Source organism: Trachypithecus francoisi, unplaced genomic scaffold (assembly GCF_009764315.1).
Source record: "Trachypithecus francoisi isolate TF-2019V2 unplaced genomic scaffold, Tfra_2.0 Lachesis_group4, whole genome shotgun sequence".
Classification (NCBI taxonomy): domain Eukaryota; kingdom Metazoa; phylum Chordata; class Mammalia; order Primates; family Cercopithecidae; genus Trachypithecus; species Trachypithecus francoisi.
This window is the reverse complement of record NW_022681469.1, coordinates 117470060-117538752: the sequence shown is the minus strand read 5'-3', so window position 1 is coordinate 117538752 and position 68693 is coordinate 117470060. Positions and strand designations below refer to the sequence as shown.

Here is a 68693-nt window from a genome sequence, read left to right as displayed (position 1 = left end):
TGAAATATGAATGCGCCACTGCACTCCAGCCTGGGCCAAAGAGCAAGACCCTGTCTCAAAAAAAGAAAAGAAAAGAAAAACTGGAACTGGACAGGCTGAGAGATACATTCCTACAATCTCTGCCTTCCCCCCCAGTCTGCCTGCTCCACTTTTCTTTCTCTTTCTCTCCTCTCCTCCCCTCTCCTCCCCTCCCCTCCCCTTCCCTTCCTTCCCTTCCTTCCCTTTTCTGTTCCTTTCCTTTCCTTTCCTTTCCTTTCCTTTCCTTTCCTTTCCTTTCCTTTCCTTTCTTTCTGATGGAGTCTTGCACTGTCACCCAGGCTGGAGTGCAGTGGCACAATCTCGGCTCACCACAACCTCCGCCTCCCAGGTTTAAGCGATTCTCCTGCCTCAGTCTCCTGAATAGCTGAGATTACAGCCATGAGCCACTATGCCTGGCTACTTTTCGTATTTTTAGTAGAGACGGGATTTCACCATATTGGCCAGGCTGGTCTCGAACTCCTGACCTCATGATCCACCTGCCTCGGTTTCCCAATGTGCTGGGATTACAGGAATGACCCACCGCGCCCGGTCTCCACTTCTCTTTCTAAACATTAAGTGCCTCCTGCACGCAGAGTGCCCTGGGCTGCAGACATAGGACTGAGAACTCTAAGAAAGGAATCACAACAGTTGCCCCCAAAGAAGACTCTAGCCTGAACCTTTGGACTTGAGTTGAATTCAATGTAAATGAATCAAATTGAACTGAACTGAACCGAACAGGGGCAGCTGCTGGAGACTCGCCTAGAAGCCCAGTCCATCATTCTGCTTCTCCCGGACCTGTATTTGGGGTTGGGGAGAGGAGGGGCGCTGTGGTCCTGCTCCTGCCTGGGAGGCTCAGTTGGGGAGGACTGAGCTCTCCAACCAGCAAGGCTGGACACAGGCCAAGTTGCCGATCTGGAGTCCCCTCTGGCGTAGGGACCTGGGAAGCTTGTCCTTGTCCCCCACCCTTCCCCAGGGAGGGGCGGTGGGAGTCTGAGAGGGGGACTTGGTCCTGAAGGCAAAGATGCCTTGGGGCCATGGTGGGAGGTGGCAAAGAACCGGGCGGGGAGGAGAGGACATTCTAGACTTGGAACCAAGTTCTGGCTTCAGAGCCCCCAGACCCTCTGGGCAGTCTGTGTCCCAGCCTGGAGTCTCAGCCAAGGGGACTTTCCTGTGCCATCCCACCCCCCGCCCCCACCCTCCTGCCCCCTGCCAAGCTACTCATCCTCTCAAGCAGCACAACCTGGACCATGTGGGTGGATCTGGAGGGACTTAAGTTGGAGGTCACTGCGCATGTCAGGAGCGGAGTTCAGCCGAGGGTCAGGCTGCCCCCAAATTCCAGTTTCATCCCAACATGGCCCGGCCCGGGAGGCCCGGGAGAACTGTGCCTACCGCTGGGGTGGAGGCTCCCATGCCGCCATTGTCCTACACCTCCCACGGTGCCCACCCCTAGTAGGCTCCTAAGAGAGGGGCCAGGGGCTGAACTCAGGCCTCCCACCCATGCCCATGGGGCATAGAGTCGCCGGAGAAGCTTCCTGATTCATACCGGACCCGACCTCCCAGGAAGTGCCCCTAATTTGGGGCTCCCATGTTAAGTCTGGATCTGGGTGGGGGGAGATCAGAGCTGTTGGGGGCTTGGTTGCCCCATTTGGCCTCTCCTCTCTGCCGTCTCCTTCCAGCTGCCTCAGAGCATATCAACTATGTGCCCCAGCTCTCAAAGGACACCCTGGCGGGGAGGCTCACCCAGTCCACCTTCACGCTGGAGCAGCCTCTGGGCCAGTTCCACAGCCACAACATCTCTGACTTGGATACCATCTGGCTGGTGGTGGCCCTCAGCAATGGTGGGTGCTGCTGGGCCTGGGCCTCGGTTTTCCCTCTGTGAAGTGGGCCTGCGGGCCTGAGGGCAGTAGTGGGTGTGTTAGGGGGAGATGCAGGGAGCAGGTGCTGCAGGGGATGGGGCCGGGGAGGGCTGTCAGGCCTGGTGGGGTGAGGGTGGAATCCTGCTATGTGACTGTCTGACCACAGTGCCACCCTTAGCCACCCAGAGCTTCACGGCCCCACGGACAAACCAGGACATCCCGGCTCCTGCCAACTTCTCCCAGAGGGGCTACTATCTCACACTGAGGGCCAACCGGGGGCTGTACCCGAGTGACCAGGCCAGAGGCCAGCTCCGTGTCCTCCGCGTCGGCAATGATACCCACTGCCAACCAACAAAAATTGGCTGCAACCATCCCCTCCCGGGACCCGGCCCCTACAGGTGAGCGGTTCTGCCAGGCCCTGGCTCCTGCCTGCACCCAAGCCAGAGCCTGGGGCAGCTCCTAGGATGCTCACCAGGGCCCCAGCAGGATGCCTGGGTCCTCTGCTCGTGCTTGGCCAAAGGGAAGAGGAAGCAGCAGACAGGGAGTTGGGGAGGCCTTCATGAATTACGTGAATTATCCTTTTTTTCTTCTTCTTCTTCTTCTTCTTTTTTTTTTTTTTTGAGATAGAGTCTTGCTGTGACCCAGGCTGGAGTACAGTGGTATGATCTCGGCTCACTGCAACCTCCGCTTCCTGGGTTCAAGCGATTCTCCAGCCTCAGCCTAACAAGTAGCTGGAATTACAGGCAACTGACACCACACCCAACTAATTTTTGTATTTTTAGTAGAGACCGGGTTTCGCCATGTTGGCCAGGCTGGTCTCAACTCCTGGCTTCAAGTGATCTGCCCACCTTGGCCTCCCAAAGTGCTGGGATTCCAGACGTGAGCCACTGCGCCCGGCCTATCCTGCTTTTCTTGAGCAGAAGGCTCCCCACCTCAAGCCCCAGTCCCCACGGGCCGTGTGGACCACTCAGGTGGCGTCTCTCCATCCAGACAGTCTCCCCTCACTAAATGCTTGATTCACACATGTTCCGTTCTGAGAGATCTAATACCCACCCCCTACCTTTCCCAAATGAGGACACAGAAGCCCAGAGAGGAGGGACACTCCCAACGTCACACTGCTGGAAATGTCACCCCTAGATTCGAACCCATTCTATTGGGCTCTTTAGTCCCCAGCTCCCTCCCCAGGCTGCTCTCCCCAGGGCCTGGGACTCCAGAGGACAGACTTGCAGGCACCAGGGCCTGATAGTTTCAGGACTATGGGGGACCCCCATGGCCAATGCTGGGTCTCCCATTCAGGATGAAGTTCCTGGTGATGAATGACGAAGGACCCGTGGCTGAGACAAAATGGTCCAGCGACACTCACCTGCAGCAAGGTAGGGGCCAGAGGCTCCGGTCGAACAGTAGGGGCAGAGGGCCGGGCAGAGGAACTGGAGCCTGGGGCTCCTGAAGACTGAGGATGGGCTGGAGGAACAGGTCAGCCCACCATTCAGTCAGAGGCAGTTGACCGTCCTGCAATTTGCAAGCGCCCCTCCCCCAGCCACCCTCTTCCCCCAGGCCTGGGTAGTGGTAGGGGAGGCGGGGCGGTGATTGGTCTGGATTCTGCCCAAGGGCCCCTTCCCGTCAGGTAAAATTTATTTTCCTGCCCGCCTGTGTGGCCCCCCATCACCTCCCTCAGCCCAGGCACTTCGGGCTGTCCCCGGCCCCCAGAGCCCGGGCACCGTGGTCATCATCGCCATCCTGTCTATCCTCCTGGCAGTCCTCCTTACAGCCCTCCTGGCTGTGCTCATATACACCTGGTGAGTGGACCGGGCTGAGACCGCCCATGCCTCTTGGGAGGGGCGGGACCCTTGGGCATTAACCCCTCCCTCTCTATTCCTCCCCGCCCGCCCCTGCCCACCTTCCAAGCGGGCACTGTGCACCCCCTGGTGGCAGCATCTGGGATTGCAAGTGGGTGCAACCTGCAGACACCAGAGTCGGGGACACGCTCCAGGTGGAGGTGAATTGCTTTCAGGCCAAGCTCTGAGCATTGCCTCAAGATGCCATACAGGCCAGGTGTGGCAGCTCACGCCTGTAATCCCAGCACTTTGGGAGGCTGAGGCGGGCGGATCACCTGAGGTCAGGCGTTCAAGACCAGCCTGGCCAACATAGTGAAACCCCATCTCTACTAAAAATTAGCCAGGTGTGATGGCACGTGTTTGTAATCCCAGCTACTCAGGAGGCTGAGAAAGGAGAATGGCTTCAATTGGGGAGGTGGAGGTTGCAGTGAGCTGAGAGATTGCATCACTGCACTCCAACCTGGGCGACAGAGTGAGACTCCATCTAAAAAAAAAAAAAAAAGGGTGTCAGGGTGTCATACAGAGCTCAGGTGCCTGAGCCTGGGGCACAGAGGGTGTCCACGAGGCTTCCTAGAGAAAAGGGGAGACCTAGCCCTGGTGGGATTTGGGGAAGAGGGGGAGAGGCGGTGACTCTAAGAATGGGGGCAGGAGGGGTGCAGGCAGCCAGGCCAGGCCAGGGGCCCCAGGGGCCCAGCTGAGGAACTGGGCTGTATCCTGCAGCCTATGGGAGCCAGTAGTGGGTTTTGATCAAGGGAGACAGACAGATAATGTTTGAGTGGGACCCTGGGGTGTGGAGGATGGAGGGGGAGAGTGGTGGGGGGCAGGAGCGATGAGCTAGATTTGTGAGGTTTGGAGGAATCACCTCAGTCCCTTTGGTTCATTCCGCCTGGCCAGTGGAGTCTCAGTTTCCCCTTTGTGATGGGTCGGAGCATGCTAGCCAATGGGTGTGGGATCTCGGCCAGAGCCTTTCTTCAGCATCCATTATCTCTGCCTCTCTCCTCCCCTCCCAAGCTTCAACAGCTGCAGGAGCACGTCGCTATCAGGCCCAGAGGAGACAGGGAGTGTGAGAAGATACACCACGCACCACACGTTCAGCACTCCTGCCGAGGGGGCTTCCTGAGGGGTTTCAGGGGGGTCCATGTGTCCCTCCACCTCCTCCCTGGCCCAGGCTGGAGAGCCTGGGCTGGGACATGCCCTGAAGCTTCTGGACCCTGACAGAGATCGTTTCTTTTCTTTACTTTTTTTTTTTTTTTTTGAGACAAGTCTCACTCTGTCGCCAGGCTAGCACGATCTTGGCTCACTGCAACCTCTGCCTCCTGGGTTCAAGAGATTCTCCTGCCTCAGCCTCCCGAGTAGCTGGGACTACAGGCCTGCGCCACCACGCCCAGCTCATTTTTGTATTTTTAGTAGAGATGGGGTTTCTCCATGTTGGCCAGAATGGCCTCGATCTCTTGACCTTGTGATCCGCCCGCCTCGGCCTCCCAAAGTGCTGGGATTACAGGCGTGAGCCACCGCGCCCGGCAAGAGAGATTGTTTCTAGATGAGGGTGGGGGTGAGTGTCCTTAACCCAAAGCTTGTGCCAATCTCTATCAGAAATAAATGCCCCCAACATCCCCCTGCCTGCCTGTGACGTCGTACACCTGGGCAATCTTTCTGCACCACTGCCCCTGGCTCCTCCTCCTGGGGAGGTCCCTAAGGGCATGTAGGACCAGGGCGAGGCTCAGGATCCTAGGGCAGTTGTCACCTGGGGCAGGACGGGCCTCTCTGCCAGCCTCACTGTCCCTATCTGTAAAATGAGGATGGTAACCCTGAACCCACAAGGCCACAGTAAGACTAAACCAAGCTGAACGTGCCTTGGGAACTGTGAAGACTGTGGACCTAAGGCTGGTCGCGATGGCTCAGGCCTGTAATCCCAGCACTTTGGGAGGCTGAGACAAGAGGATCACTTGAGCTCAGGAGTTCGAGACCAGCCTGGGCAACATGGTGAAAGCCCATCTCTACAAAAAAGAAAAAAAATTAGCTGGGCTTGGTGACTGACTGTGGACCTGATATAGGTGCTCCTCTTGTCCTGCCCAGACAGCCTCCTGGTACCCAAAGGCCACTGGGCAGCATGGCTGGCACTTGCTGTCTTTCTACCCAAGCGTCCTCCCTGTGGCCCCTCTCCCCAGCCTGCTCCCTGCTGGCTGGAGGACTTCAAGCCCTCTGCCTCCACTTCCTCCAATCCTTTCCTGGAGTACACAAAAGACCAAAGGCACAGCTGGTGCTTCTTCTTCTTCTTCTTTTTTTTTTTTTTTTCAGACAGAGTTTCGCCTTGTAGCCCAGGCTGGAGTGCGGTGGCACCATGATAGCTCACTGCAGTTCCTAATTCGTGGGCTGGAGTGATCCTCCCACCTCAGCCTCCTGAGAGTAGCTGGGACTACAGACGCATGACACTACGCCCAACTAATTTTTAATTTTTTTGTAGACATTAATTTTTTTGTAGAATCTCACTCTGTTGCCCAGGCTGGAAAGAACAGTGGTGCGATCATAGCTCACTGCAGCCTCAAACTTCTGGGTGCAAGCAATCCTCCCGCCTCAGCCTCCTGAGTAGTTTGGACTACAGGTACATGGCACCACGCCTGGCTAATTTTTTAAACTTTTGTAGAGACAGGGTCTCACTATGTTGCCCAGGTTGGTCTCGAACTCCTGGTCTCAAGTGATCCTCCTGCTGGGATTACAGGCGTGAGTCACTGTGCCTATTTATCATGCAACATTTATCATCAGGATTCCCGCTCAGTGCTCGGACCCCAGGGTCCAGAGATGCCCGAGGCAAGGTTCTACCCTCAAGGTGCCCACTGCTGTAGGGGGAGGACAGTGATACCACCACATGCGAGAGAAGGAGAGGACACAGTTGTCAGGGAGATGGACTGTTTGAGCTTCAGAGGCAGCATCTTGGGGAGGGGTGGCTTGGAAGGAGCAGGACACTTGGGCCAGGTGGACCTTGGAAGGGTGCCAGGCAGGAGGAGCAACGTGTCGCCGATGGGCAGGTTGGGGAGGGTGAGGGATGGAGAGGAGGCCGGAAGACACTCTGTGCCATGTGAAGGGGCCCCGCCTTCTGGGGCAAGAGGTCAGGGAGGAGGGCGCTGGCTGGGTTCCCAGGCGCCTGCCCCTAGGAGGCGCAAATGGCCCTAATGGGATTATTAGTTGGAGCAGACACATCCGGCTCCTGCTGTGGAGGAAACGCCCAAATGATCTTGAACCTACCAGGCTAGGAGAGGCAGGCAGGGGATGGGGCAGACAGGCTGTCAGCCTCTGTGAGATAAGCCCTGGCCTCTCCAGAACCTTTTCAGAACAGCTATGAGCCCCAACCCTGGGGCTGGGTGACCCAAGACTGATCACTCACCCTCTCTGGGCCTCAGTTTCCCCTTACGTAAAAAGCAACGGTTAGGCCAGGTGTACGTGGCTCACACCTCTAATCCTAGTGCTTTGGGAGGCTGAGGCAGGAGGATTTCTTGAGGCCAAGAGTTCAAGTCCAGCCTGGGCAACATAGCAGCATCCCATCTCTACAAAATATAAATACAAAAATTAAGGCTGGGCATGGTGGTTAAGGCCAGGCGTGGTGGCTCACACCTGTAATTGCAGCATTTTGGGAGGCAGAGGCAGGAGGATCACCTGAGGTCAAGAGTTCAAGACCAGCCTGGCCAACATGGTGAAACCCCGTGTCTACAAAAAATACAAAAATTAGCCAGGCATGGTGGTACATGCCTGTAATCCCAGCTACTAGAGAGGCTGAGGCAGGAGAATCACTTGAACCGGGATGAAGGAGGTTTCAGCGAGCCGAGATCGTGCCACTGCACTCCAGCTTGGGTGACAGAGAGCAAGACTCTGTCTCAAAACAAAACAAAACAAAAATTAGCCAGGCGTGGTGGTATGAACCTGTAGACCCAGCTACTCTGGAGGCTGAGGTGGGAGGATTGCTTGAGCCCAGGAGTTGGAGGCTGCAGTGAGCTATGATGGCACCCCTGGACACCAGCCTCAGTGACAGAGCAAAACCCTGTCTCTAAAATGAAACATTTTTAAAAGGGAAGGTTGAACTGGGTGAACTCTAAGACCCTGCATTTCACGAACATTTGCCACACCCTGTATGGGTCTGGTCCTGGCAGGAAACAGATGGTACGCTGTCTCACAGGGCAATTGAGAGCGTTTACAAAGGTGTGGGCAGCATTAGGGGAACGGACAAGAGAGGGTGACCTGGGACTTGGCTCTAATGGGGCCCTGAGCACTCCTGGGTCTGATTGCTGATGGGAGGGAGGGAGGCATGTTTCCAGGACCAGCAGGCAGTAGCCATGGGTGAGGGGCCCTGCAGGAGCAGGGGCTGTAGGTAAAAGGATGAAGCCACTGGAGAGAACAGGGCTCTGTCTTCCCGCCCCCTGATCTCATGCCAGTCCCTCCATTAGCCACACCTCACCAGAAGCAAGAGAGTGTGGGGTCTGAGTGATACAATCCCTGGAGGCCAGCCTGCTGGGTCACAGCAGGACAGAGAGGCCAAATAGACATACAGAGGCACGGGCCGCCTTCGTGCTGATCCAGTGGAATTAGATCCTTCCTGTTGTTTTTTTTTCTTTATTTTTTTTTCTTTTTTCCTTTTTTAGAGATGGGGTCTTGCTCTGTTGCCCAGGCTGGGGTATGGTGGTGCCTTCATAGCTCACTGTAGCCTTGAACTCCTGGGCTCAGGCTATCCTCCCACCTTGGCCTCCCAAAGTGCTGGGATTACAGGTACTACAACACCTAGCTAACTTTCTTTATTTTATTTTTTATTTGTAGAGACAGGGTCTTGCTCTGTCACCCAGGCTTGAGTACAGTGGCACAATCATAGCTCACTGCGACCTTGAACCCCTGGGCTCAAGCAATCCTCCCACCTCAGCCTCCCAAGTGGCTGGGATTACAGGTGCGTGCCACCACCCGGCTAATTTTTTTTATTTTTCATAGAGATGGGGTCTCATCATGTTGCCCAGGCTGGTTTGGAACTCCTGAGCTCAAGAGATGCACCCACCTTGGCCTCCCAAAGTGCTGAAATTACAAGCATAAGCCACCATGCCTGGCCTCCTTTCCTGGCCTTCTGGTCTCCAGACTGGAGAAAGGGCCACAAAGTCCTGCCCAGACAGAGGGCTGCCGAGGCTGGAGTGGGGCTGGTGGTGTGCAGAGGGGACTCTGCAGGGGCTGACCTCTGAGTCCCAGGGGACAGGGCAAATTTTTTTTTTTTTTTTTTTTTTTTTTGGAAATGGAGTCTCGCTCTGTCGCCCAGGCTGGAGTGCAATGGCACAATCTCGGCTCACTGCAACCTCCGCCTCCTGGGTTCAAGTGATTCTCCTCTTTCAGCCTCCCAAGTAGCTGGGATTACAGGAGTGCACCACCTCGCCCAGCTAATTTTTGTATTTTTAGTAGAGACGGGGGTGGGGGTTTCACCGTGTGGCCCAAGCTGGTCTCAAACTCCTGACCTCAAGTGATCCTCCCACCTCAGCCTCCCAAAGTACTGGGATTATAGGCATGAGCCACCGCACCCAGCAGGGACAGGGCAATTTTGCCAGCTGGAGAAGGGGTGGGCCCCAAATGTCCCCTTCACCACCCTCCTGCCTCTTCCTTGAGAACACCTCTTCCCTGAAGCCCTCCTGAGGCTTCATGTAGCCCTCTACCTACATGCCTCAGCATTGGGAGGTGGGGAGTGTGGGGGTCCCCCTTGCTCCTCAGCCCCATGTGGAGTAATGTCCTGTGCAGATGAGCTCACAACTCCTCCTCCACCTGTCCCTCCACCCCGTGTCACTGGCAATTGCTCACTTTCTGGGCCTGCACCCACTCAGCTCCCCTATCCCTGAGCACCAGCCTCAGCCAGCTCTGATATGGACTAATCACCCTTATCCCTCCCATCAGCTGCCTCGTTTTTTTTGTTTGTTTGTTTGTTTTTGAGACAGAGTCTGGCTCTGTCACCCAGGCTGGAGTGCAATGGCGCGATCTTGACTCACTGCAACCTCCACCTCCTAGATTCAAGCGATTCTCGTGCCTCACCCTCCCAAATAGCTGGGGTTACAGGCGCCTGCCACCATGCCCGACTGATTTTTGTATTTTTAGTAGAGACGGAGTTTCACCATGTTGGCCAGGCTGGTCTCGAACTCCTGGTCTCACCATGTTGGCCAGGCCGGTCTCGAACTCCTGACCTCAGGTGATCCGCCCACCTCAGTCTCCCAAAGTGCTGGGATTACAGGTGTGAGCCAGCTCGCCTGGCCACCCTCAGCTGCCTCTCATATGTCCTTGGCCCCCTGGCCATCTCTGACTGGACATCCAGGAGGCCCCTCATGCCAATATGATTCCCTGACAGCCGAGCCCAAAGCTAGTCCCAGCCCTGCACTTTGTCTTGGTTCCCTGGTGCTCCCATGCCCAGGCTGAAGCCTGGATAGCCCCAGGCAACCTTTCTCCCTGACCACAGTCCCCTGCTCCAGCCACATGCCACCCTGCTTTCTACAGCAGACACCGCCTGACCACAAAGACTTAAGCCACTTCCTTGGCCAGTTCTGAGCCCAGAGCCCAATCTCAGGGGCTGGGAGACAGCCCAGTACATGGCTAGTGGGATTCTCCCGATGAAAATCCCAGCCATTCCAGGCTGGCTTCTCCAGGTTCTCTGGGGCCTGGGAGTCCAGGGCTGGCTGGAGGGAAAGCCCCTGGCCCCTTAAAGCCACTGACCATGTTCCCAGAGAGGGATCCTGAGAATCTCCTAGGAGGGAAAATGTCAGAGCCCCAGTCCTGGCACCCACCTGACCGGCCTGGGCCTCAGCCTCCTCATCCATGAAAAGAATGGACAAGTAGGAGCTGAGTGCGGTGGCTCACACCTGTAACCCCAGCACTTTGGGAGGCCAAGGCAGGTGGATCATGAGGTCAGGAGTTCAAGACCAGCCTGGGCAACATGCTGAAACCCTGTCTCTACTAAAAATACAAAAATTAGCTGGGTGTGCTGTTGCACACCTGTCGTTCCAGTTACTTAGGAAGCTGAGGCAGGAGAATCGCTGGAACCCTGGAGGCAGAAGCTGCAGTGAGCTGAGATTGTGCCACAGCACTCCAGCCTGGGCAATAGAGCCTGACTCTGTCTCAAAAAAAAAAAAAAAAAAAAGATGGACAAAAGGCATCAGAAGCTCCTGTCCAGGTCTGGCCCTCCCTCGGGTCACTCAGTTCTCCCCCATTCATTCACTCACTCACTCATTCATTCCCACACTCTGCAGCCACTGACTTCAGCTAGCCATGCTGGATGCTAGGACGTAAAGTCCCGGCCCTCAAGGCCAGTCCATCTCAGTGGCATCTAGACATGCACAGAGATGACCAGGGAGCCCTTGAGGGACAGAGAGGCACACCCTGCCAATCCCACCTGGTGGCTGCGTGGAGGAGGGCACAGGTGTGGCCTTGAAGGATGGATAAGGGGCTGGGAGGGCGTTAGGGGCATTCCAAGGGGCAGGCACGGAGCTGGAGGCTCTGCCGGGCACACCCACAGGGTGGTAATGGCTGGAGGGTGACACTGACCCTCCCATGGACCACAGTGTGTGGCCTTGGCAGCCCAGCTCTTAAGGGGACAAAAATTAAGGGGAAAACAGACTTGGGGACAATGACCTTGAGCCATGAAATGATGTCCAATGCCCCCTGTGCCACCTGACATCAGCCTGATTAATGAACAAACAGAAGGGGAAGCAGGGGACCTGTGTGTCCCTCTCTCTGTTTTTCTGTCTTTCTCCATGTCCCCTCTCTTATGTCTCTCATGCTATCTCTTGTCCTTGTTTTTAACTCTGACACGCCATGGGAACTTGGCTCACTTCCTAGAGGGAAGCTGTCTGCATTGGCCCAGAGATGGGCACCACCGTATCCCAATAAACACAAGATAAAATCAGAAAGCTGGCGTCAGTTCCAGAGCTGGGCTCAGTGGGGAAAAGGAAAAAAAGAAACAGAAATAAGAGCGGGGAAAGAGCAGGGTCTGGATGCGGTGGCTCACATCTGTAATCCCAGCGCTTTGTGAGGCCTAGGCGGGAAGATCACTTGAGCCCAGAAGTTCAAGACCAGCCTGGGCAACATAGGGAGACCCCATCTCTAAAAAAGTTTTAAAAATTAACTGGGCATGGTAGTGTGCATCTGTGGTCCCAGCTACTCAGGAGGCTGAGGTGGGAGGATTGCTTGAGCCCAGGAGGTTGAGGCTGCAGTGAGCTTTGATTGCATCACTGCACTCCAGCCTGGGCAACAGAGCAAGACCCTGAGACCTTGTCGAAAGAAAGAAAGAAAAGAAAGGAAGGAAGGAAGGAAGGAAGGAAGGAAGGAAGGAAGAAGGAAGGAAGGAAGGAAGGAAGGAAGGAAAAGAAAGAAAGGGCCGGGCGCGGTGGCTCAAGCCTGTAATCCCAGCACTTTGGGAGGCCGAGACGGGCGGATCACGAGGTCAGGAGATCGAGACCATCCTGGCTAATACGGTGAAACCCCGTCTCTACTAAAAAGTACAAAAAACTAGCCGGGCGAGGTGGCGGGCGCCTGTACTCCCAGCTACTCAGGAGGCTGAGGCAGGGCGTGAACCCAGGAGGCAGAGCTTGCAGTGAGCTGAGATCCGGCCACAGTACTCCAGCCCGGGCGACAGAGTGAGACTCCGCCTCAAAAAAAAAAAGAAAAGAAAAAGAAGAAAGAAAGAGAGAGAGAGAGAGAAAGGAAGGAAGAAGGAAAGGGAAAGAAAGAGAGAAAAGGAAGGAAGGAAGAAGGAAAGAAGGAAGGAAGGAGAGAGGGAGGGGAAGGAAGGAAGGGGAAAGAAGGAAGGAGAGAGAAAGAGAGGAAGGAAGGAGGGAGGGAGGGAAGGGAAGGAAAGGGGAGAGGAGGGAGAAAAGAAAGAAAAAAGAACAAGTGGATATCAGGGGACAGAAACCATTCGCGGCCCATCCCCTGAAATTGGCAGATGCAGAGGGAGTCAGCCCGGAACCCCCTCCGCTGCTGACTGTGCCCCAGCACTGTCTCCACACCCCAGCTCTTCCTCCAGACACCCAGCCATCCACTGCAGCAGGAGCCCAAGTGCCCCAAGGGGACGACTGTTGGAAACCAGGCAGCTCTCCACTCACCCACACAGTGTGTCTCTGCACCCCCTTTTTGACATGGGAGCCGGGGCTCTCTTGGAAATGCGGGTTTACCTGAGGGGTCTGAAGACTTGGGCAGTGGGGGGATGTGAAGCCTCGGGGAGGGAATCAGCTTGTCCAAGAGTCTGGGGCAGTGAGTGGGTGGGAGCTACCTGGTCTGATCCCATCAAAGCAACCTTCCTGGGGGATATTTCCATTGCAGCTCACAAAAAGGCAAGGGCTGCCGGGCGCGGTAGCTCACGCCTGTAATCCCAGCACTCTGGGAATCCAAGGCGGGTGGATCACGAGGTCAGGAGATCGAGACCATCCTGGTTAACATGGTGAAATCCCGTCTCTACTAAAAAAAAAAAAAAAAAAAAAAAAAAATTAGCCGGGCGTGGTGGCACACTCCTGTAGTCCCAGCTACTCAGGAGGCTGAGGCAGGAGAATGGCGTGAACCCGGGAGGCAGAGCTTGCAGTGAACCGAGATCGCGCCACTGCATTCCAGCCTGGGTGACCAAAAAAAAAAAAAAAATGGGCCGGGCGCGGTGGCTCAAGCCTGTAATCCCAGCACTTTGGGAGGCCGAGACGGGCGGATCACGAGGTCAGGAGATCGAGACCATCCTGGCTAACACAGTGAAACCCCGTCTCTACTAAAAATACAAAAACTAGCCGGGCGAGGTGGCAGGCGCCTGTAGTCCCAGCTACTCGGGAGGCTGAGGCAGGAGAATGGCGTAAACCCGGGAGGCGGAGCTTGCAGTGAGCTGAGATCCGGCCACTGCACTCCAGTCCGGGCGACAGAGCGAGACTCCGCCTCAAAAAAAAAAAAAAAAAAAAGGGCCGGGCGCGGTGGCTCAAGCCTGTAATCCCAGCACTTTGGGAGGCCGAGACGGGCGGATCACGAGGTCAGGAGATCGAGACCATCCTGGCTAACACAGTGAAACCCCGTCTCTACTAAAAATACAAAAACTAGCCGGGCGAGGTGGCAGGCGCCTGTAGTCCCAGCTACTCGGGAGGCTGAGGCAGGAGAATGGCGTAACCCGGGAGGCGGAGCTTGCAGTGAGCTGAGATCCGGCCACTGCACTCCAGTCGGGCGACAGAGCGAGACTCCGCCTCAAAAAAAAAAAAAAAAAAAGAGGCAAGGGCTATGGTTTGAGAGAGAGGTCTCTCTAGGGTCCCAGCCACCCTGCCGTGGGGGGCCCTTCCCAAGTAGGACACCCCAGGCAGAGGGGGTGACTTCCCCTTGCTCCCAGGACCCGCAGGTGAGCTCCTGGCTGAAATGCAGACTGTCCCCAGATGCCCCTGGGGACTCATAGGGATTTGGGCAACTCTGTTGCAGAGGCCGGAGCCCCTGCTTGCTGGACGGGTTTGAGTTATGCGGTCAGGCCCAAGGCCCCGGGTCTCCAGGATGGCACATGAGGGCTCACACCAGCTGCTCCCTGGCACCCTTCTCCCACTTCCCACCCCTTCTCCTGGAGCCCCAGTCCTCTGGTCCTCCAAGCTCAGCTTCAAACGCCTTCTTCAAATGCTTTCACCACTTCTGTCTCTTCCACCTTGAGTGGTTTGTCAACCTCCGAATCATCTCAAATATCTTGGGATTACAGGCACCCACCACCTGTAATCCCAGAACTTTGGGAAGCTGAGGTGGGTGGATCACTTGAGGTCAGGAGTTCAAGACCAGCCTAGCCAATATGGCAAAACCCCCGTCTCTACTAAAAATACAAAAATTAACTGGCCGTGGTGGTGGGTGCCTGTAATCCCAGATATTTGAGATATTCTGCTGGGTGAGCCTGCAGAGCCCCGTTAGTGACCGAGCTGGTGCAGAGACCCTGCTCAGGACAACACCCCTGCCTAGGACTCCCACATCTCTGGCCCCAGCAGCAGCGCTGGGGGGTTCCCTTATCTTCCTCCACTCCTACCCAGGCTTCCTCAGCAGGAGACGAGGCAGGACATTTCCACTCCCTTTCTGGAAGGTTCAAAAGGTTAATGAGAGCTAAGCACGTATGAACTTCTGGGAAGAGAGGAACCTGGGTCTGGGCTGACGGCCAAGGGTGGGGTGGGCGATGGCCCCTCTGGTCACGGAGCCTGTCCACCCGCTGCCCAGGGCCCTGCCTTGACCCCTCTGACCAGCCACCGAGCCCCAGAGGGGTCTCCATGAATGTCAGAGACATTGACTGGAGGCCTTGTCTCCAGTGGGAGACCCCCTTCTCTTCCCACCGTGGGCCGGTTCCAGCCTGGGCGGTCCAGAAAGTGACCTCTCAGGGCCTGGGAAGGGTGTGACCAATGGGCCTTGGTTGTACTCAAGTCATCTGCCTTGGGTCTAAGGTTGGGGTAAATGGAAGGGCTCACCTGGACCCTGGAGGGACACCAGGCTCATGCTAAGGTCCCAAGATGTGAAAAGCTTTCCCCAGGCCCAAGCAGAGAAACTGGACCTTGAAGCTACATCTCCGGACCTAGTCCTCAAAGCGGGAGACATTTGCCTCTAAGCTGTTCTCTCCCACCCCACCTTTCTGTGAGCCCCTGGTTCCCTGTTGTCCACATCAAGCTGTGTGCTGGGTACTGGATGCAGAAATAGCTTGACCACAGTCCCTGTTCTGGGGGTGAGGGGGTGGCCAGGCCACAGAGGGATGAACCCCAAGCAGTCCCAAAGTGCCATGACAGAAGCTCTCGGGGCCTGGGTGTGATGGTTCATGCCTATAATCCCAGCACTTTGGGAGGCCAAAAGTGGGTGGATCACTTGAGGTCAGGAGTTCGAGACCAGCCTGGCCAATAAGGTAAAAGTCCATCTCTACTAAAAAAATAAATAAATAAATAAGTAAATAAATACAACAATTAGTCAGGCATAGTGGCATGCACCTATAATCCCAGCTACTTGGGAGGCTGAGGCAGGAGAATCGCTTGAACCCAGGAGGCAGAGGTTGCAGTGAGCTGAGATTGTTCCACTATACTCCAGCCTGGGTGACAGAGCGAGACTCCGTCTCAAAAAAAAAAAAAAAAGAAAGAAAGAAAAGAAAAGAAAAGGAAAAAAAAGAGAGAGAGAAGCTCTCAGCCTACAGGAAAGGGCTCCCTCCTTGTTGGCCAACCCAGTGGGGCCTTCAGCAGTGACAGGTGTGCCCTGGGCCCACCAGGATAGGAGCGGGGGTCAGGAGGGCTGCCCTGCTTTGCAAAACAGAGGCTGACAGATCTGAAGTTTCTGTTACTGGGGGAATAGAGGCAGGTGAAGGAGACATGTGGTAGGTCCCCTGGGAAGGTGAAGGGAACACGTGTGAAATACTCGGAAAGGCACAGTAAGAACCAGCCTGTTTAGAATCCAGTGTTCTACATCTGCCCTAGGCCCCAGTAATTCTGCTTCTAGGCATTTCCGCAAGAGAAATGAGCACTGAGCCTCCCAAAAGACATGCACTTGGGAGGCCAAGGGGAGCAGATCACTTGAGGTCAGGAGTTCAAGACCAGCCTGGCCAACATGGCAAAACCCTGTCTCTACTAAAAATACAAAAATTAGCTGGGCGTGGTGGTGGGCACCTGTAATCTCAGCTACTCAGGAGGCTGAGACAGGAGAATCACTTGAACCCAGGAGGTGGACGCTGCATTGAGCCGAGAACTGCCATTGCACTCCAGCCTGAGCCACAGAGCGAGACTCCATCTAAAAAAAAAAAAGAAAAAAAGAAAAAAAGACACGTGCAAGAACATTCAGATCAGGGTTCTTCATAACAGACCCAAATAGGAAACAACAGACATTCATCCACAGGCCAGTGAAGAGGCAAGCTGTGGAGCCTCCGCCTACACCATAGAATGCTATTCAGCAACATGGGTGACTCCCCTGCACATAACATTGGCAAAGAAGCCAGGCACCAGCGAATGTACACTGTAGGATTCTATTTATATAAAGAGCAAAAGCAGACGGGAGGGCCGGGCGGGCACAGTGGCTCACGCCTGTAATCTCAGCACTTTGGGAGGCCAGTTCGGGGGGTGCGGGTGGTGAATTGCTTGAGCCCAGGAGTTTCAGACCAGCTTGGGCAACATAGCAAGACCCCATCTTAAAAAAAATAATAAAAAAAAATAGCCAGGTGTGGTGGTGCAGGCCTATCATCCCAGCTACTCCGGAGGCTGAGGCAGGAGGATCACTTGAGCCCAGAAGTTGGAGGCTGCAGTGAGCTGTGATTGCAGAGTGAGACCCTATCTCAAAAAAGCAGGTGGGAGTAATCTATGGCAATAAATTGGGATAGAAGTTATTCCCAGAGGTGGTGGTGACGGGTATGGGACACAAGGAAGCCGCCTGGGGCTGGGAATGTTCTTGTTCTTGATCTGGGAGATGGTGATGCAGTTGTAGGCCCGTGTAAGACTTCCTTGAGCTGTCCACATAAAATTTGTGCACTTTAGCTGAATGTAGTGGCTTACACCTGGAATCCTAGCACTTTGGGAGGCTGAGGTGGGAAGATGGCTAGAGGCCAGGAGTTCGAGACCAGCCTGGGCAACATAGCGAGACCCCTGACTCTAAAAAGAAATTTTTTTTTAATTATCTGAGCGTGCTGGCATGAACCTGTAGTCCCAACTACTTAGGAGGCCAAGGTGGAAAGATTGCTTAGACCCAGGAGATTGAGGCTGCAGTAAGCTATGATCGTACCACTTCACTCCAGCCTGGGCAACAGAGCGAGACCCTATCTCAAAAAATAAATAAATAAATACAGTTCTCTGTATGCAAAATGTCCATGTCTATCCAGCAGACATCCATGGAATAGTCCGGAGAACTGTGGGTTAGCAAGACACTGGGTGGCGTCAGGCACTGCAGGGATGGGGGAACAGCCACATAGAAGATCCCAGGCAGAGCCAAGGCAGAGATGCAGGGGGATGGTGGGGGGCCTACTGGGGGGCAGCTAAGTGGTTGCGGGACACCAGTGATCCAAGGGCTGGGGGCATCTAGAGGCGAGGGTTCCCATTACCCACAGTGCCCAGGATCTGTGGGAGTAGTGGATGGGGGGAGTAGTGGATGGGCAAGAGCCAGGCTGAAAACCAAGAGCCGTCACCTCCACCCTCCCGTGCCCCCACTGTGGCTCCATCCTGGCTCCTGGTTCTCATCAGCTGAGCCAGGGCCCTTTCCCCGGCTGAGGGTGGCCATGGCGCCAGAAGCCATGACAGGTTTACGTTCCAGCCGCAGCTGCGCTGGCCCCATCCCAAGTCCCCTCACTCGCACACACATTTTTCTCCTTGTGGAGTCAGAAGAGGCCTGGCCAGGTCCTGCATAGGGATCTCGAGGCGAGAGTCCTTTTGGAATCACGCTGTCTCCCCCAGCCCTGGGCCATCTCTGCTTGGGGAGTGCCCTCAGAGCTGCACCTGGCCCCTTTCCCCCACTTCCCAGCCCTTTCTCCTGTTCTTTCTCCCAGCCCCATCCCTTCTCCTTCAAGCCCAGCTCTCCACTGAGACTGTCTCCAGTCTCCAGTCTCAGTGGGAACAGTGTGTCCTTGGTTGCTCCCAGAGTCTATGGCAGAGATATGGACCCAAGACGCTGGACTCCCAGCTTTGGGCTGGCAGGTAACACCCACTCCTGATGCTTCAAAGTGTTTCTCACTTTGAGAGGGGCAGTAGTTTTCACCCACAGGGGCGGGAGCTGAGCGGATTAAGGGACTGCAGCTCCACGAGGCCTCAGAGAAAAGGGTACGGGGGGACGCAGTGACTCACACCTCTAATCCCAGCACTTCGGGAGGCCGAGGCAGGAGGATCGCTTGAGTCCAAGAGTTGGAGACCAACCTGGGCAACACAGTGAGACGTCATCTTTGCAAAAAATTTAGAAGTTTTTTTTCTTTTTCTTTTCTTTTATTTATTTTTTAAATTATTATTTTTTGAGACAGAGTCTTACTTTGTCACTCAGGCACTCTGTCATCTCAGCTCACTGCAACCTCCACCTCCCAGGGTCAAGTGATTCTCATGCCTTAGCCTCTGGAGTAGCTGGGATTACAGGCATGAGCCATCAGGCCCAGCCCTCCAAAAAGAAAAACAACAACAACAACAACAACAACAATTTTGGCCAGGTGCGGTGGCTCACGCCTGTAATCCCAGCACTTTGGGAGGCCAAGGCAGGAGGATCACTTGAGGTCAGTAGTTGGAGACCAGCCTGGCCAACATGGTGAAACCCCATCTCTGCTAAAAAGACAAAAAAATTAGCTGGGCATGGTGGCAGGTGTCTGTGATCCACTTGGGAGGATGAGGCAGGAGAATTGCTTGAACCTGGGAGGCAGAGGATACAGTGAGCCAAGACCACGCCACTGCACTCCAGCCTGGGCAACAGAGCGAGACTCTATGTCAAAAAAAAAAAAAAAAAGAATTAAAAAGAAAGACAAAAGGGAAAGGAGATCATCAGAGTCTGAGACCACACAGAAACTCTCTCTTTACTACAGGGCTGAAGTCCTCCTGGCAGCCATGCCCTGCTCACTTTTGGGATCCCCATGGCCTCAGGGCACGTCCTAAGGTGACACCTGTCACCAGCCCTATGCCTGCCTCTGTCCACCTTCGCCTCTGCTGAAGACCATTCGCAGCCACCCCTGAGATGCCCAAAGGGGACCTGCAACCGCTTCCCACCCCCCGCCACAAGGGGTCCCTGGGAAAACTGGGGGCAACATTCCCCCACTCCCACCCCTACTTCAGTCTGGGTGTTCAGAGTAGCCCTTTCTGTTTCTGAATTTTCTTTTTTTCCTTTTGGAGACGGAGTCACGCTCTGTCACCAAGGCTGGATTGCAGTGGTGCAACCTCAGCTCACTGCAACCTCCGCATCCCAGGTTCAAGCGATTCTCACACCTCAGCCTCCCAAGTAGCTGGGATAATAGGTTCATGCCACCACTCCCGACCTCTGAATTGCCTCTCTTTTATATATATATTTATTTTTTTGAGATAGGGTTTTGCTCTTGTTGCCCAGGCTGGGGTGTAATGTCTCTATCTCGGCTCACTGCAACCTCCACCTCCCAGGTTCAAGCAATTCTTGTGCCTCAGCCTCCCGAGTAGCTGGGATCACAGGCACCTGCCACCACACCTGGCTAATTTTTCGTATTTTTCAGTAGAGACAGGATTTCAATATGTTGGCCAGGCTGGTCTCAAACTCCTAACCTCAGGTGATCCACCTGCCTTGGCCTCCCAAAGTGTTGGGATTACAGGCATGAGCCTGAATTTTCTCTTTCTGATTTCCTGTCTCTCTCTGCCTCTGACTGTGTTTCTCCATCTGTTTCTCTCTGTCTGTCTTTCTTTCTCTCGGAGCAGGGTCTTTCTTTCTGACCTCTGTGGGGCTGGGGGCTGTGCTAGGAGTCTGGGGGCTGTGCTAGGAGGGGGTTGAATTTGTCATTGTGACTTTGCAGTTCCTTATCTATGAAGTGGATGGGACACCAGCATTTAGTCCCAGAGTCCTTGGTGAGGACCTGGTGTGTTGAGGCTGGTGCAGAGTTAAGGGTTCAGTCCATGATTTCTGCATCCATGAAAGGGGGATGGTGAGGCTGGGCATGGTGGCTCATGCCTGTAGCCCTAGCATTTTCGGAGGCCAAAGCGGGCAGATGACTTGAGGTCAGGAGTTCGAGACCAGCCTGGCCAACATGGCAAAACCCTGTCTCTACTAAAAATACAAAAATTAGCAGGGCACAGTGGCTCACGCCTGTAATCCCAGCACTTTGGGAGGCCGAGGCAGGCAGATCACTTGAGGTCAGGAGTTCGAGACCAACCTGGCCAACACGGCGAAACTCTGTCTCTATTTAAAATACAAAAATTGGCCGGGCGTGGTGGCTCAAGCCTGCAATCCCAGCACTTTGGGAGGCCGAGACGGGCGGATCACGAGGTCAGGAGATCGAGACCATCCTGGCTAACACGGTGAAACCCCGTCTCTACTAAAAAATACAAAAATCTAGCCGGGCGAGGTGGCGGGTGCCTGTAGTCCCAGCTACTCGGGAGGCTGAGGCAGGAGAATGGCGTAAAATCCGGGAGGTGGAGCTTGCAGTGAGCTGAGATCCGGCCACTGCACTCCAGCCTGGGCAACAGAGCGAGACTCGGTCTCAAATAAATAAATAAATAAATAAAATACAAAAATTAGCAGGATGTGGTTGCACACACCTGTAATCCCAGCTACTTGGGTGGCTGAGGCAGGAGAATCACTTGAACCTGGCAGGCAGAGGTTGTAGTGAGCCGAGATTGCGCCATTGCACTCCAGCCTGGGCCACAGAGCGAAACTGTCTCAAAAAAAAATGGGGGGGTGGGGTGGATGGTGAGAACAGCCCCTGCTCCTCTGTGGGGATTAGCGTGAGGACATCCTGAGTGCTTGCCCCAGGGAGGTGCCCTCTGCAGTCTGGTGACCAAGTGGCTCACCAGCACGCTGTGCTCCCAGTCACTCTGTGGGGTACAGCCACCATTGCCCCACTCTACAGATTAGGCAGATGAAGCCCAGAGAGGCTGAATAACTGGCTCACAGTCACACAGCAGGTCCTATCATAGCAGTGGAGGTAGGATTTGAACTCACTTGTCTGGCTCCAGAGCCTACGATCCTCACTGTGGACCTCGTTTTTTTGTGGGTTTTGCTTTTTGTTTTTAGAGACAGGGTCTTGCTCTATCACCCAGGCTGGAGTGCAGTGGCACAGTCACAGCTCACTGCAGCCGTGACCTCTGAGCTTAAGCGATCCTCCCACCTCTGCCTCTTGAGTAGCTGGGACTATAGGTGTGCACCACCATGCTTGGCTAATTTTTTTATTTTTCGTAAAGGCAGGGTCTCACTATGTAGCCCAGGCTGGTCTTGAACTCCAGGCTTCAAGCAATCCTCCGCCTTGGCCTCCCAAAGTACTGGGATGACAGGCATTGAGCCACCAAGCCCAGCCTGTGGACCTTGGCTTTAAAACTGTTATTCAATGGTATCTGTCTTACTGGTGCAATAGGGGTGTCAAGATTGGTGGGATGGCGGGGGGTAAGCTGGGGATAGAGCCCCATCTGGCCTCTGATGCCTCCCAGCCGGCCCCCCTGGCCAGCCAAGACTTTTTTTTTTTTTTTTTTTTTTTCCGAGACGGAGTCTTGCTTTGTCACCCATGCTAGAATGCAGTGGCATGATCTCGACTCACTGCAACCTCTGCCTCCCGGGTTTAAGCAATTCTCTGCCTCAGCCTCCCGAGTAGCTGGAATTACAGGCACCTGCCACAACGCCAGACTAATTTTTATATTTTTGGTAGAGACGGGGTTTAACCATCTTGACCAGGCTGGTCTTGAACTCCTGACCTCGTGATCCACCCGCCTTGGCCTCCCAAAGTGCTGGGATTACAGGCATGAGCCACTGCTCCCGGCCAGAACTTCTTAACATACAGCTGTCACTTGGCCCAGAGCCTGCCAGGGATCCTTGTGTCCCTGGCTCCCGTGCCCAGCTTTTGTGGGTTCACAGCTGGGCTCCTCTGGCCTTCAGAGAGGGCCGCCCTTGCCACCCTCTGCACCTGCCACACAGCTTCCTCCTCATCCCTGCTCCTGCCTCCTATCCATTTTTGTGGGCTTCTCCTCCTCCAACAATGCCTCCGGTGTCGTTCTTCCAGGACCTGCCTCCTCCCAGAAGTCCTCTCTGGGGGCTCTGGACCGTGGCACAGCAGGACAGGCACCAGGAGCCACTGTCAGAGTCTGATGGGTGAAGACGGAAGTGGCTCAGGAGTATTTCCTTCGGGCAGTGACAATTTTTTCCAGGAGGGGTGTGAGGCCTCCAGCTCCTAAAACTCCTCGAAGTTGGCCGGGCGCGGTGGCTCAAGCCTGTAATCCCAGCACTTTGGGAGGCCGAGATGGGTGGATCACGAGGTCAGGAGATCGAGACCATCCTGGCTAACACGGTGAAACCCCGTCTCTACTAAAAAATACAAAAAACTAGCTGGGCGAGGTGGCGGGTGCCTGTAGTCCCAGCTACTCGGGAGGCTGAGGCAGGAGAATGGCATAAACCCCGGAGGCAGAGCTTGCAGTGAGCTGAGATCCGGCCACTGCACTCCAGCCTGGGCGACAGAGCGAGACTCCGTCTCAAAAAAAAAAAAAAAAAAGTTATAAAATTATTTTCAATTGCTTTATACAGTCAAAATATATGTACAAAGTTGGGGTATAGGTGCATTTTTTTTTATTCTGGTAAAAAACACATAAGGTTTACCATCTTAACTATTTTATTTATTATTATTATTATTATTATTATTTTGAGACGGAATCTCACTCTGTCTCCCGGCTGGAGTGCAGTGGTGCCATCTGGGCTCACTACAACCTCCGCTTCCCGGGTTCAAGCGATTCTCCTGCCCCAGCCTCCCCGAGTAGCTGGGACTACAGGCACCCACCACCACGCCCAGGTAATCTTTGTATTTTTAGTAGAGACGGGGTTTCACCATGTTGGCCAGGATGGTCTCGATCTCTTGACCTCGTGATCTGCCCGTCTCAGCCTCCCAAAGTGCTCGGATTACAGGTGTGAGCCCGGCCTTATTTCTTTGTTTTTTAAAATTGTATTTTTTGGCTGGGCGCGGTGGCTCAAGCCTGTAATCCCAGCACTTTGGGAGGCCGAGATGGGCGGATCACAAGGTCAGGAGATCGAGACCATCCTGGCTAACATGGTGAAACCCCGTCTCTACTAAAAAATACAAAAAACTAGCCGGGCGAGGTGGCGGGCACCTGTAGTCCCAGCCACTCGGGAGGCTGAGGCAGGAGAATGGCGTGAATCCGGGAGGTGGAGCTTGCAGTGAGCTGAGATCCGGCCACTGCACTCCAGCCCGGGCGACAGAGCGAGACTCCGTCTCAAAAAAATAAAAAAATAAAAAAATAAAATAAAATAAAATAAAATTGTATTTTTTTTCTCATGTTGCCCAGGCTGGTCTTGAACTCCTGGGCTCAAGTGATCCACCCGCCTCAGCCTCCCAAAGTGCTGGGATTACAGGCATGAGTCACCACACCCAGCACATCTGAAGTTTTTTTATTTTTTAATTTTTTGACGAGGTCTCTCTTTGTCGCCCAGGCTGGAATACAGTGGCACCATCTCAGCTCACCACAACCTCCATCTCTTGTGTTCAAGCGATTCTCCTGTCTCAGCCTCCCGAGTAGCTGGGACTACAGACGCCCGCCACCACGCCCAGCTAATTTTTATATTTTTAGTAGAGACAGGGTTTCACCATGTTAGTCAGGCTGGTCTCGAACTTCTGACCTCAGGTGATCCACTCACCTCAGTCTCCCAAAGTGCTGGGATTCCAGGTGTGAGCCACCGCGCCCGGCCCATCTTCACTATTTTTAAGTGGCCAGCACAGTAGTATTAACTATACGTGCATTGTTGTGCAACAGACCTCTGAAACTTTTTCACCTTGCAGAACTGAAACCCTATACCCAACAAACAACTCCCTTTCCCTGCCCCGCTCCAGCCCCGGAAAACTTCTACTCTCCTTTCTGTTTCTGTGAATTTTACTATTCCAGATACCTCCCGTAAGTGGAAGCAGCCAGTATTTGTCTTTCTTTGTAACTGACTCATTTCACTTAGCATCATGTCTTCAAGTTTCATCCATGTTTTAGCATGTGTAAGAATCTCCTTCCTTGCTTTTTTGTTGTTGTTGTTTGTTTGTTTGTTTTGAGACAGTTTCACTCTTGTCGCCCAGGCTGGAGTGCAATGGTGCGATCTTGGCTCACTGCAACCTCCCCCTCCCAGATTCAAGCAATTCTCCTGCCTCAGCCTCCCGAGTAGCTGGGATTACAGGTATGTGCCACCACACCTGGCTAATTTTTGTATTTTTAGTAGATACGGGGTTTCGCCATGTTGGCCAGGCTGATCTCGAACTCCTGACCGCAGGTGATCCTCCCACCTCGGCCTCCCAAAGTGCTGGGATTACAGGTGTGAGCCACCACACCTGGCCTTGTTTTTGTTTTTGTTTTTGGAGACCGAGTTTTGCTCTGTCGCCCACACTGGAGTGCAATGGTGCGATCAAATCTCACTGCAGCCTCCACCTCCTAGGCTCAAGCAGTCTTCCTGCCTCACCCTTCTGAGTAGCTCGAACTGCAGGCACACACCACCATGCCTGGCTAATATTTTTATTTTTCATAGCAAAGGGGTCTCATTATGTTGCCCTGGCTGGTCTTGAACTCCTGGCCTCAAGTGATCCTCCCATCTCAGCCTCCCAAAGCGCTGGGATCATAGGCATGAGCCACTGTGTCTGGCCTCACTTTTTCTTTCAACGACACTGACCTATTGTGAATATCAAAAGCATGCACTGAAACTCAAGAGCTGCCTCCTCTCCTGTGCCAGGGTGCACCATGACTTTTGTGAGCCCTAGGCATGTTTGACTTACATGGGTTAAGATATTCAAATGTGGCCAGGCACGGTGGCTCATGCCTGTAATCCTAACACTTTGGGAGGCTGAGGTGGGCAGCCTCCCAAGTAGCTGGGATTACAGGCATGCGCCACCACGCCCAGCTAATTTCTGTATTTTTAGTCGATACGGGGTTTCACCATGTTGGCCAGGCTGGTCTTGAATTCCTGAGCTCAGATGATCTGCCCGCCTTGGCCTTCCAAAGTGTTGGGAATACAGGTATGAACCACCGTGCCTGGCTGTTTTTATGCCCACCAGAGACTGGTGTGTCTGGACTAAATGGTGGAGCCAGGACTAGGCTTCCCTCCTGGCCCCACCCTCTGACTCACCCCCTCCCAAGAGAGCAGTTTCTGGGAATGTGCTAAAAACTTGGCTTACTTCCCTGGCTGAATCCTGTGTTAAGGATGTTCTCCCCCAGGAGTCCCCGAGCTCACAGGCTGTGCTCCCATAGGGAGGGATGATGGAGATGAGAAGGGGAGGGTTTCGTGTGCCCTTAGGGGCTGGGGCTACAGCAGAATGGCAGGTGTTGAAAACAGCCCAGCAGCTCCCAGGCAGGGAGTCTTCTTTTTTTTTTTTTTCTTTTGAGACAGAGTCTCACTCTGTCGCCCAGGCTGGAGTGCAGTGGCCCAATCTCGTCTCACGGCAGCCTCCGCCTCCTGGGTTCAAGTGATTCTCCTGCCTCAGCCACCTGAGTAGCTGGGACTACAGGCACATGCCACCATGCCCGGCTAATTTTTTGTGTTTTTAGTAGAAACGGGGATTTCACCATGTTGGTGAGGCTGGTCTCGAACTCGTGACCACCACCAAGCGATCCACCTGCCTCGGCCTCCCAAAGTGCTGGGATTACAGGAGTGAGCCACTGTGCCCGGGACCACTGAGCCACGTTCCTTCTGAAATGGAGTGTGCTGTAGGATTCTTGGCATGTCACAGGAATCTCAGGCAAATAGAGGTGATTATCTACCCAAAAGGGTGTCATGAGAATCAAATGAAAAAACCATGTGGGTGCCAGGAGTCCAGGGGACATCTGGTGTGTACTAAAGGCTGTCATCTGGGATATGACATGGAGAAATTCCCTTTTTAAATTAATTTATTTTTAAATGTTTATTTATTTTTGAGACAAGGTCTCCCTTTGTCACCCAGGCTGGAGCACAGTGGTGCAATCTCAATTCACTGCAACCTTCATGTCCTGGGTTCAAGCAATTCTCGTGCCTCAACCTCCTGAGTAGCTGGGATTATAGCAAGCACCACCATGCCCAGTTAACTTTTTGCATTTTTAGTACAGACAGGGTTTTACCATGTTGGCCAAGCTGGTCTTGAACTCCTGACCTCAAGTAATCTGGCTGCCTCGGCCACCCAAAATTCTGGGATTATAGGCGTGAGCAGCTGTACCTGGCATTGTTTGTTTATTTTTGTTTGTTCTTTCTTTTGTTCTTTTTTTTTTTTTTGAGATAAGGTCTCGGCCGGGCGCGGTGGCTCAAGCCTGTAATCCCAGCACTTTGGGAGGCCGAGATGGGTGGATCATGAGGTCAGGAGATCGAGACCATCCCGGCTAACCCGGTGAAACCCCGTCTCTACTAAAAAATACAAAAAATACCGGGTGCGGTGGCTCAAGCCTGTAATCCCAGCACTTTGGGAGGCCGAGGCGGGTGGATCACGAGGTCAGGAGATCGAGACCCTCCTGGCTAACACGGTGAAACCCCGTCTCTACTGAAAATACAAAAAACTAGCCGGGCGCGGTGGCGGCGCCTGTAGTCCCAGCTACTCGGAGGCTGAGGCTGGAGAATGGCGGGAACCCGGGAGGCGGAGCTTGCAGTGAGCCGAGATTGCGCCACTGCACTCCAGCCTGTGCGACAGAGCGAGACTCCGTCTCAAAAAAAAAAAAAAAAAATACAAAAAACTAGCCAGGCGAGGTGGCGGGCGCCTGTAGTCCCAGCTACTCGGGAGGCTGAGGCAGGAGAAGAGCGGGAACCCAGGAGGCGGAGCTTGCAGTGAGCTAAGATCCGGCCACCGCACTCCAGCCTGGGGGACAGAGTCAGACTCCGTCTCAAAAAAAAAAAAAAAAAGAGATAAGGTCTCGCTCTATCACCCAGGCTGGAGTGCAGTGGCGCAATCACAGCCCAACACAGCCTCCACCTCCTGGGCTCAGGTGATCCTCCCACCTCAGCCTCCTAACTAGCTGGGACTACAGGCTCATGTCACCACTCGTGGCTCCATTTTTGTTTGTTTTGTTTTGTTGTTTGTATTTTTATGTGGAGATGGGGTTTCACAATGTTTCTCAGGCTAGTTTTGAACTCCTGGGCTCAGGCAATCCGCCCACCTCAGCTTCCCAAAGTGCTGGGATTACAGGCATGAGCCACTAGGCCAGGCCTACGTATTTATTTCTTTTCCTTTTTCTTTTTCTTTTTTTGAGATGGAGTCTCACTCTGTCACCCAGTCTGGAGTGCAGTGGCGCGATCTCAGCTCACTGCAAGCTCCGCCTCCCGGGTTCACACCATGCTCCTGCCTCAGCCTCCCGAGTAACTGGGACTACAGGCGCCCGCCACCATGCCTGGCTAATTTTTTGTATATTTAGTAGAGATGGGGTTTCACTGTGTTAGTCAGGATGGTCTCGATCTCCTGACCTCGTGATCCGCCTGCCTCAGCCTCCCAACGTGCTGGGATTACAGGCGTGAGCCACCGTGCCTGGCGTATTTATTTTTTTAAGAGACATGTTCTCACTTTGTCGCTGAGGCCGGAGTGGCGCAATCATAGCTCCCTGCAGCCTCAACCTCCTGGACTCAAGCAATCCTCCTGCCTCAGCCTCCCAAGTCACTGGGACTGCAGGCAAGCACCACGATGATGCCCGGCTAATTTTTTTGTAGAGACGGGGTCTTGCTGTGATGCCCAGGCTTGTCTCAAACTGACATGGAGAAATTTAAGATACTATGGTGAATCTAGCCAACTCTTTGGGCTCCCAAGCACAAGAACCCCCTTTCTCTCTGTCCAGGGGCCTCCTCCTTCTCCCAGCTCCCAGCACAGATGCCAACAATCTGTCGCTGGCTCTCCCAGCCTTGTCGTGAAGAGGGATTTGGAGTATAACAGTTGCAGCAGCAGCACAGGGCGTCCCGTGTTGGTGTGAGATGAGGGGTCTGGTGCCAGGGCCAGCGATGGGGGTGTCTGCACCAAGCCACACGTACAATGTGATGTGGGGCCTTTGTGCCTGGTTCTTGGGAGAGTTTGTGACATACTAGATATCCATCTAACGAACCCTTTTTTGTTTAGCTGGAGCTGGTTCTTGCTGCTTGGAACCAGAAACTGGAAAAGCGTGACACAACAAAGCTAAGTGTGTGGCATCAAGGGTCTACTGCTCTGGAGAAGGGAGAATTTCGTTTGTTTCCATCTGTTTTGTGCAGCTACAATCTAGAAGGGCTGGTGACCAGGTCATTGTGGGGTCTAGAACTCTTGGCAGAGATGGTTGAAGGCTCTGGGAGAGGGAGGGATGAGCTGACTGCACTGTTCTAGGGAGACCAGCTATGGTTTAGGTCCCAAGGGCCTCTCTTGGAAGGCTGAGGTGGGAGGATTGCTCGAGGCCAGGAGTTCGAGACCAGCCTGGGCAACATAGCAAGACCTCATCTCTACAAAAAAAATTTTAAAAATTAGCGTACATGTTGGCTTGTGCCTATAGTCAAAGTTACTTGAGAGGCTGAGGCAGGAGGCTTGCCTGAGGCAAGGAGGTTGAGACCAGCCTGGGCAACATAGTAAGACCTCATCTCTACAAAAAAATTTTTAATTAGCTGTACATGTTGGCTTGTGCCTACAGTCAAAGCTACTTGAGAGGCTGGGCAGGAGGATTGCTTGAGGCCAGGAGTTCAAGACTAGCCTAGGCAACATAGTGAGACGCCATCTGTACAAAAAAATAAGAAGTTAATGGTGCATGGTGGTGTATGCCACGGTCCCAGCTACTCCAGAGGCTGAGGTGGAAGGATCACTTGTGCCCAGGAGGCCAAGGCTACAGTGAGCCATGATCCTACCACTGCACTCCAGCAGGGTCCACAGAGCAAGACTGTATCTCTCTAAAAAAAGAAGAAAAAAAAACAAAAAAGGCCAGGTGTGGTGATTCAAGCCTGTAATCCCAGCACTTTGGAAGGCCGAGGCGGGTGGATCACCTGAAGTCAGGAGTTCAAGACCAGCCTGGCCAACATGGTGAAACCCTGTCTCTACAAAAATACAAACCCTTGCTGAGCATGATGGCAGGTGCCTGTAATCCCAGCTACTTGGGAGGCTGAGGCGGGCGAATTGCTTGAACCCAGGAGGCAGAGGTTGCAGTGAGTTGAGATGGCGCCACTGCACTCCATCCTGGGCAACAAGAGTGAGACTCCATCTAGGAAAGGAAAGGAAAGGAAAAGGAAAAGGAAAGGAAAAGGAAAGGAGAAAGGAAAGGAAAGGAGAAAGGAAAGGAAAGGAAAGGAAAGGGATTATAAGACCGATAACAAGTGGGCTACCAGTACCAGGAGAGCTGACATTCTCCTGAATGTTGGTGGCCCTGTACTCGCAAAGAGCCACCACCTTGGGAAACGTGGCAAATCCAATGGACTTTCTGCATGCACATGTCTTCTGGCCTGGAGATTCCATTTCTAGGAATTTATTATCAACTGCATTTGCTTCCACGCAAAATGTATGAGCCATGCAGTTGTCAGGTAAAAGCAAATGATGGCAACAATCGGTCTGTCCACTAACAGGGAACCCAGACCTGTTGAAGAGAGATGGTATATTTGCCCAATGGCAGAGAGAATGAGCATGAGCATGCTTGCTTGCTTGCTTTCTCTCTCTTTTTTTTTTTTTTTTTTTTTTTTGAGACAGGGTCTAGCTCTGTTGCACAGGCTGGAGTGCAGTGGCACGATCTTGGCTCACTGTAACCTCTGCCTCCTGGGTTCAAGTGATTCTCCTGCCTCAGACTCCCGAGTAGCTGGGACTACAGGCACATGCCACCACGCCCAGCTAATTTTCTGTATTTTTAGTAGAGACAGGGTTTCACCATGTTAACCAGGATGGTCTCGATCTCCCGACCTTGTGATCCGCCCGCCTCGGCCTTCCAAAGTGCTGGGATTACACGCATAAGCCACTGCGCCTGGTCTTTTTTTTTTTTTTTTTTTTTGAGACAGGGTCTTGCAGTGGCGCGATCTTGGCTCACTGCAACCTCTGCCTCCCAGATACAAGCGATTCTCCTGCCTCAGCCTCCTGAGTAGCTGGGACTACAGGCGTGTGCCACCATGGTCAGCTAATTTTTGTATTTTTAATAGAGATGGGGTTTCAGCATGTTGGCCAGGTTGGTCTCAAACTCCTGATCTCAGGCGATTTGCCCACTTCAGTCTCTCAAATTTTTTTTTTTTTTAATCTTTTAAAAGACACATTTTTGGCCAGGCACAGTGGCTCACACCTGTAATCCCAGCATTTTGGGAGGCTGAGGTGGGTGGATTATGTGAGGTCAGGAGTTCAAGACCAGCCTGGCTGACATGGTGAAACCCTGTCTCTACTAAAAATACAAAAATTAGTTGGGTGTGCCAGGCGCCGTGGCTCAAGCTTGTAATCCCAGCACTTTTGGATACTGAGGTGGGCGGATCACCTGAGGTCGGGAGTTCCAGGCCAGCCTGACCAATGTGGAGAAATCCCATCTCTACTAAAAATACAAAATTAGCCGGGCGTGGTGGCACATGCCTGTAATCCCAGCTACTGGGGAAGCTGAGGCAGAAGAATTGCTTGAATCTGGGAGGGGGAGGTTGCGGTGAGCTCAGATTGCGCCATTGCACTCCACCCTGGGTAACAAGAGCAAAAACTCCATCTCAAAAAAAAAAAAAAAGCTGGTATGGTGGTGGGTGCCTGTAATCCCAGCTACTCAGGAGGCTGAGGCAAGAGAATCACTTGAACGGGGGAGGCAGAGGTTGCAGTGAGCTAAAGATCGCACCACTGCACTCCAGCCCGGACAAGAGAGTGAGACTCCATCTCAATACATAAATAAATAAATAAATAAATAAATATAAAAATAAAAGACATTCTCCCTCAGCCGCCAAAATGACTCACAAGGAACTAAGAACACTAGATGCCTGTGGGGGAGAATCTGTGTGGCTGGGTGAGACTTGAGAGACTTACTTTTCTTTTCTTTTTTTTTTTTTTTTTTTGAGACAGAGTTTTGCTCTTGTTGCTCAGGCTGGAGTATAATGGCACGATCTCGGCTCACCACAACCTTCACCTCCCAGGTTCAAGCGATTCTCCTGCCTCAGCCTCCCTGGTAGCTGGGATCACAGGTGCCCGCTACCACGTCCAGCTAATTTTTTTGTATTTTTAGTAGAGACGGGGTTTCACTATGTTGGTCAGGCTGGTCTCGAACTCCTGACCTCAGGTAATCCACCCGCCTCAGCCTCCCAACGTGCTGGCTGGGATTATGGGCGTGAGCCACCGCACCCTGGCTACAGATTTACTTTTCATTGTAATCATTGCAAACTCTATTTTTTGAATTTGATCAAACATGCCTGTACCATACAAATAATAAAATAGGAAAACAATATAACAGAAACTAGAATCTGTGTTAGACACCCCCCCCACACACAAATATATCCTGTGTACTTTGTTTTTTGAGACAGAGTCTCACTCCTTTACTCAGGCTGGAGTACAGTGGCTCGATCTCAGCTCATTGCAACCTCCCTCTCTCAGGTTCAAGCGATTCTCCTGCCTCAGCCTCCCGAGTCACTGGGATTACAGGCACCCACCATCATGCCCAGCTGATTTTTGTATTTTTAGTTGAGATAGGGTTTGGCCGTGTTGGCCAGGCTGGTCTCCAACTCCTGACCTCAGGTGATCTGCCCACCTCAGCCTCCCAAAGTGCTGGGATTACAAGCCTGAGCCAGCACATTTGGCTAATACCTCTTCAATTTGACAACGTGTGCATGTACCATACAAATAACAAAATAGGAAAACGAAGTAACAGAAACTAGAATCTGTGCGAGACAACCCCTTCCCCCCCCCTCCTCCAACACACACATTATCTCCTGTGTACTTTGGTTGGGCAGGTGTTTCTGCTCTCACCACCTACCTCTTTGCAGTCGATGAAACTGAACCAGCTCACAGAAGCTCAGGAAGCTGCCCAGGGTCACCCAGTAAGGGAGTGAGTGGTGAAGCTGGGTCCCGACCCAACTCTGTGGTCATGCTTGCGACAATGCCCTTAGGAGAGCCAGCTCGCCAGGGCCAGTCTCTGCTGTGCAGGGGCCCAGGACTGAACCATGAAGATGGATAATTCCAGAAACTCCGCTCCGGACAGAATCTGTGAGGATCTCGCCCCAGTGGAAAGACCTGCCATAAGGGAGTACTTGGGAGGCCAAGCCTGGCAAGCCTGGCCGGGGTGCTACCTGTGTGACCTCCTGACCTCCAACAGGAAATCTTCCCACTGTGAACCTCATCCAGGTTCCCACTGCGGGGACGCTGGAGGAGTAAATCAGGTGACAATTGAGAAAGCAGCTTCTCCCAAGCAGGTGCACAAAAAATCAAAATAAGAACAGGTCTCTCAAACCCAAATGCCAGTTTCCAAAACCTCTGAGCTGCCTGGGCTCTCTCTGTCTCCTTCTGGGTCCAGGTGGCTGTGATATAAACACTCCTGTTTGCTGTTTGTTACATTCATCAGAACGCTCATTCATTCAACTCACATCCAAGCAGGGCCTTCCACCCGCCAGACTCCGGTGGTCCCGGCGCGGTGGGAACGTGTCCCCCCCTTGCACGCGCTCCCTCCCCAAGGCCCGCGTGTCCCCAGCTTACAGTCAAGAGTCACCCCCCCATCCCCCGGTGCTCGGCGTTCCTCGGTACTCGCGCTCGGACCACACCCGCCGCCCACACGCACCCGCGGCCCAGACCACGTGGCCCGGATTCCCCACCCGCGCCTCCAGGGGCGCCCCGCTAGAGCCACCGCGCGGGCAGTGCCCGCAACCCGGCGAGCGTCAGCGCCTCCGCACAGGCCCCGCCCCTCACACCCCAGACGGCCAATGAGCGCCGCGGCTCCTGCAGGCCCCGCCCCGCTCCGGGGAATCCCGGTCGCGGATTGGCCGGCCCGGGAGCAGTGTACCCACACGTGGGGCGGGGGTGGGGTGAGCGAAGTGGCAGCGAAGCCCCGCCCCCGCCGCCCCGCCCCCGCCTCCCTCCCCGGCCCGCCCCCCGCGGAGCCCAGTGCAGCGCCCGCCGCCCGCCACCCCGGACCCCGGTGTCTGGCTCCCCCCGAGCCGGGACCCCGCGATGGCCAAGCGCAGCTCGCTGTACATCCGCATAGTGGAGGGGAAGAACCTGCCGGCCAAGGACATGTGAGCGCGGCCAGGGGTGGGAGCCCCAACTTTCCGGGGAGGGGCACTGCCCCCCAGGACGCCTGACCTTTCCGGGGTCCACCCACAAGTAGAGCAGCGGAGAGGGTGCGGGAGTGCGGCCGCGGTGGGGCATCGGCGGGGAAAATGGGGACAGTGACATTTGCTGTGAGCACCAGACGGGGTGACAACCGAGGGGGGACGGGAAAAGTGTCACCGAGGGCTGGGGGACTGGGAACTAGGGAGGGGGCGAGAATTTGTCAGCGATCCGCTGCTCACGAGGGGAAGGGGCTTTGATAGGACAGGACGTACCAGGGGAGACGTCTTGGTGATCTGCCCCTGGTGTGTGGTTGGAGGGATGGGGTGTCCCCCTGCAAAGGAAGGGTCTTGATCAGTAGTTCCAGAGCCCTTAATGCCCCTGAGTGTGCACCTGAAGCACATGCTGGGGCCCAGGGGCTGTCCCCGGGCTTCCTGCTGTGCACTTGGGTAGGAGGGACTGGCATGAAAAGTGAGAACAGGTCAGAAGGACAGGACAGGTGCAGGACTGTGGGGGAGGGAAGGAGGGTAGTAACTGTCTCTTGTGCCTTGGGCTTTACACCTGAGCCATCCCGTTAATCCTCGCAACCACCCAGAAAGGCGGTTCTCACTGTTCCATTTTACAGATGAGAAAACTGAGGATCAGAGACGTGAAATGCTGGCTCCAAGTGGCAGGCAGAGCAGGGTCTTGAGTCTAGGGCTTCTAACAGGCACTGACATCTGGGGATTCCCCTGGTCCCTGGCTCGATTTGAGGAGGTTTCAGGGGCCCCTCGTCCCACTCTTCTCAGTAGGTCCCAGGGCTGAGCTGCCTGACCCCTGGTCCCCCATCTTGGTCTTGCCACCACCTTCCTCATGTGCAGGGTTTAGGCAGCTCCCTGCTCCTCAAGCCTCAGTTTCCCCTCTTTAAACTAGGGGTTGAAATCCCTCTAGAGGAAGAGGGGGAAAGCTCAAAGGTCGAGGGGCACTGGCTGCTTGGAGGAGGAGGGTGGGGGGGAGAAGGGGAGCCTGGAGGAAACAGAGTCCAAAGTCTGCGGGGCTGCAGTTCCCCACCCCTGGGGCTCCTCGTCGGGGCGCCCCGGGCTCCTGGATGCAGAGAAGTGGTCAGCGTGGGCGAGGGGGTGGGGCAGGGTGTGAGGCAGGCACTCTGCTCACACATATGTATGGTGGCCCCTGTGAGCTTCCCAGCACGCTCAGCGCGCCACCACCGAGAGCAGTGCCAGTTCCAGGCCCCCTGGGTCTGATGAGGCCCAGCTCAGCAGTTACCATGACAATGGGGAAGGGAGGGCGGTGGGCAGCCCTAGGTGGGTTTCTGTGCTTGGAGGGAGATGGAGTGGGAGCTGCCAGTGAGGTCTGTGGGCTGGGAAGGCAGAGGAGCTCCGAGAAGGGTCTCAGCCTCCAGGCCCAGCCTTTAAGCACCCTCCACCCCCTGCCACCACTGGCACTAGGAACTAGGTCATCTTGGCCTCTTCTGGCTGGTGACGGCTGGGAGGAGCAGCCCCTCCGTCTGTCGCCTCCCTCCTCATCCCCACAGCAGCTGGCCCTAGTGCCTGGCTCCAGGCTCTCTCCAGCCTAGGGCAGCGGAACTCTTGGGGTATGCCTACCTGGGAGCCCAGTGCCTGGTTCCCTGCCCAGTGCTTTGCCTCTGAGCAAAGGGGCTCCGTCTACAGTGGAGGGGTGCTTCGGAATCTCGCTCCTCACCGTGTCCCCCTGCCTGCCCTACTCACGTCTCCCTTGCAACCCCCCTATCTTCCCCTGTGGCTGGCATACACAACTCTGACCTGTCAGCCACCTCTTTAACCATCCCATAAACAGTCCCTCACATTTGGGTTACTACCCTTCACATCTCTGCCTTCGCCCATGTGTGGGGACTTCTGTCTTCAAGCACGCCGATTCACTCCTCCAGAAAACTCCCATTCATCCTTCAGGACCCCTCTCAAACTTCTCCGTTCCAGGGCATTCTCTGGTGGCCTTGGGCAGAGTTCCTGGCTCCTGGTCTCGCCCCCCAGCACTTTGGGTGGCAGGAGGAAGCCCCTGGTGTGGCAGGGACTGGGAGGGCAGGGACGGTGACTTATTAATCCTGGCACCAGGTCCATAGTAGGGGAGAATAAGAGGTGTTGAGGACTTCCCCTACTTAGTCCTCATCTTAGCTTTATAAGGGAGACGTCCTCAGTTTGCACATTGGGAAACTGAGGCTCCGGAAGTGAAACTCATTTGCCAAGTTGATACAGAGGGTAGGTAGAGAAGTCCGGATTCAGATTGCCTTTGTCTACTGCTGACAGGCTGAGAATCCTAGCCTGCCCACGGCTGCAAGCTTGCGGCTGGGCTCGGTGAGACTGAGCCTCGGAAATCCTATGCAAAGCATTTGGCTGCAGAGTCGGGCAGGGGTTTGGAGATCATGGGAGGCCCTCACTGAGTACTGGAGTTTCCCTGTGCCTCACCAGTGCCCTGCCTATCTTCTGAGTGGCATCCTCTCCAGCCAGGGCTTGCATACTTCTGAGGACAGGGAGCTCACCACCTCTCATACTGGCTCATCTTGACTCAGTTCCAAGGAGGGAACTGTCCTCACACAGCTGTCAGCTGCCTTCCTGCCACTTCTACTCATGGGTTTTTGTTCCTCTAAAGGGCACAGAGCACAGCTGCATTCCCCATCACTGCTAGCTTTCAGAGCCTGCCTGTTCCTGCCCTGCCTCTTCCCACTGTCTCCCATCCCTGTGTACCTAGGCATGAGCCAAGTCTCACGATGACCAGTGACCCACTGCCTCCCACACCAAGTGGCCTTGGGGACTGGCCCAAGGCTATTTTGGGGTTTTCCCTGATCCTCCTCCTTCCACAGCCTAGAAACTGCCAAGGCCCTAAATATAGAGGACCTGAAAGTAGCCAGACAAGGCCAGTGGCGACTGGCTTGGGGAAGGATAAATGAGAGAGGTGGGCAGCCTAGGGGCCTCACTAGCGAAGAAGGAACTGGACATGGGTTCCAGCAACCCACTGGGGACCATGGTTGGGCCCAGGTCCTTAAATCTCGCCTCGGCCTGCTCTCAATACCATCCTCTTGCCCCCGCCCTCTGATGCAGCCACCCAGCTCTTCACAGTCCTTGCACACTGGGGTTCGGGTCCTGCTTCCAGGCCTTTGGAAGCAGTAGCAGCCCAGTAGTGGGGGACAGCCCAGGGAGATCCCCTGTTGCCTCAGCCAGCACTGACCTCTCCCTGCGTCCTCTGAGCTCCTTATATGGCTCCTGGGTCCTGCAGCCCAGCCCAGCACCTGGGGTGCCCAGGGGCCTGCTTGCTTAGCACCTGGTGTCCCCTGGCTTTGGGTTGATGGGACACAAGCTGGGGTATTCACAGGGGGCTCCCTGGAGGGGGCTCTTTTTATTTTATTTTATTTTATTTTATTTTTGAGACAGAGTCTTGCTCTGTTGCCCAGGCTGGAGTGCAGCGGTGTGATCTTGGCTCACTGCAACCTCCTTCTCCGGAGTTCAAGGGATTCTCCTGCCTCAGCCTCCCCAGTAGCTGGGATTACAGGTGCACACCACCACACTCGGCTAATTTTTGTATTTTTAGTAGAGACAAGGTTTCATCATGTTGGCCAGGCTGGTCTCGAACTCCTGGCCTCAAGTGATCTGCCTGCCTCGGCCTCCCAAAGTGCTGGGATTACAGGTGTGAGCCACCATGCCCGGCCAGGAGGAGGGGACTCTCGAATGATGGCAGGGGGAGGTTACAGGCACAGTTGCAGGCAGTGCTAAAATGTACTGAGCACCTCCAAGACCTTCTCATATCATCTCAGGACCCAGGGAAGCTCCCTTGTGAGCCGGGGTTACACTTCCCACTTTATAGGTAGAAAACTGAGTCTTGGTAGACATTTCCTGTCTGTGTCCAGGAGCTTCTGGAGCTGTTTGCCCCAAGTGCCTTCCTCTGCCGGAAGAGCCCCTTTTGAGAAGGGAAGCAGAGGTTGGAACTCCCCACCCTCCACCATAGAAACACTTCCTTTTTATGGACACTCAGTGGAGGAACAGCTCTAGAGACAGCCCTCACTCCCCCACTTTACCCAGTACCAGCCTTAGGCCTGGCTGCAGGTCTCTCCCAGCTCCAGGAGGCCCCCAACACCTGAGACCCTTGGAACTGAGCACAGGTTTGCATTCCCCCATCCCTCTTTCCCCAGATAGCTGTTATTCATTCATTCACCATCAGTTCATTCATTTGTCCGTTCATTCGGCAAACACTCACGGGTGCCTGTCTTGTGCCAAGCCCTGTGGGGGCCCTAGGGACACAGGCATGCCCCCCGCCCCCAGGTAGCTCAGAGCAGGTGGGAGGCAGCTGATCACTACCAGGCTGGATGGAGTGGGCAAGGAGTGTGAGTCCAGGGAGGCCTTCCTCCCCGTCCCGCCCTGGGGCAAGGGAGGGCTCTGGCAGGGCTGAAGGCAGACTGGGCAGAAGGGACAGCAGGAGCAAAGGCTCCAGGGAGATTAAGGGGCTAGCCTTTGGTGTGGAGGGTAGGGGTCCAGGAGCTTGCCTGGAGCTGTTGCTTGGAGCTGTTTTGGGGGGAGGCAGGGATGGGGTAGGAGGGCATAGAAAGGAGGAACATTCTATCCCCTGCGGGAGGAACAGCAGGTTTCCAGTACCCCCACCCCTTGTCCTTCTCCCTCCCCTCCTGTCTCTCCCCTCTCCCCTTCCCTCTCACCCCCTCCCTCAGTCTCCCCATCCCTCTTAACTCCCTCCCTCTTAACTCCCTCCCTCTTTCCTCTCCTCCCTCTCTCCCCCTCCCTCTCAACCCCTCAGTCACCCTCACTCCTCAGTCTCCCCCTCCCTCTTACTCTCCTTCCTCTTACTCTCCTCCCTCTCTCTCCTCCCTCACCCCCTCCCTCTTACTCTCTCCCCTCTCTCCCCCTCCCTCTCTCCCCCCTTCTCTCCCCCCCTCCCCTCTCTCACCCCTCACTCAGTCTCCCCCTCCCTCTCACTTTCCTCCCTCTCTCCCCCTCCCTCTCACCCCCAACTCAGTCTCCCCCTCCCTCTTAACTCCCTCCCTCGTACTCTCCTCCCTTTCTCCCCCTCCCTATCACCCGCCTTCCTCTTACCCCCCCCACGTCCCTCTCTTCTCTCCCTCTCAGCCCCTCCCTCTGTCTCCTCTTCCCTCTTCTCACCTCCTGTCCGTCCCCTTCCCTCTCTGCGCCTCCCTCTGCCCCTTTCCCAGTCCCTCCCCCCTCCTTCCCCCTCCTTTCTTCTCCTTTCTTCTCTATACCCATCCCTGTCTCTTCCCTCTCCTTCTCCCTCCCCCACAACTCTCCCTCCATCTACTCCCACCCCTGCCCGCGAAAGGGGAGCCCTGGCGCGGGTTCCTGCCCTTCCCTCACCATCCGCTCCCGGGCTGAGGGCGGGGACCCGTGTTTGGCCCGAGGAGCCTGCGGTCTCCTAACCAGGATGCGAAGACTCAGCCTCCGCTCTCTTCCCCGCACTCCTCCCGAGGGGCCGGGGAGGAGGGCGGAGCGTGCCGCGAGGCCGCGCCCCGCCCCTGCCCTCCAGCCCTGCCTCTGCCCTTCTGTCTTGCAGCACCGGCAGCAGCGACCCCTACTGCATCGTGAAGGTGGACAATGAGCCCATCATCAGGTACTGCCCCCACCCCCAGGACCCAGGGGCGCTCAGCCCCTCACGGACCCGCGCTCTCCCCGCAAAGGGGTGTGAATTTTGTTGTGAATTTTGTACGGAGATGGGAGGGGGCTTGGTGCACCTGGTCCCCTGCCTGGGATTCCCCACCTCACCCTGACACCCAAGCTAGGAGGTAAGAAAGACCTTCCAGGAACTGGCCTGGCCAAGGGCCTCTCGCCGGACTCTGTTCATCTTTGCAGTCACCACAACCTCCGGGAGAGACAGATGCTGACGATTTTAACAACCGCTCTCATTTATGGAGCCAGCCCTTTTCTAGCCCGTTTAGTTCTTGCAATTAGTGAGATACGATATCATTAGACCCCATTTACAGACTAGGAAACTGAGGCTCAGGGAGACTACCCTGCCCAAGGTCACAGGCCTAGTAAGTGGCAGAGCCACACTGGAGCCTAAGCTTGGCCTCCCGAGAGCTCCCTTCCCCTCCCTGGTCCTGGCTCTAACTTGGGTCCTGTCCCCTGAGAGTCCCACAGTGATTATCCCTCGAGGCTGGGCACCGCAACCTGCACCCCGAAGAGCCACTTCCTCCAGATGTCCCTTCCTCCATGGTCCTCATGATCTCTGGGCAGGGTCTTTGCTGTCCTCTCCCTTCCTTCAATCAGGCTCCTGCTTCCAAGTTCATGGCCAGACCTGCCCTGCTGTTCTGCCCACCTGAGTGCCCGTGGCCTACTCGTAGCCAAGGCCACCAGACTCCCAGTCCTTTCCTACCTGCAAGCAGGCTCCCAGCCTTTCTCAAGGGTCTGCAAACCACAGACAGCAAGAGGGAGAGGGGTGTGATGGCATTGCTGTTCTTGATACAGAAGGGAAACAGGCCCCCGAGGTCAGATGACCTGTCTGAGAAGTGGTTGGCATGAGGTGGTCCCCTGAACTTTCATCCGGGTCCTTGGAGGCTTCAGCATCTCCCCATCCGCTAGCCCGCTGAGTCCCATGAGTTGAAGGCTCTGATCCACAGGGGGTTGACCAGAGCTGGGTGAGGATGGGAGGCCAGGCTCAGCAGTCGCCCTGAGGCAGCTATCCTGTGACCTGAGGCCAACGCCTGCCAACTGTGATCTCATTTTCCCCAAATGTAAAACAGCTGGAGAGGCTGGGCACGGTGGCTCACACCTGTCATCCAAGCACTTTGGAAGGCCGAGGCAGGCAGATCACCTGAGGTCAGGAGTTCGAGAGCAGCCAGGCCAACAGGTGTGAAACCCCGTCTCTACTAAAATGGCAAAAATAGCTGGGCAAGGTGGCAGGTGTCTGTAATCCCAGCTACTCAGGAGGCTGAGGCAGGGAGAATTGCTTGAACCTGGGAGGCAGAGGTTGCAGTGAGCCGAGATGATGCCACTGCACTCTAGCATGGGCGACAGAGCGAGACTCTGTCTCAAAAAAAAAAAGATAAATAAAATAAATAACAGCCAGAGAGAGGCAGCCCCTGTGCCCCATCCAGGGCAGAGAGGAAGGTCAGGGGGTAGTGACTGGTGGTGGACAGTAGGGTCTGGCACAGGGAAAACACGTCAGCAGCAGAGCCAGTAGTTATAGGGGTAGGAAGAGATACAAGGAAGGTCCCAGTCCAGAGCCTAGGGGTGGCCTGGGCGCCTGCTGAGGGTTCTCTCCTGCAGGACAGCCACCGTGTGGAAGACCCTGTGCCCCTTCTGGGGTGAAGAGTACCAAGTACACCTGCCGCCCACCTTCCACGCTGTGGCTTTCTACGTCATGGATGAGGATGCCCTCAGGTGAGCACCCCCCTCTCCAGCTGGGACCCAGACCTGGCCATCTGATTGCTCCCTGGCCCATTTCACTGCCAGGACTCCTGGGTCTCCTTTTTGGCATCCTCTTTGCAGCCTGGAGGGAAGTGGAGCCTGGGGGCTTGGGAGGACGAAAGGCTTAAGCGTGTGGGTGTGCACATGTGTGGCTCCATGGTGCACGCGCCACATCACAGGCGTGTGTGTGCAGGCATGGGGGTGCAGGTGTGCATGGACTACACGTGTGCGTGCAGGTGTGAGCTATGAAATGGGCACCCAGAGAGCGTGAGCTTGGCATGTGCGGGCATGTGATAGAAACCTATCACATCCCCCTAGAAGGTCCAGAGCCCACAGCCTACGGAAGGGCCACAGGTCCAGCTCTGTTGGGTTACTCTGGAAATGATGACAGTGTCTACCACCCTGCTCCCCACCAGGGGTCCTGAACTTGGTGGGAGGTCCCAGAGGGCAGGTCCTGAAGCCCTGCCCAGCTCTGACTCCATCTCCCTCCTCTAGCCGGGACGACGTTATCGGAAAAGTCTGCCTTACAAGGGACACCCTGGCCTCTCACCCTAAGGGTAAGTTCTCCCTTTCCCTCCCGCACTGGTCGGCCCAGTCCCTGGCCTCCCTCCCACTCGGAGACCTCCGCCCTAGGCTCCATCTGGTCTCCAGCTCAGGGAAAGCCATTTCTGCTCTCCCCAAAAGCCGGGGCCACGTTCTGTACTCCTGGCCTCTGTTCCTCGGCATGTCCCCAAGCCTGGTTGTTACTGCCTCTTCCCTAGGGCAAAGAGGGGCTGCTACAGGTGGAATCTGAGGCCTCTGCTGGCAGAAGAAGGGGCCTCCTTACACTCCATTGCTGAAGCGTAGGGACCCCTTCTCCCAGTGGAGCCAGCTCCTTCTGTAGCCCATGGGGTCGCCTCTACCTGGACCCTAGTACCACTGTGTCCTGAGTCTGAAGGGTTGGCCTGGAGCCAGTCCAGGCTGGAGATCCCTTTGAATTATTTCTGGGATGCAGACATTGTTTGGTGTTATTGTTTTTAAAATTTTTATATAGTTAAAAAAAAAAAATTGAGGCCGGGCTCAGTGGCTCACACCTGTAATCCCAGCACTTTGGGAGGCCGAGGCAGGCGGATCACCTGAGGTCAGGAGTTTAAGACCAGCCTGGCCAACATGGTAAAACCCTGTCTCTACTAAAATTACAAAAAATTAGCTGGATGTGGTGGTGGGCGCCTATAATCCCAGCTACTCGGGAAGCTGAGGCAGGAGAATCGCTTGAACCTGGGAGGCGGAGGCTGCAGTGAGTCAGGATCACCCCATTGCACTCCAACCTGGATGACAGAGCGAGACTCCATCTCTGAAAGAAACATAGAGATGGGGGCCGGGCATGGTGGCTCACACCTGTAATCCCAGTGGCAATTCACTTGAGGTTAGGAGTTCAAGACCAGCCTGGTCAACATGGTGAAACACTGTCTCTACTAAAAATATAAAAATAACCTGGGCATGGTGGCGCTCACCTGTAATGCTAGGGAGACTGAGACAGGAACATCTCTTGAACCTGGGAGGCAGAGGTTGCAGCAAGCCAAGATTGCGCCATTGCACTCCAGCCTGGGCAACAGAGAAAGACTCTGTCTCAAAAAAAAAATGGAGATGGGCGTCTCACTCTGTTGCCCAGGCTGGTCTTGAACTCCTGGCTTTGACGGATCCTCCCGCCTTGGCCTCCCCAAGTGCTAGGATTGCAGGTGTGAGCCACATGCTCTGCCCAGACAGGATTTTGAGGGGTCAGCCCTGTGCCAGCCTCACTGTGTGTGACCTTGGGCAGCTCTTGCCTTCTCTGGGCTCTCTGAGGGTTCAAAGCAGTTCTTGGATGCTATGGACTCTGCCATCAGAACCTTTGTCCCGCTCACTGGCCTCCCCCCGCACACACCTGCTCCTGTCTGTGAGGCTGGGCCAGGGAAGGGGGCAGGGCGGAGGCAGGTTCTGCTGACTCATGGGGCTTCTTGGCCCCTGCCAGGCCAAAGGCCTTTCCCACCTGCAGCCTTAGCCAGCGTCTCTGGGGTCTAGCGGCCCCAGTGAGGCTATTCCTCGGGGTGCCTTGTAGCTTCCCCATCCGGGCCTCAGACCTTCCTCCCAGCAGCCCTAGGGGAGGGCCACTCTCTTCCTGTTTTAAGATGGGGAATCTGGCTGGGTATAGCGGCCCACGCTTATAATCCCAGCACCTTGGGAGGCTGTGGTGGGAGGATTGCTTGAGGTCAGGAGTTTGAGACCAGCCTGAGCAACATAGCAAGACTCCATCTTTTTTTCTTTTTTTTTTTTTTTTGAGATGGGGTCTTGCTCTGTCGCCCAGGCTGGAGTGCAATGGCACGATCTGTGTTCAAGCAATTCTCCTGCCTCAGCCTCCTGAGGAGCTGGGATTACAGGCATGTACCACCACACCTGTCTCACAGAGTGAGACCCCGTCTCTAAAAACAACAAAATGACACAATAGTGAGGGCACAGGCCCCAGGTCACTGACTTAGATTCTAACCCCAGTTCTTCCGACTGCTGCTGTTCACCTGCTAAGCCTCAGTTTCCCCATCTGTCATTGGGGATACCAGCCCCTGCTTCACGGGTGCCTAGAGGATTCCCAAGAGATTATAGAGGTGCCTCAAGGTGCCTGGTGGGGCTGAGGGTGGAGGGTGTGGGGGTTCAGGGCCGGGTCCCTGGCTGAGCTGACCCCACAGGTTTCAGCGGGTGGACCCACCTGACGGAGGTCGACCCCGATGAGGAGGTGCAGGGCGAGATCCACCTGCGGCTGGAAGTGCGGCCAGGGGCCCGGGCCTGCCGACTTCGCTGCTCTGTGCTGGAGGCCAGGTGAGACTCAGGGGCCTGGGGGAGGACAGCGGGTCCCCTGCAACTAGAGAAACCCAATGAGGAAGCTGAGCCTCCCCTCGCCCCACCCTACCTCCTGGTCCCAGAGCTGGCCACCTCCAATCAAAGCCTGCTCTCAAGAGAGTCTTGCCAGGCACGGTGTCTCACACCTATAATCGCAGCACTTTGGGAGGCTGAGGTAGGTGGATCACCTGAGGCCAGGAGTTCAAGACCAGCCCGACCAACATGATGATACCCTTTCTCTACTAAAAATACAAAAATTGGTCAGGCGCAGTGACTCACGCCTGTAATCCTAACACTTTGGGAGGCCGAGGCAGGCGGATCACGAGGTCAGGAGATTGAGACCATCCTGGCTAACACGGTGAAACCCCGTCTCTACTAAAAATACAAAAAAAAAAATTAGCAGGGCGTGGTGGCGGGCACCTGTAGTCCCAGCTACTCGGGAGGCTGAGGCAGGAGAATGGCGTGAACCCATGAGGCGGAGCTTGCAGTGCGCCAAGATTGTGCCACTGCACTCCAGCGTGGGCGACAGAGCGAGACTCTGTCTCAAAAAAAAAAATTAACCAGGCGTGGTGGCGGGCGCCTGTAATCCCAGCTACTCAGGAGGCTGAGGCAGGAGTCTTGAACTCAGGAGGTGGAGGTTGCAGTGAGCCGAGATGGCACCACTGCACTCCAACCTGGGCGACAAGTGAAACTCCATCTCAAAAAGAGAAAAAGAAAAAGAATTCGGGGAGCTTTTCTGGACTTGAAGATGTTTCTTTGGTGATTTCCATTCAAGGTAATATGTCCCTTAAGGGAGAGTCTAATGTTCTCATGGAGGAACTGGAGCCATCACAGAGGGGTGGAGTAGGGGGTACGGGTGAGGGGACCCCGAACTCTGATCATACAGCCTCAGTGCCCCAGTGCTAAGGCCGGCTTCCCTATGTTTAACCCCAGTGTGAACTTGGCCTGGTGGGAGTGTGTGTGTGGGTCAGTGGGTCCTTTGTGGGGTTGGGGGGTGAAAAGATTGGCTGAAAATCTCCCAATGGGTAAATTGAGGGTTCCCCCAAGGAGAAACAGTGGTTTGGATGGTTCCATGGGCCTGAGTCACCTGTGACAGGGCCACCCCACCAACCCACAGGGTATTTTTAGCTGCAGGCTGCACTCACGTCTGGGCCTGGGCCTGAGTCACACTCTGTCCGTGAGAAGTGCCTTCCCTTCCGGCTCCAAACCCACCTCCCCGAGTCACTCCCTGCCTGTGGGGCAGGAGGGTGGCCCCCAGCCAAGCAGCCCCTATGGAGCCAGTGTTCCCCCCACCCTTGAGGGGTCAGCCTGTCTAAGGAAGACTTCCCTTGGGCAGAGGAGGGGTGTGGGTCGGATGATGCCCATGTTGCTCACTCTGGCTTCCCAGGAGTTATTTTCTGTCCTGGGAAAATAGAAATGGATGGAAAATGGCTGGCCTTGGGAGTCTCAGCCACGCCCTCACACTCGCTCACTCTCTGGCCTCCGCCATTATTTCCCCCTCCTGCCCCGCCCCACCCCAACTCACCCGCTTCCTCCATCCTTATCCTTGCCTGGCACCAGGCTGTCTGGAGGACAGGCATGCACAACGTGTGCACCCGCTCACACACGTGGCCGGGCTCTGGGACCTCGGGACCTCTTCTCCCAGGCACCCCTTGTCACCCACGGAGATGGGAGGCACAGAAGCATGTCTCCCTGGCCCTCCTCTCTCTCCAGGAATCTCCTCTCTCCCATCCTCCAGAGCCACAGTGGTTGGCCTTCTCCTAGTGAGTCCTAGCAGAGGAGAGGAATGTCCAGGCCTCTCTCAGAGTGAGGGGACTTGTCCCCCATTGTCCTCAGCAATGAGACTCTTGCTGGAATCCCAAGTCAGCCTAAGAAGGTCTATTTGCTGCAGAGGAAGAAAGAACGAAATTTCCTCCTCATTTTTTTCTGGGGAGATTCTCAGTATTTCCATAAAACCTTGGGGCTTTTTTTTGTTTAGTTTTTTGTTTTTGAGACAGTCTCCCTCTGTCATCCAGGCTGGAGTGCAGTGGCCCCATTTCAACTCACTGCAACCTCTGCCTTTTGGGTTCAAGCAATTCTCCTGCCTCAGCCTCCCTAGTAGCTGGGATTACAGGCGTGCATCACCACACCCAGCTAATTTTTTTGTGTTTTTAGTAGAGACGGGATTTCACCATGTTGGCTAGACTATTCTCAAACTCCTGACCTCAGGTGATCTGCCTACCTCGGCTCCCAAATGCTGGGATTACAGGCATGAGCCACCGTGTCCGGACTGTGTTTTTTTTTTTTTTTTTTTTTTTTTTGAGAGACAATCTGGCTCTGTGGCCCAGGCTGGAGTGCAGTGGCGTTTTCTTGGCTCACTGAAACCTTCGCCGTCCTGGGTTCAAGTGATTCTCCTGCCTCAGCCTCCTGAGTAGCTGGGACTACAGGTGCATGCCACCACGCCCAGCCCATTCTTTTGTATTTTTAGTAGAGATGGGATTTCACCATATTGGCCAGGCTGGTCTCGAACTCCTGACCTCACGTGATCCACCTGCCTCAGCTTCCCAAAGTGCTGGGATTACAGGAACAAGCCACTGCACCCAACCTCAACCATGGGGTTTTATTAGACAGTTTTGAGGGGGAAAGAAAGGCAGGCATGAGAGGCTTAAAATATCAAAGACGAGTGGGCTTTGGTGTTCCTCCACAGAGAGTTCTAAGTAGGGAATACTGGCAGGGTGCAGTGGCTCATGCCGGTAATCCCAGTGCTTTGGGAAGCAGAGGCGGAAGGATCTCTTGAGGCCAGGAGTTCAAGACCAGCCTGGGCAACAGCAAGACCCTGTCTCTACAAAAAAATTAAAAAATTAGCCAGGTGTGGTGGGGCATATCTATAGTCCCAGCTACTTGGGAGGCTGATGTGGGAGGATTGCTTGAGCTCAGGAGGTGGAGGCTGCAGTGAGCTATGATTGCATCACTGTACTCCAGCCTAATCAACAGAGCAAGACCCCGTAGAAGAAAGAACAAACGAAAGAATGAAAGAAAAGGAAGGAAGGGAAAGAAGGAAAGAAAGAAGGAAAGAAGGAGGGAGGGAGGGAGGGAGGGAGGGAAGGAGGGAGGGAGGGAGGGAAGGAAGGAAGAGAGGAAGGGAGGAAGGGAGGGAGGGGCAGGCATACTGGCTCACACCTGTAATCCCAGCACTTTGGGAGGCCAAGTTGGGTGGATCACCTGAGGTCAAGAATTGGAGAGCAGCCTGGCCAACCTGATGAAACCCTGTCTCTACTAAAAATACAAAAATTAGGCCGGGCGCGGTGGCTCAAGCCTGTAATCCCAGCACTTTGGGAGGCCGAGACAGGCAGATCACGAGGTCAGGAGTTCGAGACCATCTGGCTAACACAGTGAAACCCCGTCTCTACTAAAAAATACAAAAAGCGCCGGGCGTGGTGGCTCAAGCCTGTAATCCCAGCACTTTGGGAGGCCGAGACGGGCGGATCACGAGGTCAGGAGATCGAGACCATCCTGGCTAATACGGTGAAACCCCGTCTCTACTAAAAAATACAAAAAGCTAGCCGGGCAAGGTGGCGGGTGCCTGTAGTCCCAGCTACTTGGGAGGCTGAGGCAGGAGAATGGCGTAAACGCGGGAGGCGGAGCTTGCAGTGAGCTGAGATCCGGCCACTGCACTCCAGCCTGGGCGACAAAGCGAGACTCCGTCTCAAAAAAAAAAAAAATACAAAAATTAGCTAGGCATGGTGGTAGGCACCTGTAATCCCAGCTACTCAGGAGGCAGAGGTAGGAGAATCACTTGAACCTGGGAGGCGGAGGTTGCAGTGAGCCGAGATTGCGCCCCTGCACTCCAGCCTGGGCGACAGAGTAAGACTCTGTCTCAAAAAAAAGAAAGAAAAAGGCTGGGGGTACCGTGACTAGACTAGGGCTGTGTAAAGACCCATCCATGGAGAAAAGGAAGGGCCGCCCATCAAGGCTGCACCTCAGCCCTCCACCAAGTAGGGCGACATTATTGGGGCAGACCTTCCAGAAGCACACTCTCTCCCTCAACCTGAGCCCAGTAGCTATTCACTTTTCCATTTTCCTGATGAGGAAAATGAGGCTTGGGCAGCCCTGGGAACTGAGGGCCGGGAACATGGCCCCAGCCGTTCCCTGGCAGCACTCACACCGCCCCCCTGCCGCCCCCAGAGCAAGGTGCACCCACTGGCCTGCAGCTGCCTGGTGGGAAGGACCCATGGCCTCCGCCTTGGGGGATTCTTGGCCACATGGGCGGCCCTGGGGAGATGGCTATGGGAGCAGGGCCCAGAAAGGCCAGAGGCGCACTGTCCACAATCAGCTTGCCAGGGACGGAATGTGCTCAGGCCTTTTGGCCGCTGTGGTTACATAATGATGGTGACAAGTGGGGGAAGGGGGGCTCAGGGACAAGTAGATGATCCAATCTTCCTCCACCCCCACCAGGGATCTGGCCCCAAAGGACCGCAATGGCGCATCTGATCCCTTCGTCCGAGTGCGCTACAAGGGCCGGACACAGGAGACCTCGGTGAGGAGGCCAGAGGGCAGGGAAGGGGCAGGAGGCTCAGGGGACCTGCCAGCTGTGCCCCTGTTGCTCATCTCACCATCTGCTCACCGTCCCCTGGGGGGACAGATTGGGGGCCACAGTCTTACAGAGGAGGCCTAGGGAAGGGGGCCACCTCTCTGAGGGGATGTAATAGGTCCCAGCCTCTCTGGGGCCAACTCCACTCACTCCTGGCCATGCTTGGGGGTAAGGAGGGGATTGAGACAGCTGGAGTGGGGTTTATCTGGGAACATCCATGCTGCCTTCCCCACCCCCAGGAAAAGTCCAGGGTTGGGGGGGGCCCAGTCCTGGGCAGGAAGGCACCAAGGTCTGGTTTCTCTGTGTAGTCGCTACTGTTTTTGTTTTGTGTTTTGTGGGGTTTTTTTGAGGCCAAATTCCACCCTGTCACCCAGGCTGGATGGACAGTGGCTAGATCTCAGTTCACGGCAGGCTCTGCCTTCCCGGTTCAAGAGATTCTCCTGCCTTAGCCACCAGAGTAGCTGGGATTACAGGCACACGCCATCACATCAGGCTAATTTCTTGTATTTTTAGTAGAGGTGGTGTTTCACCATGTTGGTGAGGCTGGTCTCGAACTCCTGGCCTCAAGTGATCCTCCCGCCTCGGCTTCCCAAAGTGCTGGGCATGAGCCACCACGCCCAGCCCTGTGTGTGCGTATTTTTAAAAATATTTTATTTCCATAGGTTATTGGGGAACAGGTGGTGTTTGGTTACATGAGTTCTTTAGTGGTGATTTGTGAGATTTTGGTGCACCCATCACCGAGCAGTATACACTGCACCCAATTTGTAGTCTTTTATCCCTCATGCCCTTCCCACCCTTCCCCCCAACGAGTCGCCAAAGTCCATTGTGTCATTCTTATGCCTTTGCATCCTCATAGCTTAGCTCCCACATAGGAGTGAGAACATACGATGTTTGGTTTCCCTTTCCTGAGTTACTACACTTAGAATAATAGCCTCTAATCCAATCCAGGTTGCTGTGAATGCCATTAATTCATTCCTTTTTTATGGCTGAGTAGTATTCCATCTTATATATACATACCACAGTTTCTTTATCCACTTGTTGATTGATGGACATTTGGGCTGGTTTCACATTTTCGCAATTGCGAATTGTGCTGCTATAAACAGGCGTGTGCAAGTATCTTGGCCAGGTGCAGTGGCTCATGCCTGTAATCCCAGCACTTTGGGAGTCCAAGGCTGGCAGATTGCTTTAGGCCAGGAGTTCGAGACCAGCCTGGCCAACATGGTAAAATCCCGTCTCTACTAAAAATACAAAAATTAGCCGGGCGTGGTAGTGGGCCCCTGAAATCCCAGCTACTTGGGAGGCTGAGGCAGGAGAATCACTTGAACCTGGAAGGTGGAGATTGCAGTGAGCTGAGATCGCACCACTGCACTCCAGCCTGGGGGACAGAGCGAGACTCTGTCTCAAAAACAAAACAAAACAAACAAACAAACAAACAAAAAACATGTGTGTGCAAGTATCTTTTTTGTGTAATGACTTCTCCTGTGGGTAGATACCCAATAGTGGGATTGCTGAATCAAACGGTAGTTCTACTTTTAGTTAGTTAAGGAATCTCCATAGCGGTTGTACTAGTTCGCATTCCCACCAGCAGAGTAGTACTGTTTTGCTGTGTGGCCTTGGATACGTCTCTTCCCCACCCTGGGCCTCAATTCTCCCCATCTGATAAATGGGTGGGAGCTTGGACAGGATGTCTTAACCTCTGCTGTGGCAGAGCCTCCAAGGCGAGGAGGCTGTGGGGAACCCAGGGGAGGTGTCTGGGGCAGCTCTGCCTTTTGCCCATCCTGGGGAGTCCAGTGGCATCAGCCTAACCCCCTCCCACCCTCTTCTGGGCAGATCGTGAAGAAATCGTGCTATCCACGCTGGAATGAGACGTTTGAGTTTGAGCTGGAGGAGGGGGCTACGGAGGTGCTGTGCGTGGAGACCTGGGACTGGGACCTTGTCAGCCGAAACGACTTCCTGGGCAAAGTGAGCACCACCCCCGACCACTTCCTCCAGGCTGCACCTGCTGTCCTCCAGCACCTGGCTCCATTGCAGCCATCCCACCCTCAGGGACCTCCCTCCAGCTTCCCCAGAGAGGGACACTCAGGAAGCCTGGGACTACCCCCTACTGTCTGCCAGAACCAGCAACTCCCCCCGCACCGCCACTGGCACTCAGGGACCCTTGGAAGGGGCCCCTCCCCACTAAGAATAGTAGTTGGCAAGGAGGAGACCTAAGCCTCCCAGCTCCAGGAAGACTGCCACTATGTCCCCAGGTGGTGATCGACATCCAGAGACTGCAGGTGGCCCAGCCAGAGGAGGGCTGGTTCCGGCTGCAGCCTGACCAGACCAAGAGCCGGCGGCATGATGAGTAAGTGCGTGGGGCTGGGCAGCTGGCCTCAAGGGGTGGGGTGGGGGCTGAGATTTGGGAATTGGCTACAGGCAGGCAGGGCAGGGGTCTGCTCATGGGTGAGAGGTCAGGAGACACAGCTCCAGGGCCCCCTCAGCCCCTGCCCACCAGGCCAGCATCCTTCTCATCCAGGCTGGGCTCCACCTCCCACCCCCACCCCCGCTTTTTTTTTTCCCCACAGTCCCCCACTCAGCTCAGCTCTGTCTCTTTTTTTTTTGAGATGGAGTCTTGCTCTGTTGCCCAGGCTGGAGTGCAGTGACATAATCTTGGCTCACTGCAATCTCCACCTCCCGGGTTCCAGTGATTCTTCTGCCTCAGCGTCCGGATTAACTGGGATTATAGCTGTGCACCACCACACCCAGCTAATTTTTGTATTTTTTTTTCTTTTTCTTTTTTTTTGAGACGGAGTCTGGCTCTGTCACCCAGGCTGGAGTGCAGTGGCCGGATCTCAGCTCACTGCAAGCTCTGCCTCCCGGGTTTATGCCATTCTCCTGCCTCAGCCTCCCGTGTAGCTGGGACTATAGGCGCCCGCCACCTCTTCCGGCTAGTTTTTTGTATTTTTAGTAGAGACGGGGTTTCACCATGTTGGCCAAGCTGGTCTCGAATTCCTGACCTCAGGTGATCCACCCACCTCAGCCTCCCAACGTGCTAGGATTACAGGCATGAGCCACTGCACCTGGCCAGTTCTGTCTTCTTAGCTCACAGGTTATATAGGTCTCCTGCTTTCTGTCTTCTGGAAGTTTCTAAAACAAGTGCTCAGACACTTCCCCTTTGAAAATTTCCCCACAGACCTCAGACCAGGGTTCAAGTCTCCAGGGTCAGTGTCCCTGAGCCATAGCTCCAACTCCCTCTGAAAGATTCTCAAGGAATAGGGTTGCCAGATAAAAGACGGGACACCCTTGGCCAGGAGCGGTGGCTCATACCTGTAATCCCAGCTCTTTGGGAGGCTGAGATGGGAGGATCACTTGAGGCCAGGAGTTTGAGACCAGCCTAGCCAACATAGTGAAACTCTGTCTCTACAAAGAAATAAAAAATTAGGCCAGGCACAGTGGCTCACGCCTGTAATCCTAGCACTTTGGGAGGCCAAGGCGAGTGGATCACCTGAGGTCAGGAGTTTGAGACCAGCCTGGCCAACATGGTGAAATCCCGTCTCTACTAAAAATACAAAAATTAGCCAGGCGTGGTGGCGGGTGCCTGTAATCCTAGCTACTTGGGAGGCTGAGACAGGGAGAATCACTTGAACCCTGGAGGCGGAGGTTACAGTAAGCCGAGATCATGCCATTGCACTCTAACCTGGGCGACAGAGCTAGACTCTCTTAAAAAAAAAAAAAAAAAAAACACACACAGAACACCCAGTTAAAACTTAATTTGGATAAACAGTGAATACTTTTTTTTTTTTTTTTTTTTTTAAGACAGAATCGTACTCTGTCACCCAGGCTGGAGGGCAGTGGCATGATCTTGGCTCACTGCAACCTCCGCCTCCCAGGTTCAAGCAATTCTCGTGCCTCAGCCTCCCCAGTAAGTGGGATTACAGGCATGCGCCTCTACCACCAGTGCAGTAGTGATCATAGCTCACCGTAGCCTCCACCTCCTGGGTGTAAGCAATCCTCCCACCTCAACGTCCCAGATAGCTAGGACCACCTTACCTGGCTAATTTTTTGTAGTTTTAATAGTGATGGGGTCTCACCATGATGGCCAGGCTTGATGTTGAACTCCTGACCTGCGCCCAGCTGTGAATACTTTTTTAGTATAAGAATAACTGGAAAAAAAAAAGAAAAAGAAAAGAATAACTGCTGGGCATGGTGGCTCACACCTGTAATGCCAACACTTTGGGAGGTTGAGGTGGGTGGATCACCTGAGGTCAGGAGTTCAAGACCAGCCTGGCCAACATAGTGAAACACCGTCTCTACTAAAAATACAAAAAATTAGCCTTGCAAGGTGGAGGGCACCTGTAATCCAAGCTACTTGGGAGGCTGAGGCAGGAGAATTGCTTGAACCCAGGAGACGGAGCTTGCAGTGAGCTGAGATCCCACCACTGCACTCCAGCCTGGGTGACAAGAAGGAAACTCCATTTCAAGAAACTGGCCGGGCGCGGTGGCTCATGCCTGTAATCCCAGCACTTTGGGTGGCTGAGGCAGGCGGATCACAAGGTCAGGAGTTCGAGACTAGCCTAGCCAACATGGTGAAATCCCGTCTCTACTAAAAATACAAAAATTACCTGGATGTGGTGGCGGGCACCTCTAATCCCAGCTACTCGGAAGGCTGAGGATGGAGAATTACTTGAACCTGGAAGGTGGAGGTTGCAGTGAGCCGAGATCATGCCACTGCAGTCCAGCCTGGGTGACAGAGCAAGACTCCATCTCGGAAAAAAAAAAAAAGAAGAATGACCATGCACTATTTGAGACATACTTATACTAAAAATATTCAAATTTAGGCCGGGCACGATGGCTCCTGCCTGTAATAGCACTTTGGGAGGCCAAGGAAGGAGGATCACTTGAGCCCAGGAGTTCAAGACCAGCCTGGGCAACATAGCAAGACCCCATCTCTAAAAAATAGTTAATAAGTAAATAAAATATTCACATTTAACTGAGTGTCTTGGATCATTCTGCTCAATCTGGCAGCCTGTCTAGGGAGCCCTCTGGCTTGTTTGCTGTGGCCCCACAGCCCTTGATGTTTCCGCTTTGTGTCTCTGTAGAAGGCCCAAGACCCCCTTCCCCCCATTCCCATCCTTAACAGGGTAGGGGCAGGTGGACAGCTGTGTGTCCAGCATGAGGCGTTTCCATAGAACCAGCCAAGGCCCATCTTCCCATCTTCTTTTTTTTCTTTCTTTCTTTTTTTTTTTTTTTTTGAGACAGAGTCAGGCTGGAGTGCAGTGGCATGATCCTGGCTCACTGCAACCTCTGCTTCCCAGATTGAAGCAATTCACCTGCCTCAGTCTCCTGGGTAGCTGGGATTACAGGCACCTGCCACTATGCCTGGCTAATTTTTGTATTTTTTTTTTTTAGTAGAGATGGGGTTTTGCCATGTCCGCCAGGCTGGTCTCAAACTCCTGACCTCAAGCGATCTGCCTGCCTTGGCCTCCCAAAGTGCTGGGGTTATAGGCATGAGCCACTGCGCCAGGCCCAGGGGCCCATTTTAACACTGCTTCTGTGCATGAGGCTCGTGCTGAGCAGAGGCAGTGGGAGCCTTAGAGGATGTCATGCCTTGGTCCATACCGTCCTCTGTTCTGACCTTCCCTGGCAGAACAGGGAAGCTTGGAAGCTCGATCTAATGTGGCAAGTTGCAGGCTCGGGTCTCAGTTTCCCTGTTAGGTTGTTATGAGGGTTGGGGATTTGCTTCTGCTGTAAACTGTACACATGATGGTGCCATTATCTGGGAGTTTATAGATTCAAGGCTGGGAGCTCCACATACCCAAGCTTGGAGGTGGCAGAGAGCCAGACCTTGAAGACAGACAGAGGTGCCTTGAGTGCAGAGGCAGGAACGGCTTTCCAAAAAGAGAAAATAAATAGGCCGGGCAGAACCTGGGAGGCAGAGTTGTGCAGGGTACCCAGATGGAGGGCATGAGCAGAGAGATGGGAGGCTGGGCCCAAAGGAAAAAAACTGGAGGCCATGGGAGGGCTGTGGCCCAGGGCGGCCTGGGTCCCTGGTGGAGAGGTCACAGGCTGCCCATTCCAGGGGCAACCTGGGCTCCTTGCAGCTGGAGGTGCGGCTGCGGGACGAGATGGTGCTGCCTTCCAGCTGCTACCAGCCGCTGGTGCAGCTGCTGTGCCACGAGGTGAAGCTGGGCATGCAGGTGAGGGGGCTCCGGGCAGAGTGGGAGGGTCCAGTGGTGGTAGGCCGGTGCCCCTGTCCTCCTAAACCCATTCTGCAGAGCAGAAAACTGAGGTCTGGGGATGTGAGGAGCTGGCCAGTACCCAGGGCCCCATCCCCAGCCACCCCTTGGGAAAATGTCCTCTTTCCCTGGGGGGCTCTGAGGTCCTCAGAGGAAAGGGTTTGGGATCCCCCGTGCCTCTCCCTGCAGGGTTCAGGGCAGCTGATCTCACTCATTGAGGAGACAACCAGCACCGAGTGTCGCCAGGACGTGGCCACTAACCTGCTCAAGCTCTTCCTGGGGCAGGGGCTGGCCAAGGACTTCCTGGACCTGCTCTTCCAGCTGGAGCTGAGTCGCACCAGTGAGGCCTGGGAGGGAGCTGGGCCCAGAACACTGGGAGGTGGTTGGGCCGGGGTGGGCTCCTCCTGTAGGAGGCAGATGGGGTCAGACAGGAGGGCAGCAAGGGACAGAGCCAAGGGCAGAGGTGGGACAGTGGGCTGGGAGGTGGCGAGGAGGCCCTTTATTGAGGGGCCAGCTTAGATGCCCCAGCCACCAAGGTCCTCTGTCCTCCTCCTCCCCCAAAAGCTTTGTCCTAGCCCCCTACCCACTGGGGCCTCTGTTTGTAGGTGAAACCAACACCCTGTTCCGGAGCAACTCTCTTGCCTCAAAGTCCATGGAGTCTTTTCTGAAGGTGAGTTGCATGCTATATTGTCGTCATCTTACAAACGACAACACCGAGCTTCAGAGAGAGCGACAGAGGGGGCTGGGACTTCGACTCCAGTGTTCTATCTCCGCATTCAGAGCCCTTTAAGGTTAAGAATGTGGCTGGGCGCGGTGGCTCACGCCTGTAATCCCAGCTCTTTGGGAGGCTGAGGCGGGCAAATCACTTGAGGTCAGGAGGTTGAGACCAGCCTGGCCAACATGGCGAAACCCCATCCTACTAAAAATACAAAAATTAGCCTGGCATGGTGGCGGGCACCTGTAATCCCAGCTACTGGGGAGGCTGAGACAGAAGAATCGCTTGAACCAGGAGGTAGGGGTTGTAGTGAGTTCACGCCACCGTACTCCAGCCTGGGTCACAGAGTGAGACTCTGTTCCCCGCCGCCCCCCACCCCCCACCAAAAAAAGAATGTGTATGTGTGTATGTGTGTGCTTAAAATTTAAGTTAGAGACAGTCTCACTATGTTGCCCAGGCTGGTCTCAAACTCCTGGCCTCAAGTGATCCTCCTGCCTTGGCCTCCCAAAATGCTGGGATTACAAGGGCTAAGAATTCTAGTCATTCATTCATTCACTCCCTCATTCATTCACGGATAAGCAGTTTGCCCTGTATGTGTACCTGGCCCCCTCCTGGGCGGATGCGGCAGGAAGATGGTGCAGGAGCCGCTGCCGGGAGAGGGTGGGCAGCTGGAGTGGGATTGGGGGAGACAGGATCAATGTAACTTGTGGTGGTCCCCAGGTGGCCGGGATGCAGTACCTGCACGGCGTCCTGGGCCCCATCATCAACAAGGTGTTTGAAGAAAAGAAGTATGTGGAGCTGGACCCCAGCAAAGTGGAAGTTAAGGATGTAGGGTGAGGCCGGGGGTAACCCCGGGGGGGTGCGGGGTCCAGCGGCGTGGAATCAGGCCCCGTCTGCACGTGTGTTTGTGGCTCTGCAAACCCATGTATTGTCCCCTGTGTCCGTGTCCTGGCTGCTGCAAGAGCCACTGTTCCTGTCGTGGCCCTGGCGCTGACCGCGACCCCCTTTACCGCCCCACCCCGTTCCACGCAGGTGCTCGGGGCTGCACCGCCCTCAGACAGAGGCCGAGGTGTTAGAGCAGAGCGCGCAGACGCTGCGAGCCCACCTGGGGGCGCTGCTGAGCGCGCTCAGCCGCTCGGTTCGCGCGTGCCCCGCCGTGGTGCGCGCCACCTTCCGCCAGCTCTTTCGGCGCGTGCGCGAGCGCTTCCCCGGCGCCCAGCACCAGGTGCGCCCTCCACCCGCCAGGCTAGACTGGGCCGGGTTAGTCTGGGCCAGGTTGGACTGGGCTGGGGCTGCGGGCGAAGAGCTGTGAGGAACCAGGGAGCGCTGGGGAGGATGAGGGAGGCGGTGTCCCGGGGAGGGTCAGGGACAGAGCCTAAGGGGAGGGGACTGCCAGGAGCCCAGGCCTGGGGCATCCCAGCCCGCGCTCTCCCGCATCCCTGCAGAATGTACCGTTCATCGCCGTCACCAGCTTCCTGTGCCTGCGCTTCTTCTCTCCCGCCATCATGTCTCCCAAGCTCTTCCACCTGCGGGAACGCCACGCGGACGCCCGCACCAGCCGCACCCTGCTCCTGCTGGCCAAGGTGCGGGCCTTGCGGCCACGAGCGGGATGCACAGCTGGGTGTCCCACCGGGGCCCTGGCCTGGATTGCAGTGTGTTCCCTACCGGCTCCGGGGAGGCCACTGGCACGCCCACGTGGGCACTGCACTTCACGGTTTGCAAAGCCTTCCTGTGGCCACCTTGTTCCAGCTCCATCTCATGGATAAGGGAACAGGCCTGTGAGGGGTCGGAGGTGGCCAAGGCCGCCCAGCCTGTCGCTGGTGAATCCTGGGACCTTCCAACCTGGGTCTGCTTACTCAGGCTGCACCTATCTGCCCGGCACCGGGGTGGGGTACCCAGTGCAGCAGCGTCTGTTAAACCTGCAGAGGAAGGTCCAAGTGGTCCCAGTTATAAAACGGCATCAAACTCCATGATCCACTCCTCCCTGATCCCTCGTGGGGCTGGAGGGGGCCTGTGGGCATGGCCTCTGTCGCCTCTGCCTCCATCTCTAAAGCTGAGTAGCAAAGACTTGGGGGGTGGGAGGGGGTGCAGTGGTTAGGCCTCTGACCCAGCGGAGCCTGGTCCTTCCTGCTGTCACCTCCAGGCAGTCCAGAACGTGGGCAACATGGACACGCCGGCTTCCAGGGCCAAGGAGGCTTGGATGGAGCCGCTGCAGCCCACCGTGCGCCAGGGCGTGGCGCAGCTGAAGGACTTCATCACCAAGCTTGTGGACATCGAGGAGAAGGATGGTGAGCGCAGCCGTGCACAGACCCGCCCACAGCCTACTGCTGACGTTTGATCCGCCCTTGAGCCCCACGGCCCCACCCACCGCTGTTTCTGCCTCTCGTGGCCCCACCCACCGCCTGCTGTTGACATTTGCCAGGCTCCCAAACCATAGACCCACCCACCACTGTTTGTGCTTCCTGTGACCCTGCTCACTGCCTGCTGTTGACGTTTGCCCCACCCCTAGACCCATGGCCTCACCCACCATCTGTGCCTGTTGACATTTGCTCCACCCTTGAGCTCCATATTGGTCAATAGCCACCTGCTATTGACGCGTGTCCCGCCTCCAAGCCCATGCCCTGCCTACCTCAGTCCACCCGTCACCCCGCTCACCACCTGCTGTTGATGTTTGCTGCACCTTTGAGCCCCATGACCACGTCCACTGCCGGCTCTTCACACTTGCTCAGCCCTTGAGCCCCATGGCCCCGCTCACTGCTCCGCCCCCCAGCCCCGCCCTCATTCACTGGGCTCTCGATTCCCCCCTCCCTCCCTGGCCTGGCAGAGCTGGACCTGCAGCGGACGCTGAGTTTGCAGGCGCCCCCTGTGAAGGAGGGGCCACTCTTCATCCACAGGACCAAGGGCAAGGGCCCCCTCATGTCCTCCTCCTTCAAGAAGCTCTACTTCTTCCTCACCACCGAGGCCCTCAGCTTCGCCAAGACGCCCAGCTCCAAGGTGGGTAAGGAGGGAGGCCAGCAAGTGAGGCTCTGAGAGGTTATGGCACCTTAGAGGCACCTGTCCCCTTCCTTGGAGCCCACCTGAGGTCCTCTGGGGTCAGAGAAGAAAGCCAGGTGTGTGGCATCTGTACTGCTTGTCAGAACCTAGGAGGGCCGGACATGGTGGCTCACGCCTGTAATCCCAGGACTTCAGGAGACCAAGGCGGGTGGGTCACTTGAGGTCAGGAGTTCGAGACCAGCCTGGCCAACATGGACAAACCCCATCTCTACTAAAAATACAAAAATTAGCCAGGCGTGGTGATGGCTGTAGTCCCAGCTACTCGGGAGGCTGAGGCACAGGAATCCCTTGAACCCAGGAGGCGGAGGTTGCAGTGAGCCAAGATTGTGCCGCTGCACTCCAGCCTGGGCAACAGAGCAAGACTCTGTCTCAAAAAAAAAAAAAAAAAAATGGACGAAGATGATTAGACCTTACCAGGTTGTTGAGGATTAGATGAGATGATCTCCCTAAGGGTCTTGACCCAGGGCCTGGCAGGTAGTACTATTTAGGCAAATGGTATTATTAAAGATAGTACATCACCTGGGCTGCTAGGTGAGGCAGTGGCTAGGGCAACCAGGAGAGGCTTCCTGCAAGAGGCAGGAATATAGAAGCACGGAAGCTTGGTGTGGGAAGGGATCTCAAAGATCATCTTGTACAGCCCTCTCTGAGTCATGGGTCACCTCTCCTGCAAGCTCTCTTCTCCCAGGAAGGGCTGAGGACATAATTCTTCCATGGACCTGGTGACCCCTTGCTGTACACCTGCCCCCAGTCATGCAGGCTATGGGGATGGTTGGCCAGGAGTACCCAGCCTAGCCCTGGGCAGGTGCGAGTGGGCTTGGGGTAGGTGAAGGAGCTCATCACTCACCTTGTTCTCAAAGAACCAGCTCAGGGGTCCCACCAGATGAGGGGCCTGCCCCTTCCAACCGGAGATTCCTCAGATGATGATAACTAGTTTTTGAGATAGGGTCTTTCTCTGTCACCCAGGCTGTAGTGCAGTGGTGCGATCGTAGCTGACTGCAGTCTCCAACTCCTGGGCTCCAACAATCTTCCTGCCTCAGCCTCCCAAGTAGCTGGAACTACAGGCATGTGCCACCAAGCCCGGCTAATTTTCTTTAACTTTTTTTTTTTTTTTTGCACAGACGGGGTCTTGCTATGCTGCCCAGGCTGGTCTCAAACTCCTGGCCTCAAGCAGTCCTCCCGCCCCAGCCTCCCAAAGCACTCAGATGATTATTATGCATTTTCCTTGCCAGAGCTGAAAGATTTGGCTACATGGGCATTATTTAATTCTGGTCGTTTTTTTTTTTTTTTTTTTTTTTTCTGAGGTGGAGTTTCACTTTTGTGCCCAGGCCAGAGTGCAATGGTGCGATCTTGGCTCACTGCAACCTCCGCCTCCTGGGTTCAAGCGATTCTCCTGCCTCAACCTCCCGAGTAACTGGGATTACAGGCATGAGCCACCGCAGCCAGATAATTTTGTATTTTTAGTAGAGACGGGGTTTCTCCATGTTTATCAGGCTGGTCTCGAACTCCCAGCCTCAGGTGATCCACCTGCCTCGGCCTCCCAAAGTGCAGGGATTACAGGCATGAGCAACCGCGCCCAGCCAGGATATGACTATTAAAGCCTGGGACTATAAAAGCAAGTTGGAAAATTAATAAATGCAAAGTCACACAGCCTTGACCATGGCTGGATTGACTTTGTAGCCCAGGGAATACTGGCTGTCCAGACACTACCCCAAAGCTCACACCTCCCAGGCCTTCTGGGAGTGCTCCCTTGAGAGGCCAGGTCCTCCCCTCCCAGTTGCTGGGCACTTGGTCACCATCAGTCTGTGCTCTGCCCTGGCTAAGGTCACTCTGGGTCTCCCACACCTACCCCTGTTGCTGCAGAAGGGGAGGCTGAGGCCCAGAGATGGTTAATGGAATGGCCCTGGCTGGGTCCCTAAACCTCCTCCTCCCTGCCTGCCCCAGAAAAGCGCCCTCATCAAGCTAGCCAACATCCGGGCAGCGGAAAAGGTGGAGGAAAAGAGCTTTGGCAGCTCGCACGTCATGCAGGTCATCTACACGGATGATGTCGGCAGGCCCCAGACTGCCTACCTGCAGTGCAAGGTGCGGGGAGGGGAGCAGGTGCTGTGGGAGCGGCCTGAGCACTGTGGAAGTGGCTTGGGTGCTCTGGGAGAGGCCTGGTTACTGTGGGAGTGGCATGAGCCCTGTGGGAGTGGCCTGGGTGCTGGGGGAATGGCTTGAGCTCTATGGGAGGGGCCTGGGTGCTGTGGGAATGGCTTGAGCTCTGTGGGAGTGGCCTGAGTGCTGTGGGAGTGGCCTAGGTGCTATGGGAGTGGCCTGAGTGGACTGGATGAGAAAAGAGTTGATTGAGCCTCTCGCCCCCCACCAGCTACATCAAGCATCGCAGGGTTTGTCTGATCTGGGAGGTGTCGGGGACAGATGGGTGTGTGTTGTCCAGGGGTCTGAGCCCCCAGGAGGCCATGGCCCATGTCTTTCCCTGGGCATCCATGTATGTAGGTCTGTGTATGGGCCAGTGTACAGACAGGTGCATCCCTGTGATGTGAAATTTGCACGTTGCACCCGTTTGTTGGAAACTATTTCCAGATAACTGAGATCGGGGCCAGGCACGCTGGTTCATGCCGATAATCCCAGTACTCTAACCAGGGCAACAGAGCAAGACCCTGTCTCTAAAAAAGAAAGTCTGAGCGGGCACCTGTGTGTCTCTGTGTCTGTATCAATGCGTAATAATCAAACGTTATGCTCCGTGTGGCTCTGGATGCATGTTCTCAAATAACCTGCTCATCTGTTCCTTCATTAACTCATTCATTCATTTATTTAAAAAAATACTTACTGAGAACCTCCTAGGTCCCAGCCATGATTCTAGGTAAGGGGATACCATGGCAGACGAGGCAGAGTCCTGCCCTCATGGACCTGATATCCCAGGGAGAAGATGGGCCAATAAATACATGTTTCAAATGTCAGGCCAGGCACAGTCACTCATGCCTGTAGTCCCAGCACTTTTGGAGGCCAAGGTGGGAGGATGACTGGAGGCCAGGAGTTTGAGAATAGCCTAGCCAATGTAGCAAGGCCCCGTCTCTACAAAAAATAAAAAATTAGCCAGGCATGGTGGCATGCACCTGTAATCACAGCTACTTTGGAGGCTGAGGCAGGAGGATTGCCTGAGCCCAGGAGTTGGAGGCTGCAGTGAGTTGGAGGCTGCAGTGAGCTGTGATCACACCACTGCACTCCAGCCTGGGTGACAGAGTGAGACCCTGTCTCTTAAAAAAAAAAAAAGTCAGGCCGGGCGCGGTGGCTCAAGCCTGTAATCCCAGCACTTTGGGAGGCTGAGACAGGCGGATCACGAGGTCAGGAGATCGAGACCATCCTGGCTAACACGGTGAAACCCCATCTCTACTAAAAAAAATACAAAAAACTAGCCAGGCGAGGTGGCGGGCGCCTGTAGTCTCAGCTACTCCGGAGGCTGAGGCAGGAGAATGGCGTGAACCCGGGAGGCGGAGTTTGCAGTGAGCTGAGATCCGGCCACTGCACTCCAGCCTGGGCGACAGAGCAAGACTCCGTCTCAAAAAAAAAAAAAAAAGTCAAATTGTGATAGTGACTTGAAGGGAACCAGAAGGGACTAAGGGAGCAAGGGAGGGAACAGAGTGGGGTATAGCAGGAGCGGTCTACCCTATAAAGAGTGGTCAAGGAGGACCTCTGATGGGTGGCATTCAAGCAGGGACCTTGTAGGAGAGTGACCCAGATGCGTATCTAGGGCAGGAACACGTGGGACAAGTAAGAAGCCTGCAGCTGGAGGGGCAGGTGTGACCGTCCTAGAGGAAGTCACAGACCTGCCCCCTCTGTGCCCTTTCCTCTAGGGGTTCCCTTTTGGGTCAGGGTCCAGAGCCACAGGGAAAAGTACTGATATCAGGGCCACCAAATATAGTTGGCGGGTTCTGGAATACCTATGAGTGAGGCCAAGGGGCCAATGGCAGCTGAAGTCCAGCCCACACCAGCCTCCTGGGCTCCTACCATCCCGGTGCCTTTTGCGGGGACAAGTGGAGCTGCTGCCACCAAAGAGAAAAGACAGGTGGGAGAGGAGAACATGAGGTCTTGCTGTGTTGCCCAGGCTGGTCTTGAATTCCTGGGTTCAAGCGATCCTCCCACCTCGGCCTCCCAAAGTGCTGGGATTGTAGGAGTGAGCCACCGCACCTGCTCTCCAGGCCATGTGCCCAGGCATGGGCCACGTTACCCTGGAGGAAGGGCAGCCTCTCCTAATTCACTCAAAGCTGCTGGGTTGGGGTGGTGGGGAACATGGCATCTGGCATTAGGAGGGCTTCCTGGAGGAGGTGACGTCTGAACAGGCCTCCCCCTCCCCCTCCCCTGCAGTGTGTGAACGAGCTGAACCAGTGGCTGTCTGCGCTGCGGAAGGTGAGCATCAACAACACCGGCCTGCTGGGCTCCTACCACCCTGGCATCTTCCGTGGGGACAAGTGGAGCTGCTGCCACCAAAAAGAGAAGACAGGTGGGAGAGGAGGCCTGGACACCAGGCTCTGCATCCATCCACTGCGAGATCGGGCCTCTAGCTGAACGACAGGGCCCTGAGCCCTGCTGTGCACCTGCAGGGACCTAACCCAAGGAATGGTGGCCCCTCCAGGTGCTCTGGGCAGAAAGGGTCCCATGGACCAGGTGGTTTGGGAAATGCCACGCGTTGCGTGTGATGCATATGAGTGAATTCGCTGACGACTCTAAGGAGGCCCAAAAACATGTTAGAATCCCATTTCTTTTTCTTCTTCTTCTTCTTCTTTTTTTTTTTTTTTCAGACCGACTGTCACTCTGTTGCCCAGACTAGAGTGCAATGGCACAATCTCAGCTCACTGCAACCTCCACCTCTCAGGGTCAAGCAATTCTCCTGCCTCATCTTCCCCAGTAGCTGGGATTACAGCCACTCGCCACCAAGCCTAGCTAATTTTTTTGTATTTTTACTAGAGATGGGGTTTCACCATGTTGGTCAAGCTGTTCTTGTTTTTGTTGTTGTTGTTTGATACTGAGTCTAGCTCTATCATCCAGGCTGGAGTGCAGTGGTGAGATCTTGGCTTACTGCAACCTCTGCCTCCCAGGTTCAAGTGATTCTCCTGCCTCAGCCTCCCAAGTACCACGGGTACAAGCCACTGCACTCAGCTAATTTTTGTATTTTTAGTAGAGATGGGGTGTTACCATGTTGGTCAGGCTGGTCTCCAACTCCTGACCTCGTGATCCGCCTGCCTCGGCCTCCCAAAGTGCTGGGATTACAGGCGTGAGCCACCGCGCCCAGCCTAGAATTCCATTTCTAACGCTGTTTAACCCAGCACTTCCCAAACTCATTTGACAGGGAACTCTTCTCTTCCCCAACGAGCTTCTTACAGAACCGGTATTCTGAGGAACACACTTGAGGAACCCCCTGCTAATGAGAGCCAGAGAGCCCTGGGTTTGCACACCCCCATGCTGGCGGTCTCAATCCAGAGCTGTGGGTGGGAGGGGACCCTGAGCCTTGGGCACTAGAGGGATGGCAGAGAGGAGCTTCTAGAAGGACTCCATACTCTGTAGTACTCTAGCTTCTAGCACCTGTGGCTTTATTTATTTATTTATTTATTTATTTTTTGAGACAGAGTCTCGCTCTGTCGCCCAGGCTGGAGTGCAGTGGCGCGATCTTGGCTCACTGCAAGCTCCGCCTCCCGGGTTCACGCCATTCCCCTGCCTCAGCCTCCCGAGTAGCTGGGACTACAGGCGCCCACCACCATGTCCAGCTAAATTTTTTTGTATTTTTAGTAGAGACGGGCTTTCACCATGTTAGCCAGGATGGTCTTGATCTCCCGACCTCGTGATCTGCCCGCCTCGGCCTCCCAAAGTGCTGCGATTATAGGCGTGAGCCACCGCGCCCGGCCTTTGTACCAGTGGCTCTTGAGTACTTGAAATGTGACTTGAGGAGCTGAGGGGTTTTTTTTTGTTTAATTTTGTAAAACAGGGTCTTGCTCTGTTGCCCAGGCTGGAGTGCAGTGGCATGATCATAGCTCACTGCAGTCTCCAACTCCTGGGCTCAAGCAATCCTCCTAACTCAGCCTCTGAGTAGATTGGAACTACAGGCATGCGTCACCACACCTGGCTCTTTTAAAAAAATTTTTTTTAGAGGTGAGGTCTTGCTATGTTGTCCAGGCTGGTCTTGAATTCCCAGGCTCAAGCAATCCTCCTGCCTCGGCTTTCCAAACTGCTGGGATTGTAGGAGGGAGCCACCACATCTGGCCTGAGTTTTACATTTTTAAAAATGTTGTTTTGGCCAGGTGTGGTGGTGGCTCATGCCTATAATCCTAACACTTTGGGAGGCCAAGGCGGGCAGATTGCCTGAGCTCAGGAGTTCGAGATGAGCCTAGGCAACATGGTGAAACCCCGTCTCTACTAAAATACAAACAAACAAATAAATAAGCAAGCCAAGTGTAGCAGCGTAGGCCTGTAGTCCCAGCTACTCAGGAGGCTGAGGCAGGAGAATTGTTTGAACTCGGGAGGCAGAGGTTGCAGTGAGCCAAGATGGTGCCACTGCACTGCAGCCCGGCGACAGAGCAAGACTCCATTGCAAAAAAAAAAACAACAAACAAACAAAAAAAGTTGTTTTAATTTTAATTAACTCAAATAGCTTCATGTGGCTAGCTGCCACCTTGTAGAACAGCACAGTTCTAGAACTTTTGAGACCTTCTCCCTGTTATCCACACTTACTTTACAGAGTAGACTCAGCACTTGGAGTCCCCTGGCCTTCGGGCCAGGCCAAACGTTGGTCCCCAGAGCCCAGTGTGGCAGAGGCCATTGAAAGCTGACCCAGCCACTCTAGCCCAGCCCTGGATTTATGGTCAAGTCATGTATAGGGATGGGTGACATTTTTGTTATTGTTTTTGTTTTGAGTAGGTTCTCTCACTCTGTCACCCAGGCTGGAGTGCAGTGGCACAATCATAGCTCACTCCAGCCTTGACCTCCTGGGCTCAAGCAATCCTCCTGCCTCAGCCTCCTGCACAGCTGGGACTACAGGCACATGCCACCACACCCAGCTAATTTTTTATTTTATTTTTTTATAGAGTCAGGGTCTCACTATGTTGCCCAATCTGGTCTTGAACTCCTGGCCTCAAGCTCTCTTCCTGCCTTAGCCTCCCAAAGTGCTGGGATTACAGGGGTGAGCCACTGTGCCCGGCCTCTGGGTGACTCTTTGCAAAGGCATTGCTGGCTGGCTGATACGACCTGCAGCCTCTGCCTAGAACCATCATAGCGATACTCTCATTGGCAATGTGGGACCCACTGTGGCCCAAGAGACAGGGCCTGTTATTCCACTGTGTGGAGGAGAAGCTGAGGCTTAGGGAAGGCAGATGACTTGGCAAGGTCATAAAGACAGCAAGCTGCAGGACCAGCTCACTGTAAGGCATGAACCTCATGGTGAGGCCCACCTCACCATGACGTTAACATTTCAGCCTGCTCCCTTCCAGGCAGGCAGCTTTCCAGAAAGTTACCCAGCTCCCTGGCCAGGCGCGGTGGCTCACGCCTGTAATCCCAGCACTTTGGGAGGCCCAGGCGGGCGGATCACGAGGTCAGGAGATCAAGACCATCCTGGCTAACACTGTGAAACCCCATCTCTACTAAAAATACAAAAAAATTAGTCAGGCGTGGTGGCCGACGCCTGTAGTCCCAGCTACTCAGGAGGCTGAGGCAGGAGAATGACGTGAACCCAGGAGGCGGAGCTTGCAGTGAGTCCAGATTGTGCCACTGCACTCCAGCTTGGGTGACAGAGCGAGACTGTCTCAAAAAAAAAAAAAAAAAAAAGTTACCCGGCTCCCCCAGTCATATCCTGATGACATCCATGCTCCGCAGTCACGCATCCCGTGGTGCAGAGGCTGACCCCAGGAGAAGCTGCTGCCCCGAGGGTACGGAGCCGAGGCAGGGCCTGGGTCAGACTTACCAGGCTGTGCTCCCAGCCCTGCCCTCACCAGGGACCCCCAAGTGCATCTCTCTCCCCTCCAGGCCTCCGTTTCTCCATCTATGCAACCAGAAAGTTGGACATGGTAGTCCCAAGAGTCTGCTTGTGACTTTGCCCTCTCTGTGCCCCCAGGTCAGGGCTGCGATAAGACCCGATCACGGGTGACCCTGCAGGAGTGGAATGACCCTCTTGACCATGACCTTGAGGCCCAGCTCATCTACCGGCACCTGCTGGGCGTGGAGGCCATGCTGTGGTGAGTCCCACCCAGGAGAGCCTGTGCAGCCCGGGGAACGTGCCAGGCTTGGGGCTGCTCCATGGTGGCTGGTCACCTCTCTGCTAATTGGCCACATCTGGGGAGGGCACCAGGAGTACCTCTCTACAGCACGAGGCCAACTCAGGTTAGGACGGAGGCCCCAAGGGTCAGGGCTATGCCTGCTTCATGTTGTGTGCTGAGCCCCGCTTGCAACCTGGCCAGCTGTTCCCCCGGGCCCTTGTAGCACAGGCACAGCCTCAGCCAGCTCCCTGAATCCTTGACCATCTTGCTGCATCCAGTGGTTCTCAGCCCTGGCAGAAGCTTAGAAAAAACAGGATGCTTTTAAAGATCAGCTTTAAAAAACAGGATGCCAAGGCCCCATTCAATCAGGGTCTCTGGAGATGCGGCCGGTACTGGGATACTTCAAGGTGATCCAGTGCTTCCCACACGCTCAGCTTCCCCTGAGCCAGCTGGAGCCTGAGCTCGTTCATCTCTCACACCCCTACACCCTGCGAGGAGGAAGGGTGTGGTCCTCCCCATTCCTCATCGACTCTTCCGGGGTTTATCTCTGCCCTCAAAACCCACAAAGGTGGGGTGCGGTGGCTCATGCCTGTTATCCCGGCTCTTTGGGAGATGGAGGCAGGCGGATCGTTTGAAATCAGGAGTTTGAAACCAGCCTGGCCAACATGGCGAAATCTCATCTCTACTAAAAATACAAAAATTAACTGGGCGTGGTGGAGGGTTCCTGTAATCCCAGCTACTCGGGAGGCTGAGGCAGGAGAATTACTTGAATCCAGGAGGTGGAAGTTGCAGTGAGCTCAGATTGCGCCACTGCACTCCAGCCTGGACCACAGAGCAAGACTCCATCTCAAACAAAACAAATCAAAACAAAAAAAAATCCAAAGGGCATTCTGGTCATCCCACAGTGGTGTGGGGAGGAGTAGGAGACACAGGGAGGGAGAAGGGGCAAGGTGGCCTAGGGCCGAGGCTGGGCCCGTGTGTCCTCTTCATAGACAAAGAGTCAGCCCTGCCATCACCCCCAAGCCACCTCTAGCCCAGGAGGCCCATGCTGGGTCACCCCCAGCCTTCCCACAAGGACACCAGAAGCTCTGGCAGGGCAGGTGGAGGATGCTGGCCCTCACTCTGACCTCCCCCCACAGGGAGAGGCACCGGGAGCTGAGCAGGGGCGCAGAGGCAGGCACGGTGACTGCGAGTCCTGGCGAAGGTAGGTCCTGCCCACCTGGGACTTGCTCGTGGCCAGAACCCCCTCCAGGGATGCACGGGTGGGGTCCTCGGGCTCACTCCCAGGGCCCTCACGGTTGCCTCTGCCCGCAGCTCCCAAGGACTCACTGGCCCAGCTGCTCCGCGTGCTGCAGGACCTCCGGGAGGCCCATAGCTCCAGCCCGGCCGGCTCCCCGCCCTCAGAGCCCAACTGCCTCCTGGAGCTGCAGACGTGAGGCCCGCCCTGCGCTCCCGTTGCTGAGTCCCCTGCCAAGCGCTCGGACCCCCCACCGGACTCTCTGCACCCCTCACCCCTGTCCTCCTCATTAGGGTGCAGGGCCTAGGTCTCTTCCATGTGGGGGAGAGGGGGAGTCAGGAATAAGGGGATCCCCAGAAGTGCAGAGCTGAGTAGGCCTGGGCCTGTCATGGCCGGCCTGAAGTGTCCCTGGCTCCCTACAGCCGCTGCAGCCATCACTGCCTCTCCAGGGACCCTCCTCTCCCGCCTAGGACAGACCCAGCCAGAACCACCGCTAGGACGGACCACACCCAGGGGTCTGGCCTCCAGGGACCTAGAGAATGGGAGGGAGAACGGGCCCCCAGGAGACCCGGCCGCCACCCCACCCGCTACCCTTGGGTGGCACAGGGCTGTGCTGTTGCCAACAGTAAACCTGCTGTTACTGTCCAGGCTGTAGGGTCTTGTGATGGGGGTCTGGGGAGAAAGTGGGCCCGGGGGAACCTCGGAGGCCGTCGGTGGATGTGCCAAGGATAGGGCTGACAGCATGGGCCTGGGCATCCCTGTTCCCCACTCTTTCTTCCCCCTACTCATCTGGGGTCAGGGACTCCTTTCCCTTCCCAGTTGCTGTCCCCACCATGTCCCTGGGTCCCCTCTTCCATGCCCCACAGGCCACAGAGCCCAGTGTGTCCAACCAGCTGTTCTCTCCTCAAAGCAGCCCCCAAGCAAGTCCCTTCTCTAGGGTGTCTCTGAGGACAGCACCGA

At 55.1% G+C, this 68693-nt stretch overlaps 2 protein-coding genes across 9 annotated transcripts in view; both read left to right on the top strand.

Moving 5' to 3' along the window:
* The window catches only part of UPK3BL2 (uroplakin 3B like 2), a 6181-nt gene extending 858 nt beyond the window's left edge, over positions 1-5323 (top strand). Inside the window, exons 2-6 of the mRNA XM_033192611.1 lie at positions 1695-1856; positions 2053-2272; positions 3171-3247; positions 3550-3670; positions 4721-5323. Coding sequence (XP_033048502.1) covers positions 1695-1856; positions 2053-2272; positions 3171-3247; positions 3550-3670; positions 4721-4829 — 689 coding nt within the window. The 3' untranslated portion in view covers positions 4830-5323. The remainder of the gene's footprint in view (positions 1-1694; positions 1857-2052; positions 2273-3170; positions 3248-3549; positions 3671-4720) is intronic.
* A 27958-nt stretch (positions 5324-33281) lies between these two features.
* RASA4B (RAS p21 protein activator 4B) lies at positions 33282-68381 on the top strand. Of its 8 annotated transcripts, XM_033192603.1 has the most exons (22): positions 33282-33427; positions 39003-39059; positions 39716-39876; positions 40715-40828; positions 41272-41412; positions 43555-43684; positions 48140-48221; positions 50106-50237; positions 50525-50619; positions 54334-54451; positions 54680-54830; positions 55096-55160; positions 55926-56038; positions 56238-56430; positions 56651-56788; positions 57349-57493; positions 58030-58199; positions 60201-60338; positions 62622-62757; positions 66355-66475; positions 67636-67700; positions 67811-68381. In XM_033192603.1, the coding sequence occupies exons 1-22, from the start codon at positions 33363-33365 to the stop codon at positions 67930-67932; spliced, it is 2652 nt and encodes an 883-aa protein (XP_033048494.1). In that variant the 5' UTR covers positions 33282-33362; the 3' UTR covers positions 67933-68381. The 8 variants fall into 8 exon arrangements, with proteins under 8 accessions (XP_033048494.1, XP_033048498.1, XP_033048495.1 ...); XM_033192607.1 differs by lacking the exon at positions 39716-39876 and having other exon boundaries at positions 41351-41412; XM_033192604.1 differs by lacking the exon at positions 60201-60338.
* The last annotated feature ends 312 nt before the right edge of the window (positions 68382-68693 follow it).

Bases quoted from the DNA above. Each gene is read 5' to 3' on its own strand.
- RASA4B (XM_033192603.1), top strand. From the start codon at position 33,363: ATGGCCAAGCGCAGCTCGCTGTACATCCGCATAGTGGAGGGGAAGAAC. The intron at 40,829-41,271 runs GTGAGCACCCCC...GCTCCCCACCAG, and splicing joins ATGGATGAGGATGCCCTCAG to GGGTCCTGAACTTGGTGGGA. The intron at 67,701-67,810 runs GTAGGTCCTGCC...CTCTGCCCGCAG, and splicing joins GACTGCGAGTCCTGGCGAAG to CTCCCAAGGACTCACTGGCC.